At 32.2% G+C, this 72,089-nt stretch overlaps 3 protein-coding genes, 1 non-coding gene and 2 pseudogenes across 6 annotated transcripts; 1 reads left to right on the top strand and 5 right to left on the bottom strand.

Moving 5' to 3' along the window:
• The first annotated feature begins 13,197 nt into the window (after positions 1 to 13,197).
• LOC145132176 (serine/threonine protein phosphatase 2A 57 kDa regulatory subunit B' kappa isoform-like) lies at positions 13,198 to 16,741 on the top strand. Its single transcript, XM_079066877.1, has 3 exons — positions 13,198 to 13,420; positions 14,868 to 16,069; positions 16,155 to 16,741. The coding sequence occupies exons 1-3, from the start codon at positions 13,393 to 13,395 to the stop codon at positions 16,482 to 16,484; spliced, it is 1,560 nt and encodes a 519-aa protein (XP_078923003.1). The 5' UTR covers positions 13,198 to 13,392; the 3' UTR covers positions 16,485 to 16,741.
• A 1,136-nt stretch (positions 16,742 to 17,877) lies between these two features.
• LOC145131224 (uncharacterized) lies at positions 17,878 to 28,578 on the bottom strand. Its single transcript, XM_079065947.1, has 3 exons — positions 28,388 to 28,578; positions 20,784 to 20,851; positions 17,878 to 20,663 (listed from the first exon to the last, which is right to left on the bottom strand). The coding sequence occupies exons 1-3, from the start codon at positions 28,576 to 28,578 to the stop codon at positions 17,878 to 17,880; spliced, it is 3,045 nt and encodes a 1,014-aa protein (XP_078922073.1).
• A 17,692-nt stretch (positions 28,579 to 46,270) lies between these two features.
• LOC145134919 (putative E3 ubiquitin-protein ligase ARI8 pseudogene) lies at positions 46,271 to 47,181 on the bottom strand (annotated as a pseudogene). Its single transcript, XR_013719420.1, has 3 exons — positions 47,085 to 47,181; positions 46,872 to 46,998; positions 46,271 to 46,798 (listed from the first exon to the last, which is right to left on the bottom strand). The product of XR_013719420.1 is annotated as a putative E3 ubiquitin-protein ligase ARI8 pseudogene (transcript).
• LOC145134917 (putative E3 ubiquitin-protein ligase ARI8) lies at positions 47,085 to 48,026 on the bottom strand. The gene is made up of 5 exons (XM_079069725.1): positions 47,933 to 48,026; positions 47,750 to 47,840; positions 47,441 to 47,658; positions 47,274 to 47,345; positions 47,085 to 47,185 (listed from the first exon to the last, which is right to left on the bottom strand). Exons 1-4 carry the CDS (start codon positions 47,974 to 47,976, stop codon positions 47,333 to 47,335), a joined length of 366 nt encoding a protein of 121 aa, XP_078925851.1. The 5' UTR covers positions 47,977 to 48,026; the 3' UTR covers positions 47,085 to 47,185; positions 47,274 to 47,332.
• Positions 47,933 to 58,673, bottom strand: LOC145131225 (glycine dehydrogenase (decarboxylating) A, mitochondrial-like; annotated as a pseudogene). The gene is made up of 18 exons (XR_013717778.1): positions 58,632 to 58,673; positions 58,214 to 58,541; positions 51,517 to 51,587; positions 51,417 to 51,424; positions 50,845 to 50,928; positions 50,556 to 50,622; positions 50,467 to 50,475; positions 50,146 to 50,346; positions 49,976 to 50,053; positions 49,792 to 49,892; positions 49,527 to 49,721; positions 49,317 to 49,464; positions 49,030 to 49,215; positions 48,831 to 48,944; positions 48,575 to 48,727; positions 48,290 to 48,363; positions 48,105 to 48,194; positions 47,933 to 48,040 (listed from the first exon to the last, which is right to left on the bottom strand). The product of XR_013717778.1 is annotated as a glycine dehydrogenase (decarboxylating) A, mitochondrial-like (transcript).
• LOC145135182 (U6 spliceosomal RNA) lies at positions 55,437 to 55,539 on the bottom strand. Its single transcript, XR_013719647.1, has one exon. It is a non-coding gene; the product is annotated as a U6 spliceosomal RNA (small nuclear RNA).
• Positions 58,674 to 72,089: the final 13,416 nt, after the last annotated feature.

Consider the following 72,089-nt stretch of genomic DNA (forward strand, 5'->3'; position numbering starts at 1 on the left):
CTCTCAGATCGGCTACACTTTGTAATCCATATATGATCACGTCGTGAGCCCAAAGATAATGCGTGTTTTCAAACATACCCCTCACGACGTGGCAAGCATAGCCCACATCGTGAGCCAGGTGAGACCTCCAAATTTAACTTAATGCAATGATTACCTGAACTGGGTGTTACAATTCTCCCCCACTTGAATTAGATTTTGTCCTTGAAATCCGATGTCACAAATAACTCAAGGTAGTGCTCTCGCATCTCAGCCTCGGGTTCCCAAGTCCATTCAGAACCCTTCTGATGCTGCCACTGGACCTTGACCAAAGAAACCTCCTTTTTGCGCAAGGCCTTCATCTTCCGATCTAGGATCGCCACTGGTCTCTCAACATAATTCTAGCGATCATCAACATGAATATCATCCAAAGGAACAACCGATGAATCATTAACCACACACTTCTAAAGTTGGGAGACATGAAAGGTGTTGTGAATCTGACTAAGCTCCTTAGGTAAATCCAACCGATAAGCTACCCTGTCAACCCTAGAAATCACTCGAAACGGACCAATATACCAGGGCCCCAACTTTCCCCTATTCCTGAAGCGTATCACACCCTTCCAGGGTGATACCTTTAGTAGTATCATATCGACGACCTGGAACTCCAACTCCGATCGATGCTTGTTGTCATAAATCTTCTGCCTGCTGTAAGCTATCAGCAACCTCTGTCTGATTTGTTGAATAAGCTCTGTCGTCTGAAGAACTACTTTAGTCTTTCCCATGACTCTATGACCAACCTCTCCCCAACAGACTGGGGTATGACACTTCCTCCCATAGAGGAGCTCGAACGGCGGCGCACTGATACTGGAGTGATAACTGTTGTTGTAAGAAAACTTGGATAAGGGAAGGTAGGAATCCCAACTCCCACCGAAATCGATCACACAGGATTGCAACATATCCTCGAGCATCTAAATGGTCCTCTCGTTCTGGCCACCAGTTTGTGGATGATTAGTAGTGTTAAAGTGCAACCTCGTACCCAGTTCCTTGTGGAACCTCTGCCAAAACCGTGAAGTGAACCGAACATCCCGATCTGACACAATAGAAACTAGGACACCATGTCGGGCGTCAATCTCGCGCACATAGACATCGGCCAATTTCTCATCCAAAGAGCTCTCCCGAATAGCTAAGAAGTGGGCACTATTAGTCAGATAGTCCACTATCACCCAAATCGCATCAAACCCCTTAGGCATCTGAGGTAACTTGGTGATGAAATCCATGGTGATATGTTCCCATTTCCACATAGAAACCTCCAAAGGCTGAAGCTTGCCATGCAACCTATGGTGCTCGGCCTTAACCATCTGACATGTTAAGCACCTCTCGACATACCAGGTTATCTCCCTCTTCATGCATGGCCATCAATTACTAAGTCTCAAATCCCGATACATCTTGGTGGCTCCAGAGTGTATCAAAAATCTGGACTTGTGTGCCGCCTCCAACACAGTCTACCTGATCCTACCAAAGTCTGGTACCCAAACCCATCCATACCGGGTCAATAATCCATGACTGTCAGTAGCAAACCTATAAATCTCACCCCCTGAGTCTCTCCTGTTTCCAATTCTCCTTCTTGACTCCCTCAACATGTGCCTCCGTAATCAAATCTAGAAATGAAGAAACAATCGAAAGCCTCATACATAGGCTTTCAATAGCAGAACTAGCCGTCTTGCGGCTCACAAAATCAGTGGCCACGTTCACTTTCCCCAGGTGATACAGATTCTCTTAGTCATAATCCTTGACCACGTCAAGCCACCTACGATGTCTCATATTCAGATTCGGATGGTCCATAAGATATATCAGATTCTTGTGATCTGTGTAGATAGTACACCGGACCCCATACAAATAATGCCACCAAATCTTGAGAGCAAACATCACTGCTCGCGACTCCAAATAATGAGTCGGATAACGAACCTCATGTGGCTTTAGCTACCAAGAAGCATAAGCAATAACCCTCCCTCGCTGCATAAGAACTGCCCCCAGGCCGAAGATGGATGCATCACAAAATACCACGAAATCATCAACACCCTCCGGGAGGGTCAACACTGAGGCCTCACATAACTTTCGCCTCAAAGTCTCGAATACAATCGGCTATTCATGGATCCAACGGAAATCCATCCCCTTCCTCGTCAGATGAGCGAGGGGTACAAAAATATTGGAGAAGTCCTGAATAAATATCTGATAATACCCTGCTAATCCCAAGTCTCCGAGGGAGACTTCGGAACCTCCCACTGCATCACGGCCTCAATCTTGGCCAGATCGACCAATATCCCGTTCTGGTTAATGTGGTGTCCAAAGAACTGGACCTCTCGTAACCAAAAACTCACACTTCGAGAACTTGGCATACAACTGTTCTTGCCTCAAAACTCCCAGAAGCTCTCGAAGGTGCTCCTCATGCTGCTCCATAGTCTTGGAATACACCAAGATATCATCAATAAAAATAATGATTGATCGATCGAGCATCGGCCAACATAGCTGATTCATCAAATCCATAAATGTCGTATGCGCATTGGTGAGCCCAAATAGCATCACCACGAACTTGTAATGACCATAACAAGTCCGAAACGCGGTCTTATCTGCGTCCTCCTCTCTAACCTTTATCTGATGATACCCCGACCTCAAATCGATCTTGGAGAACCAATATGCACCCTGCAACTAATCCAAGAGGTCATCAATCCGTGAAAGTGTGCAATGGTTCTTCACCGTTAACTTGTTCAACTCCCGGTAATTAATGCACATTCGGTGTGAACCATCCTTCTTCTTGACAAACAAGATCGGTTCTCTCCATGACAAACAGTTCGGTCTAATAAACAGCTTGCCCAATAGCTCCTGGAGTTGAGAGGACTTTTCTGTATATAGCCTTTCATTACTAGCCTTGCCTTGTACTTGTCAACGGTTCCATCTTCTTTCATTTTCTTCTTGAAAATCCATTTATAGCCTAGTGTTTACAACCTTGAGGTAAATCCACTAGCTCCAATGTATGGTTTTGCAAGATGGAATCCATTTCGCTTTTAATTGCCTCTTTCCATTGAGGTCCTTCAGAAGAGGTAACTGCCTCTTTGAAAGTTTGAGGCTCTCTTTCAACCATGTAAGTGTAGAAAACATATCCAGATGACTTCTCAACTCATGCCCGTTTACTTCTTCGGGGCTCTATTTCTTCCTCTATCTTGTCTTTATGAGAGGATTCATTTTTCTCGTCTATTTTTGTAGCACTTGTATCGGCCTTAGCAAGACATGGAAACACATTCTCAAAGAAGTATGCATTTCTTGACTCCATTATTGTGCCTTTGTGAATTTCTGGTATTTTTAGTCATGCATAAGAAACCGATAAGCACTATTGTTTTGTGCATATCCAATAAATATGCAATCAACAGTCTTAGGTCCTATCTTAACCACCTTGGGTGCAGGTACCATGACCTTTGCAAGACACCCCCACACCCAAAGGTATTTTCCATATGGTTTGATACCCGAACATAACTCATATGGTGTTTTATCTGATTTCTTTTGTGGTACCTTATTTAAAAGATAGTTAGCTAACAATACAACTTCACATCCCCCGCCCCTCACATTGAGGGTGGCAACCCATAACTTAACAACATGTCATTCATCATTTCCTTTAAAATATGTTTTTTCCTTTACGCGATGCCATTTTGTTGTGATGAATAAGGTGCAGTAAGCTCACGCATTATACCATGATGTGCACAAAATTCTTCAAATGGTGATAGATATTCACTTCCACGATCACTTCTTAGTACTTTAATTTTGTTGTTGAGTTGATTCTCAACTTCACTTTCATACACTTTAAATTTCTCTATGGCCTCATCTTTACTTTTAAGTAAATAGACATAACATAATTTAGCGCAATCATAAATAAAAGTGATAAAGTACTTATTTCCACCCTTAGATGGAATCGATTTCATATCACACACATCTGTGTGAATTAATCCAAGTGGTTCACTTGTCCTTTGAATGGACTTGAAATATTATCTTGTTAATTTCGATTCAACACAAGTGTTGCATTTGTATTTTGAGTCAATTTTAAAGCGTGGTATGTGTTCGAGTTTAATTAAACGTCGAAGAGTATCAAAATTAACATGTCCTAATCTAGCATGTCAAATATTTGATGACTCAAGCAAGTAAGTAGAAGAGTTATTCATTTCATTATCATTTGGATTAAGAGCCATTACACAAAGTTTGAACATACCCTTATCAGCATACCCCTTACCCACATACACGCCATTTTTGGTTAACACAAATTTATCCGACTCAAAAACCAAGCGAAACCATGCTTGTTCAACAACCAACCCGACAGAAGATTCTTACGAATTTTGGGTACATACAATACTTCATTCAAAGTCAACTCTCTTCCCGACGTCATCTTCAACACAATCTTCCCAACACCTTGGATATCAGAAGTTGTCGAGTTTCCCATAAACAACTTATCACCATTGTCCACAACCTTGAAGTTTTTGAACCATTCTCTATTCGGGCAAACATGACGGGTAGCTCCCATATCAATCCACCACTCCCTTGGATTGGACCCCATAAGGTTAAATTCAGAAATAACCGCTGCAATATCGATGCCAGACACATATTTGATTATCTTCCCCATAATGCTTGCTTCCTTTGCTTTTTTTGGAAGCTTGCAATTGGCAGCCCGATGACCACGTTGGTCACATTTGTGGCAGTTTCCTTGAAACTTTTTCTTGAAAGTTCCACCTTTGGATCCCAAGTTTGAACCCTTGCCTTTCATTTGGAATTTAACTTTTCCATTCTTGTTCTTCCCATAACTTTGACCATGCTTCACCACATTAGCTTTTTTCGAGGTAGGATTATAGCTACTCTTTTGAGCTATCTTATTGTCCTCTTCAATGCGAAGGTGAACAATTAGGTCTTCAATGGACATTTCCTTTCTCTTGTGTTTCAAGTAATTCTTGAAATCAACCCAACTAGGGGGTAACTTCTGAATCATAGAATCAACAGAAAAAGGTTCATTAAAACCCATACCCTCGGCATGCATGTCATATAGGAGGACTTGTAGTTCTTGGACTTGGGATATAACATTTTTCCCATCGACCATTTTATAGTCAACAAACTGGGCAACCATAAATTTCTTTGTCCTAGCATCTTCAGTTTTATACTTTTTGTCCAATGAGTCCTATAATTCTTTGGCAGTCTTTGTTTCACAATAAACATTATAAAGTGAATCAATAAGACCATTAAGAACATAATTCATACATAAGAAATCATAATGTTTCCAAGCTTCAATTGCATTCAAAGATTGCACATCTCCTTCTCCTTCGGGCATCCTTGGAACCTCTCCAGTTAAGAATCTAGCAAGATTCAATGTGATAAGGTAGAAAAGCATCTTTTGTTGCCACCTGTTAAAGTGAAGTCCTGAGAAATTTTTAGGTTTCTCAGCATGATTGACCGGCATGGTCATCATAGGAGCTCCTTGCGCATTAGGAGTACCATTAGGATTTGGTGGTTGGGAGCTTTCAGCAGTCATACTACACATAAAAACCAACAGTTTTAGTTAAACGAAAATAGAACGGTTACAAATTAGTCTCAATCACAACAAGTAAAATTGTTAGTGTTGTTTCAGAAAATAGATTTTGAAAACTGTTTAACACTTGGTTTTGAAATCTGTTTTAGAAAAGAATTTATGAGAACATAAGCAAACCGGGAATGATATTACTGGAAATTGAAACAAAACATAAATTAGAAGGTGTTTTTTTTTAAAAAAAATCCTTTTTTTCCTTTGAGAACTGTAACAGAAGATCGAAGCAGTTAATTTTTTTTCTTTCAATTGTTCGTTTCGCAGAAACGATTTGTTATAAGACTGTTAGGAGAGTATCACCCAAAAACTGCACAAAAGAACAAACAAAATGAAAGTTGGCTGATGATTGTGTTTAACACAGTTTCCTTAAAACAAATTTGCCCTATATGGGTGTTTGTTTCCCAGGATACAACAATAGAACGTGACTCTTCTAAGTCACCTGAACCCTCACTTGGCCCGAAAAATACCTTGGTTGCTGCAACAGTTGAAAAACGAAGCAGAAGCGTAGGAGATGAAGAGAATTATTTCATTTCATTCGGTGTAACTCCATCAATCACAAAGGTGCAATATTTATACTGCAATATGTAACTGATGTATTAAAACGAAATCCTAACAATCAAATTAAAGAGCACAATTTAATTGAAGAATTAAAACTGAAATATGCAACTAATAGCTCTTAATTCGTTTTATAATTGTTAAACTTGAAAAGAAATAATTGCAAAGAGGTCCTTGAACTTTTCTGGTCGACCGGTAGTGCATTCGTACTCGCCCTCGCACACAAGTTTAGTGAACCCAAACCAAATCGGCTCACATTTGCACCCCGTATGTGCGCTCACAAGAGAGAGCCTTGGTTCTATAAGTCTTACAAAGTTAGCTTGGCTTTGTAGTTATAAACCCATTTTGTTTTCATACTCTCACCAATGTGGGATGAGTTAAAACCTACTTAACTCATTTATTATTCTCTTCCAACTATCCTACATTGACAAGTAATTTCTCATTCATTTTTAATCCGTTTTGGACGTGTAATATATCGAAACAAAGATATCACAGAGGTGAACACGGATATATAATCATTAATCCGTTTTGATTATATTTAGAGTCCAAATTCGTGCTCAAAAATAGGAAAAACCCTTTTTTTTCTTTTGGAAATTAGTAAAACTAATTTTCCAATACATAAATCCTAATCTCAAATCTTAACAAAATCTGTACCCAAAACCCAACCGGAAAAGAGCTAAAAAAAGAGCTCTAAAACAACCGCAACTCAAGCTCGTATCAGTATTGTTCCCCTTCAACCATAGAGTTACTACCAAGGAAGTTATATTGACAAGTGCGTGGGTTATAATGAATATCGTACGACCCACCATCTCAACTCAAAATTTAGGAACTTATCCCGAAAGATTTCAAAATTCAATGGCATATACAACTTCTTAAATAAACGTAAAAGTGGTTGGAGTCGAGTCGATATTGTGAAGGTCGCTTTCGAGCATTACCGATTGGAAAATACTAGGTGGGGGTGCCTCAAATGCATAAAACAAGTGGTATGGAACAGACCAAGGCACCCAACCCAAATGATCATATGACATTGTTAGATGCACGTTGCCACTTTACCCTTAATTATGAGGATGACGACATTGAGCTGAAAGAACCTCGATGCCCGATCAAGAGGGAGAAAGGAAAAAGAGCTTCGTCTTTAAGTTTTTCGGTATTAGTCGAGAAGTTGGATAATTTTGCTTTGATTTATGGTCAATGTATATAATTTGAAAAAGAAAAAAACTCGTATAAAGGAAAAAGCACTTGACAAAAAAACATGTGCATAAAATGAGTCACACAAGTATGAAGATTTTAAATATCTCAACGAAAAATACCGATTATTTAACGAATACCTAGTGAAACTGTGACGCCCTCAAATTTTTAGAACCAAAAAGAACTTTCTTTATGCTTTAAAAATCATGATACTTCATTTGCGGAAAAATCCCAATATTTCAAAAGCTTTTGAGTATAAGATTGTCTCAAATAAAATCCTAAGGTTGTCATAATCAATACAAATACATAAGTTACAACATATAGACCTAATGGTCCCGACCACCATTGCATGCTCTCTCTTAATCACTCGACATCCTAATCAAGTTCCAGTAGTTAAGTCTTGATACTTGTGATGCATACAAACTGAATAGGTCAGGTTGGGAAACCTAGTCAGATTCATAGGGATTCCAATCCCACAATATTATAATATATATATATATATATATATATATATATCTATATATATATATGAATCCTGCAAAACCAACTATTACCAAACCACATATAGACATCTCTCCGATTTGGATATCTATAAAACCTCATACATATACATAACCACCCCAATCGATCCTAACAAATCCTAGTCCATGATTATCAGGAAGATAAACCATTTAAAGTAAGGGTTTGACTACACAGCTAGGGGCTTCCTTGGCTGGTGAAAGTCATAAAGGCACCCGAGCCATCAGAGTATTTGATGAATATGGTATCCTATGTCATCTATGTTTTTGGGTTATGAACCCACACTAGCAACATAATTCACAAGACCGTTTAGAATGATCAAGTGTTGTCATCTTTCTCTGGGAGATGACCAAACATACCATTACATTTGTCTGATCTGGACCCATCATTTATGGTCATCCAAAAAGGAATACGATTTGTACTCCGGTACGTATTTTCGTATCATCAACACCTAAAAGTGTTACGAACAGAACTCTACTATCCGTTCCTAACTTACACACACATACTCCGAATGAGACTAACCAATATCAAACTTAATTGAACTAAGTATTTATACTAAGTCTTATCTTATTAATGGGCAAAACTACTAGGCTCCCAATACCATCTCTGATTAGACAACACTATCATAATTTAGTGTATATTTTAACACGGAGTATTTAGGTATTACTATACTTTTATCTTTCTCTTAATAATACTTATATTATTATTATTATTATTATTATTATCAGGTAATAGTAGATATATATCTCTTAACACATATAGAACCATATCTGGTTCACATATCGTATATCATCAAATACATTTCTAACACATAATCCAGGAAATAAGCATATAGTTCACATATAAACATTTCGACAAATATTTAATACGTTTAATTAATACTTATAGTAAAATCATGTCCATGAAAGGGACTATTGTTAGTCCCAAATCTGCTTGTGTATCAATCAGATCCGTTTGTGGTGCGGAATCCCAATCAAGCGAATAATGCTAGATCAAATGAAGAAGAAGGAGAAGAAGAATAATATGAATCTATGATGTATTCAAGATTGGAATGATGAACAATACACAAGATTCACACACACTTGCACCTTCTCTCTCTCTCTTGGTCGTACACTCTCTTCTGTTCATCAACCACTCCTCACCCACCTAACATCTATTTATATATACTTGGGGAACATGCGTCGTAGATGGGTTTACGCCGTGAACTGGTTTACGGCCGTAAACACTCACTTGGCCACACAGCCGCAAATGTATATTACATTACAGAAAAACCAGTTGCCTAGAAAAGCAAAGTATAAACCAATATTTTAGACCCAACAACTATGCACTCACTTGACATAGGTGGATGACTGGTGATTTGGGAAGAGCTTTGCCTAACACCTTAGCTTTACCTTTGACATGACCTACGTAGGATTTATACTGAGTCTTAGTGTAATATTCCTGGTGACTAATGATAGTCAAGATTCCTCACTAATCCCAATGTCTACATCAAGATCTATCAAGTAAGGAATAATTAGGTAGGATCATATCGAAGTTAGGGTCCATTTGGTATACATAATATACTGTTTGGAAATCTCACTTTAAACATCTCATTAAATCCAGCCTAGACATCACTCCCGTAAGTAGATCAATCAGTATAATGAATTGAAATCATTGATAATTCTTATTTGTAGATTCATAACGATGATTATGATTATAAATATAAGTTACCCTAAAAGCGATATAAGTGTAGCTTAACTTATAGAGATTTTCCTGACAAAAGTCCGGAAATTACACTGACATAACTCTGACTCGATAGCTTCCACTTGACGGGCTCTCAGAGACTATAGATCCTCGCTAGAATATCCTAATTGCTAAAGAAATTCGAGTTTTTATAAAAGAAATCTAGAGGGATTGCTCTGGTGGTGTGAGAGAACTGAATGGGGTTTGCCTGCTATTTATAGGCTGAAAATCCCATTTACGCGCCGCGCCTTTAGAGGTGTGCACCGCACCCTTCTGAAACGACGTTCCTCTCGCTTTGTGACATGTGGCATGCTCAAACTGGTTCTACGTGGTCCCCTTCTAAAAGCGTGCGTCGCGCCTTTTGTACGCATGCTGCAAAATGTGAATCTTGTAAATTCTGTAACTTCTTCATACGAGCTCCGTTTTTTGACATTTCTTATATCTATGCGCAGCTATCGACGGGATCTACAACTTTCATATGAGCTCCGTTTTGACGTTTCTTATAGTTATATTTTATATAGGCTTAGACTGTTAAAGTCCGTATAAAAATCATAACTTTCTAATATGATATCCGTTCTCGACTGTCTTTATATCGATGGATAGGTATTGACAAGATCTTAAACTCCCATTTAGATTGTTTTTCTTAACAATAAACCATTCTCAATTTTGGTTTCTGAGTCGGACACTGTTATACTGAAACTTTGAAAAATCTTAACTTCCTTATATGAAATCAGATTGGAGCGTTCTCTATATGCACACTCTTGGTTTTACGATTCCTATGACTTTTGTTTGCATTATTTATCCTAAATAACATTATATAAAAAACATCTATTTATCGTCGTGATGAATAATTATCCTATTACTCTTTAATCATCTAGCCCTATCTTACGGGCATTATAGAAACTTCCCTCTTTGTTCACATAATATAAGAGGTAACAAATTGCTTCTTGACTGAAAGTCTAATATCCGAACAACTAGGTTTAGCTTGAAAGCTAAAGGTGAACCATAATTGGGGAATCTAACTTTACTTACTTTCGGGTAAAGAAAATAAGAAAAAGGTGCCCTATCAGCAGATGCTTCAGCCGATGACTTAAGGCGTCTTGGCCAGACCATATCATATTTATTTGACATTCAACTTCAAAGCTAAGTGGTAAAGACACAAAATCCGATATCCGATAAACTAGGCCATTTCTCTTACGATCACTAATGACTCAACCGCGAATAATGAAAGAGTTTGACACTCGACCACGATGTGTCTCTGTTGTTGTAGATGACTATAATTCCACCGTTAGACAAAACTAGTAATAAATATATGGAATCCGCTTTTCACATAACTGCTTAGCTCTTGGACATCACTTGAAGTTTAAGCATAAGGATGTATTTAGGATTGATTGCGGAACCGAGCAGAGATAACCTCGGACGGACGGACATGATGGTTAGTTGCTTACTACGAGTAAGAACTTAGGTAGGAGATAAGAAAAAGGATAGGATATGAGAGTCTATTTCATCCGTCTTTTGATATATCCTTATAGTCACAATCATATTATTTGTATTAAAAGATACAAAGTCGGTGAGTAACATGACACAAAATGGTGATCAAAGATGAGTATACCATATGATTTAAAAACATCTATAATAAGAGTTTTTTCAAAAGCTATTTTAACCCAATTTTTTTTTCTTAAATTGAAATATATATAATGGAGCTTTTTAAAACCAAAGTTTTTTCAAATTGTTTGCTAATTAACAATATCTTCTTATGAGTTTTTGTATAGGTCCTATATTTTTTCACCTAATTGTAACTAAACAATTAAAAAAAACTCTATTGGAGATATAATAAGTTCGTTTCTTTTGAGTTTTATAATGAAAAAACACTTGAAAAACTTTCATATCGTCCACAACAAAAAAAATATATTCTTTTTAAACAAAAAACTTTAATTTGAAACTCTTTTTTATCCTCATTACTATGAGAAATTTTTTACTTTTGATTATCTATATTTTACTTTTATAGTTGCTTATTTGCTACAAGTTAGAAAAACTAGGGGTGAGCAAAAGCCACACCGCAACTAAAATTAACTGCATAAACCGTAACTGATAAACCGCAATCGCAATAAAAACTGATGGTGATGTTTTATGTTTTTCAAAAACCGATAAATTTACGGTACGGTGCGGTTATTAGTATTCAAAAACCGCAAAAGAATCGCACCGCACCGCATATGTTATATATTATTTTTTTATTAATTATTAATATACTAAATATTAAAAATAAGACAAGTTTCATAGATGAAAGAATGATGAAATTCTAGAAGACAAAAGTGTTGGTTTTTTGTTATGTTTAACTTTGAAAAATGATGAAATTTCACAATTTTAAGATATTTATTGTTAATTACTAGTGATTTCATATTTTTAAGATATTAGTTATTTGTGATTTTAGTTAATTGTCTTATACCTTATTCTTTTTTTTATTATTATTATTACAAGTAATATGTTTGAACTCTAAACTGTGGTTAAAAACCACACAAAATAACCATACCAAATCTATGCGGTTAATAACCGAAACACAAAAAAAAAAATAAAACCGCACCGCAAAAATAATCGCACCAAACGGTTTTGAAAATGGATTAACCGCATTTACGGTTAGTGGTGAGGTTTTGACTAATAACCGCACCAAACCGCACCGCAGTCGCCCTAAAAAAAACTATAAGACCCATCCATCATCGAAAAAGCCTAAGAAAAAAACTTGCTAATCAGTAAGCTTAGTGAAAAAGCTTTAGTTTGAAAAAACTCTTTTAATAGCTTTTTCAATTTTCAAAATCTTTTTTTTGCTTGAAAAATTCATACTATATCATGATGCTCTAAGCTAACTTATTTTGTTGACATTTAGTGTTTGATGAGACAAATAAATTAGTTTATAAAATAGTTTTTTTTAATACTTATTATAAGGTAATGAGATTTTTTTTAATTATATTATTATATGTCATTGATTTTTAATTATATATATGAATATCTATTCTAGTAAATGAAATTTTTTTTGCCACATGTCATACTCACATTGATTTGGTCACATGTCATTTTGTGGTTAATTTCAATTAAATTTTTTTCACATGACATTTTGTGGTTTTTTCCATTTTATTAAATTTACATAATATTAAATATAATAATTGTAATAAATGTAATAATAAATGTATATAAATTTTAATAATTGACTTTCCTTCTAATTTCAACATTTCTAAATTAAAACTTCATTAGTTTCATTTGTTTATTTATCCAAATTATTTGTTTAAATTTAAAAGAGAAAAAAAAACACTTCAATTTTAATAATTCAGTATTTTTTTAATTTTTTTATAAATTCAAACTTTTTCAAATGTTTAGAATTTTTGCATTTAAAAAATTTTAAATGAACCCACGTAATACATGAGTTTTACACCTAGTTTGTTATATTTAGGACAAACTTATCAATTATTTATTAACCAAATATTCATAATTATTTTTATTTTTTTGGTTATGACATTATTTTTAAAATATAAAAGACAATAACAGAAACAAAAATAAAATATTTTATTCATTTTACTTTTGGTGGAAATTGGTAAAGTTTGAAGGTAGAAATTCAAAAGATGAAAACAAAAATAAAGTTTGAAGGTACAAAATCATGAACGAAAACCTATTCCTTGGATGCTTACAGAAAGGAAAGATGGGATCCTCCATCGCCATTATTATTATTATGTCTTCGATTTCAAGAAATTAACAGAACTCTCTTTCTCTCTCATGTTCATGTCTTCTTCTTTTATCTAATCTCTCTCTCTCTCTCTCTCTCTCAGAAGCCCATGTCCATTTTCGTCCCAGAAAATCCAGGTACTTTCTCTCTCTATACATACAAACATATGTCATATGTCCATCTATGTATAGATCTCTTCCGACTTACATGCTTCTTCAGTCTTCTGATTTTTACATTCATCTTTAATCTTGTAATGGGGAAACAAGTAGTTGTGTGAAGAACACTGCTTACATTCAACAATTTTAGTGGTAATTTTGTAGCCTCCGATTCCAAATTTGAGAATTTTAGGTCTTTTTATGATCTGGGTTTTCTTCTATTTTTATTTTCCATTTTCTTTGTGATGAATTTGCAGATCTTTATTTAGGTTTCAGATCTGGGCATCCCATTCTTAGATCCCTTTTCGGTCCTCTTATGAATACACATGCTGTTCTTGAATTTGCTTGTCGCCCATTGGATTCTCGTATATGTATGTTAATTATAGATGTAATTTCAACTTGGGGCAATGAATGTTCGCTTTTCTCGAAAGTCTGTTCAAGATTTTCTTTAAAAGTTTCAACTTTTTTAACCCATTTTGAGATTAGATCATAACGAAAATTGTTGTTCGATTAGGGTTTTTTTTTTTTTTTCTGTTTAACGATTTACCTAAAAGGAAATTGACTTTATTATTTTTATTTTTATCTCTCAATACATCGTATATCATTGCAAACTAAACACAGTTATTGAAAAACAAGCGATTTTGTCTATAATCACTTGTTCTTGCTAGGTTTAGTGTCTATTTTCCATTTTCACAACAAAGATTATTCGATCACAACAATAATCACATTATGATAGTACTAAGGTTGATTTATTATGTAGTAAAAGGTGTTCTTTTTTGTTTAGGGATAAATCCAATAAATGGCAATGTACTTCGGTTTATTTGTTTATCATAGCATCTTACTTTTAATTATTTCTTTTACAACATTGTGCTTTAATTTTATTCTTCTTAATACATTGTAATTTGACATATCTACCCACTTATAGCAGTGTACTCAAATCTTTTTCTTATTAAAACCTTATACCTTGAAAAATCTTAGCCAATTATAGCACTGTAATTTCAGTCTTTTTCTTATTAAAAGTTATACCTTGAAAAATCTGCCCAATTATAGCATTGTACTTTTAGTCTTTTTTCTTATTAAAACGTTGTATTATGAAAAATCTATCCAATTATAGCATTTACTTCCAATTTTTTCCTTATTAAAACATTCTACTTTAAAAAATCTACCCCATTTTAACATAGAAAATTGTTTTGTATTTCGATGAAATAACTATAACCCAATAGATTTTTCAAATTACAATACTGTAATAGGAAGAAGCTATAATACACAAATTACAAAGTACATTATCATGCATTTAATCCTTTCTTTTATGGTAGGTAGAGGAAAATGTTTATTGTTTAACAATTTTTTTCTTGAACATTTGATCAATGTTTATAGTTTGCTACTTTCTGTAATAATATCTAGTCTCCATTTTTTCATCTTGTTTTAGGTTTATTATTGGCTTCAAATTCAACAGTTTCCACTATGATCAAGCAATTTCTCGCAAAAATCCCTCGGAAATCATCAAAATCCAACACATCAGATCCCGATGGGGGCAGTTCTTCAAGTAGCATAACAAATGACGTAAGCAACAACAATGGCTTCCTCAACACATACAACGCCATTTCAAGTCGATTAAACACCGTTAAAAAAATGTCTTCCTCGATTTTCCCAGCCAGCATCATGCCAGCTGGCGAAATGATCGATCCACGTGTCCCCTTCAAAGATGTCCAAAATTCCGATAAACTAAGACTACTCATCAGTAAGTTAAATCTTTGCTCAAAATTATATGATTTCAGTGATCAAAATCAAGATTCTATCGAGAAAGACATAAAGCGACAAACTTTATCAGAAATCATCGATTTTCTCTCATCCGAATCCCCAAAACTCACCGAACCCGCGATGTTTTCCATTTGTAAAATGTGCGGGAACAATCTATTTCGCGATTTCCCGCCAAAAAACTCGGTTTTTTTACAACGTGGTGAAACGGAAGATGAAGAACCGTGTTTTGATCCCGCATGGTCGCATCTACAACTTGTATACGAGATTCTCGCTCGATTTCTAACCCAAACTTCCCTCGATCCAAAAATTGCCAAACAATATATCGATCACTCGTTCATATTAAGATTACTCGATCTTTTTGACACTGAAGATCCTCGAGAACGCGACTGTTTGAAAGCGATTTTGCACAGGGTTTATGGTAAATTTATGGTTCATAGACCCTTTATTCGGATGGTTGTGAGCAATATTATATACCGATTTGTTTTTGAAACTGAAAAACACAATGGGATTGCTGAATTGCTGGAGATTTTTGGGAGTGTGATTAGTGGGTTTGCGTTGCCATTGAAGAAAGAACACAAGATGTTCTTACTTAGGGTTCTTGTTCCTCTTCATAAACCGAAATCTGTGGGGGTTTATCATCATCAGTTGACTTATTGTGTTGTTCAGTTTGTAGAGAAAGAACCGAAATTATCAAGTGATGTTATAAAAGGATTGTTGAAATTTTGGCCTGTTACAAGTAGTCAAAAACAATTGATGTTCTTGAGTGAGTTGGAAGAGTTGCTTGAAATGATTCATACGGATGAGTTTGAGAAGATTATGGTTCCTTTGTTTAGACGTATAAATTGCTGTCTTCGTAGTTCTCATTTTCAGGTAATTTTTCAAAGTTTTTGTAGTTTACCCAAAGGGTATTTTAGACATTTGACTAATAGAATTTTTTTTTTTTTAAAACGTGTAGGTGGCTGAACGAGCACATTTCTTATGGAACAACGAACACATACTCCATCTTATCATGTGTAATCGACAGGTGATCATGCCTCTTGTTTTCTCCTCTTTAGAACAAAACTCCCAAAAACATTGGAGTAGGACAGTTGTCAACCTTGCACAAAACATGATGAAAATGTTGGACGATGTTGACCATGAGTTGGTGGTGTCATGCCAAGGGCGGGTGGAGGAGGACAAGTCAACGTTGACCGTGGCGGCTGAGCGGCGGCGGTTGACTTGGGAGCGCCTTGAAAGTGTTTCAATCATGGAAGAAACCGCGACTACTTGTGTTGTTTCTTGCTAGCAAAAGTCATATGTAATAGGAAACCGGTTTTGCTTTAGATTTCTTCTTGTGTTTTTTTTAAAGGGAGAAGAGCGAAACCGGGCCCGCTTTGTGGCTGCTAGTTATTTGTGGAGTTTGAGGATGTTCTTGGGGATGTTTGGTGTTAGCTCTTGAGGATGTTCTTGTTGGATGAAAATAAAGAGTATTTGTTGGTTGTTTTAACACTTTGTTTTGTATATGAATTTGGTCATGTGAATCCAATGTTAGTAGTGATTGCACCTTGGTTGTTGCGTTTGTTATACTAGACATGATTGGATGGGGTTAGAGAGGCTTTTTAGGTATATATTAGATGATGAAAAACATTAGGATATTTATTTGGTGCTGATGTTTTGATAATGTTTTAGACAAATATTCAAAATAACCAGAAATTTTGAAGTTGAGATGGTTGGAAATTCCAGTAAAAATCAAAATTGTTAACCACAAAAACCTAAAAGTAAAAAGAAGAAAAAATCTATATGGAAATTACCTACAAATTCGAAATTATTCAAAATGAGATCAACTTTTGCTTTCTTTGATGGCTGTCATCCCCACTCCTCTGTAACTAACTTTTGACAACTTCTTTCAATATTCGTTGTGTAGCCACTAAAGAAAGCAATTTGTGGTAGGAAGAGAGAGGGTGACTTGTTTCCTCATTCTTGTTTCAAACCACCAAGAAATCCAATTTGTTTCTAGTTTAGGTGATGGTAATATATAGTTTTTAGGAGGGTTAGGTATGAGGTATTTGTAGTAACTGGAATTAAAATCCGAGTTGTAAAACATAGGGAATTTAATGTCAGTGAAATTCAGCAAAAGACTTAAATAAAAGGTTCAAAAGGAGTGTTGTTAAATGAACTTCCAAAGAGTGGTTTAACATCAACAACCTAATCCCTAGAAAATTACACAAACATTATAACAAAAAGCATAGCCAATCGATGTATATTGAAATCTCGAACTTCACAATTGATGTAACTCATCATGTCATCTTCAACAAACCTTATTGGTATGTAGAATGGAGTTATGGAATTTTGGAACGATAATAGGTTTACCTTTCAATGCAAGGAAATAATTTTTTTTTTTTGTTTCTGTTTTTTGGAAACGCAAGAAAGAAACAATCTGACATTGCAAAAATGGAACGTTCTCTTCCTTTCTTGTGATTACATTTCAGTAATTTGTCCATACTTATCACTTTTCTAAGCTATACATACATACATACATACATACATACATATACGTGTCTGTTTGTGTGTTGCATTTTCGCAAATGCTAGAGCAGGAATCTTGGAATTTTTAAGAGATGAAAATGAATCCATACAAGGTTTTATTAAACAAAAAATAGTACAACACATAGGAGAAAAACAACATTAAGGAACCCAAATTCACAAGACAATATCATGCGCAATAATAGGATAATCAACCGGATCTCTAACAATTTCATAAACGAACAAAACTAAAGATGGTATCCATAGACCATTGATGAAAGATCGTTGATCACGTGGGTGATTCTTCCATACATAAAGAGCAATTATTTGAGGAACCATAAAGTAATCTTGAAGCATATAAACATGATACCTTAACAAATCCATCATTAATTTCACATAATAATCTTTTGTTGATTCACCTTGTAATGGATTAAGATATATCCAAATCCCATGCTCAACCATTATAAGGAGAAGATAACACATGTAGAAACCTAAGGTCATCATAAGGATCTTCTTCTCACTCGGAGTTGACTCGTCTTGACTCTTAAGTGCTTTTCGAGCTTTCAATACAATATGAGAGATCTTAGCCATGAGGAACATAGAAACTAGAACAAGAAACCTTGTAAGATAATCAATAATGCTTAAATATCTTTTGTAACTTTGATGATCATAAGGTTGATTCTTGTAATATTGAGTTTCTGATGAAATGAACATGATTTCTTTGCCATTTATCAAGTTAATACCATATCCGATGATCCATAACCCTAGCATGGTAAGAGATATATAAGCAAAAGGCTCAATGGACTTCCTCATTTTCCTCATTTTGTTCAATATGTGTGCATTGAACACCAAAAGAAGAAAAACCCGCAAATACCCTTCAAAGAGTTTACGAAAGATTACATTTTTTTCATGCTTTTTGTCATGAATCATGAAGGTTTGCAAGCGTATTGTCTTGAAATGGTAATTATCCTCTTCGTTTCTTTGGCTTCTAATGGTGATCTTTGCAGTTGGATTAATCAACCATCTTGTGTTAACACATGAGTATTCAATTCCAACTTCAATCAAACAATCTAATCCTCTTTCAAGATCCACATGATCGTACGACACTTTCCTACACCCAATCAAATACATTTTCCCTACACTTTGATCATATAAACCCTCCAAATATAACTTTGAGACATGTTGGTAGGATTCTTCCTTGACCTTTCTTGGGTTTTCTACTATATAAAGATTCATCGATATGTTGAACACCTCATTCTTGGGAGCTTCATAGAAATGGTTGTCATTTGTTCTAAATGATCCACCAAAAGACAAAACCTCTACTCTCACAAAAGTCTCGGAGCTTGAAAAAGTATCAATCCTTAGATCATTTAAAAGGTGAAAAATCCCATCTTTTTCTTCCTCAAGTGTAGGATACCAAAAAAGTGATTTCCTAATATAATTCAACAACCAAGGTTCTTGGATTCTTTCTTGAAATTCAATGGCTAAATCACTTTTTGAGTAATTGTACGAAAGATACGCGTTACTATACCAACCATCTTCATATAAACCAGGAGAAAGCATTTCAAGTCCAAAAAAAACAGGGTGGTAAAAACCGGTTTGACTTTTCAAACCATATATACTTCCAAAAACAACATTTCTTTGTTTAATAGAGAAAGATTTTGGGAAGTATAACAAAACCCCAGTGTCACATTTCACAAGCGTGGGACCCAAACATCCAGTCATCGAGAGCAACCCAGTTGAGGGATTCCATGTTCCTTTGACCGATAAAGTCAACGAAGATAAACCCGTTCTTCTTGCTGCCAAATGTGGGTCCATACTAGCAGGATACATTCTTAAAACTCCAGAAACCTTTTCTTCTTTGCATATGATGTTTTGCATGAGAATCCTTAAATTCTCATTGTTTCTATCAACAAGTTGAATCTCATTCCCTAAAAGAAAGGGACCAACTTTGTCTTGGAACCCGTTTTGGCCCCCGAGTTTTAAATTTGGCATAACTCTATATGCTTTATGTTCAAAAGACTTGAGAATTTTACAAAATTCAGAGTTGTTAAACTTGTTGACACCATCTTCTACCATTGCATCTTGTAGTGGATTTTGGTCGAAAGATTCAGATTCTGAAATGAGATCTTCAGAATTACTAGAAAAGATACCCAAGTGGGAAGTTATGTGAACGTTGTCAAAGTACTCAAAATCATCCTTTTTGTTCAAACTTTTCATTTCTCCATGGATTTGCTTGATTGAAAAAGGTGAAGTTTTCGGGTACTTAAGAACAAGAAAGATTTTGTCATGTGGGAGGATGACATGATCTTCATTGTAGGGGTTTCTAAGATTGTAATATGATGTCATGTCATCGGATTCGTATCTGGTTGGAACTTTCTTAAATGGGAAAGTTGAATTACCCAACAAACATACCAAATTTTTTCCACCCTCTGTTTCAAGATAAAAACCTTCAAAATCAACTCGAAGAGCAGACATACCAGGCTTTTTATGAAACTTTAAAAAGGGTTCAGAAATTACTGTGCTATTTCTTGTTATGCCAATTGATAGAACCCCACTGATGCTGATTGTGTTTTTCGGGTGGTGGGATGAAGTGGAGCTAACATTTTTAACCTCGAAGCTAACAATTTTCCATGGGGAGATGAATGATGACGTGGCATGTGACATGTCACTGTCATCAAAGGGCATCAAGGGTGCTCCATAGGAGTCCTGTTCCCAATCTCCATTGAAGAAAGAAAGCTCATTTTTAAGCCTAGAAGCCCAATTATCATCAGATTCTAACTCAGAAGCTGATGATATAAAAGGGTTGCAATGCTTCTTGATTTCAGTTAATCGAGTGTAGTTATGAATGAGTAAATGGTCAATAGGGAATGAAAAGTCATCATAAGAAGCTGCATCACTCAAAGGAAGAAACAATAGCAGGGTCCAAACACTTAGAACTTGGAGTCCCATAGAACAATTGGCTAAATTTCAGATTAAACAAAGATATTCAAAGAAGAAAAGTGCATGAACAATGGCTATATATAGAACAACAAAAAAAAGGCTTAGACTTTATGGGGAAACGAATATGTTGAACATCAAACCTGAAAGAATGGAGGGTTGTTCCAAATTTCTCTCTATCATTAAACCTGGTTCTTCTTTCAAAGAGTAACTGTAAATCAGAGAAGAGGAAGTATCAATAGAACTCTTGATAGTTCAAGGTTGGAAAAAACTAAGTTCAAACACACAAAGGAAGCATTTTTTTTTATTAAGGAAGTATCAAAATCAATAAATCATGAGCACATGCGAAGAAGATGATAGGAAGTCTCCCAGAGTTGACTTGTAATTTATTATTATGGTCAGTTGTTCGACGAATATGATTACAACATGTGAAAGTCTTCCCATTTGAAATCCTTCTTCTGATCATGATTATAATATTAGCTCATCAATTGCATTTGTTCGAAAGAGTTGTGTGATTGGGCCTTAAAGTGTTTGACGCATTTTATCAAACACCTAGTACGCTGGCTTCAGTTCAGAATACGATTGGTGTCTACTTCAAGTGTTTATGGGTACAATTACTGTAAATTGTTGAAGAAAATAATTGTGTGATCTGTAAGACACGAACGAGTAATATTTTTAGGTAAGAAATTCAATCAAGTTCCCACATCTCTGATAAATCTTGACTCTAGTTTTAAGCTTCTAGGCATTTAGCTTAAGTCCAGGCTTTTTTTTATGTTCAGATCCACGATATTATAATACCATCAATATCCATTTTTATTCATTGTCTAATTTGATACGAAATTGGTTATATAAAATCACAGCTGCAAATTGAAATCTCTATTCTAATAAATAAATAGATTTATTCTCCTACTAGGTGTGAGACCCGTGTATTACACGGATTTATTAAAAATAAAAATTTAATATCAATATATAAACATAAAATATTTTATAAAGTAATACTTTACATAACAAAATGTAATATTTTAAAACATTTGCAAAAGAAATTAAATCGTTTACAGTATTTATGACAATTTATTATCAAATTAATATGATGGTTTTATTTCCTTATAGAATCCATTACAATTTTATAGAATTTTATTTTAAGAAAATGAAAATTCCTAAAAAATGACAAGTGAAAAATAAAAATTTTAAAACTCCCACAAAATGACAAGTGTCAAAATGAAGGAAAAGATGACATGTGGCAAAAAAAACATTCATTTATTAAAGATGATTGACAAGTGTCATTATATTAGACCTCATCATTAATATTAAATGTCTCATATCATGCCATTTGTCAACATATTAATTATCCATTTCAAATTTTAAAATTTAAATTTCCCATCCTAATTATATTAAATTTTAAACTTTTTCACTTTAATTATATTAAATTAATAACATTAGATTAAAAAATAAAATAAAATTGATACAGATTATAAGGTGATATAACTTCATGTATTTATTTAAATCAACGATTATAATTTTATATAACAAAAAAAATATCTTTTAAGTAATAATTTATTTAAAATAATTGATTAATAATTTTGATTTTTTAATATGAAAGTTTAATTAATTTTATAACTGTGGTTCTCACGGGTTATAAACTAGTTATATATATATATATATATATATATATATATATATATATATATATATATATATATATATATATATATATATATATATATATATATATATAGAGGGTTGGGTTGATTTGAGACTACCTATATTTTGTGAGACATGAGGACTAAATCTTAGCCCTTGATCAAAATTGATATGTGGTTCAGATTTAATTAAAAAAAAAACTGGCGGTGGCAGTTTGTGTAAATAACACAAACTTTGTAATTAACTAGAATACACGGAGGGGTAGAAACGTAACTCGACACATTCACAAACGCATTCATATGCTTTTCATTTTTCAAAACCCTTTCATCGATCGAAAACCCTTCCATCACAAATTTGTTTCAGATTAACCCTAAATCGAAATTGAAAAGTCGAGTTCTTTATTCTGATTCTAGCTCGAGTTCATCCTCTAATTCATACTCGAAAACAAATCCTAATTGATTCACGTAGCAAAAAACGAACAGAAAACCCTCGATCAATCTCGATTATCAACAAATTCTTATTCCTTCTGATTCGTAATTTCAACCTTCTTATTCAATCTCGACTATCAGCCATTCCTTCACAAAACAGGTATTAATTCAAGCTGTTCAAATTTTGGATTGTGTAATTGAACCACTGAATAATTCGGGTTATACAGATTCTGAGTCGAATAACCCTAGCATATCAAATCAAAACGACATATCATATCCTTGTTGTTAACCATTCTTCCAATTGAAGCAAAGTGAAGCAAAGTTTCTCAGAGAGAGTTAATTTTGGTTTCTTGTTTAAAAAAACCGAAGATCAAATCTAGAAGATCGCTAAGGAATCAAAATCATATATACAGGTTCTTTCTTTCCTTAATCTATCATCCCTTAAATTCACATAAACCCTATCCTTCTAAATAGAAGGAATCAACGACCATTTAAAATCATAAACCTTAATTATGTTATTCAGATTGTTTCATTCTAGTTTTAAGAATCGAATTTAGAACTCATACCCATTAAAGGCTTTGATTCATCTTTCAATAATGTCTTGTTCGAGAGAATCAGATTCCAATTCCCCTTCTCAGTATAAAAGATGAGTTACCAATGTCATCAGATGAAGTAGAACAATATTTGATAACTTAATATTCTAGGTATTTTGATTTGTAAGTTAGGTGTTACTTTATAAATTTGATTTCAGATGTTATTTTATTGATTAACCAAATGTTACTGCTTACTTTGATAAGTCAAAACTATAATATGTTTTGAGAATTTGTTATTCTATCTTGACATAATCAAATTCATCTCTTTATGTTTTAATTCAATAATATCTTATTCAGATTTGGATTCTAGATAATATAGATTCTAAATCATCTCTTGTAATAGGCTTCAGGAAGTTATTATTTTATTTATTCAAATTTATGAATTATTTTTCTGAAATTTATATTGTAGTTATGCTTAGTGTTTGATCTAGATTCACTATAGTTGGGGCTAGAAATGAACTTCTTTATTGTAGTTTCTGTAGCTAGGATTAGTGTTTAATACACATCGAAAGTTAAAGAAGTTGTTGGTTTAGGTTGGTGGTGTCTATTAACATAAAGGTCTGATTAGGTGATTAGGTTATTTGATCTTTTGTATTTTATATAATATTAAATCTCTTGTTTGAATTATACTAGATATTACTAATCGAAATTAAAGGAATATAAACTTTATTTGGAGTCAGTACCATGTGGACAATTATGTTTTTTTGTTATTTTATCTCATAGATTCTACTTTGTGTATTGTTAATAATGCCTTGATCATATAAGATTTGTGTAAAATTAAATGTGAAAATAAAATAAAATTCTCTAATTGTAAATTATTTATTAAACAATTTTCATGTTGTTAATTATTGTCAGAATGTTAGAATATTCTAGTATAATGAATTGTTTGTTTATATCCTAGTTTTATTGTTTTAATAAAAGTATGGTTTATTAGGGATGTCAAAAACCCCCGCGGGACCCCAATACCGTACGAGAATAATTTTTTAAAAAATTCGGGAGCGGGAGCGGGGGCGGGGGCGATATTAACTCCCGTTTATTTTCGGGACCGGGGGCGGGAGTGAGTATTTCCGTCCCGTACTCCCGCGGGGACGCTGTTTATATTTATATAAATATATATATATATATATATATATATATATATATATATATATATATATATATATATATATATATATATATATATATATATTTAATGGAAAATTAGGGCTTCTCGCAAGTCGCAATCTCGCTTTCTTCCGTGTTCCGTCAATACTTCCGAGTTCCGTCTCCACTCTCCAGTCTTCAGTTAACTTCACAATACGAATGGCGGAATGGGGAATGGCGACTTTCTATCTTCGAGGACTTCAGCTTCCTTCCCGTTCCCGTAGGCGGTAGGACCCGACGAGGCGACGACGCGTACTCCGATTGGCGACTGCGACTGCGACTTCTCCAAGTCTCAACCTCCCACCGGTAACCTGCGACTTCAGCTTTCTTCCGTCACCGTCGTCGACGGCTTCCGCATTTGATGGTAATGTACCCCTTCCTTTGCCTCACGATTTCTGTAATTTTGTTTCTCAGTCACTGATTCTGTTGCTATCAATTTCTACCCCTTGCTACTATCAATTTGTATTGCTTGCAATTAAGCTCTTTCGGGTTTCATAATTTCATACAGTGTATCACAATTGATATCATAAATCGTTTTACATCAGAACACGATTGATATAGAACTCGATTTATATTGCTGCTTGCTGCTATCAATGACTTATACAATGTAATTATGTTGCTTGCTATCAATGACTTATACAGTGTAATTCAATTTATATTGTTGTTTGCAACCTTTTAGCACTAATAAAAAATCATAAAATGTTCTCCTTAGAACTTGGTTCTTTCTTAGATTTGATTGTCTCATTTCTTTAAATCTTGTATAATCTATGATCCTTGCACCAAATCTTGTGTCCCTAAATCTTTAAATCGATTTACATCAGAACACAATTTATATAGAACTCGATTTATGTTGTTGCTTGCTGCTTACATGTACTTATCAATTTATAAAATCCAATTTTAAGCCGGGGAACCGGGGGAACGGGGGCGGGACCGGGGGCGATGGAGGTAACCGGGGGCGGGAGCGGGGGCTGTGTAAACGGGGGATCCGGGGGCGGGAGCGGGGGTGGGGGCACCTATTACTGCTCCCGTTTGCCCCCGTTGACATCCCTATGGTTTATGTTTTGATACAGTTGAAATGAAGAAACTACTAAATCAAGGGAAAAATGAGTTTTTCATCCTAAAAGAAAGAATGTTGAACAATTTCTATCATCGGAAATACATAAAGGCAAAAAAGTCATACTTTATAATACCTCGTCTGATAGCTCGTCATATGATCAAGACGCATCAACAGAATATGAACAAGTACATTTGACATTATAGTTGTAATTTTAGAATATATGTTGTATAATGTCGATATTCAGTTATGTATTTACAAGAATAGTACTTGTAATGTTTTAATTTTGTGTCATGTAATGTCAATAACATCTTTCTCTACATGAGTTTATATAGTTTATATGTATAACATTCTATTGAAATTAGACTTTTTTATACTCTTATAAAATAATGTTCTACGATATTCTAAATTATATATAAAATATTATAAAAAGGAGATGTATGTTATTCTAATACAATAATGTTATATGTTATTTGTTATCATAAATTATAGGCTAACTGCAAACATGTATAAAATTAGAATATTCTAAAAAAAATATGTTGTATTTAGATATAGAATATATTTACAAAATAATGTTATAATTTGATCGGTAACATGTATAGAACTATAATATTACAGTTAGAATATTCTAATTTCTAGAAGATGTTTTAAGTTGATTATTATGAATATTATGTTAGGGTAATATTATATGTTTTATGTTATAATACACATATGTATAATATTCTAGTATTCTAATATTATATGTTGTTTGTTCTTATAAGTGTATAACTAGAATATTCTAATAGAATAATGGTCTATGTTTTCAATTGAATAAGTTGATATATTAAATGAAAATAATGTGTATATGTAGAATATTCTAGTAGAATACTGTTATATGTTATCTGTTTTCAAAACTTATATTTAGAATATTCTAACAAAATAATGTTGTAGGATATTATAAGTTACATGTAGAGTATTCTGATAGAATAATACCTAATTAAATTTTGGGTTTTTAATACTCATTGATATGTTATTATTCTAGTTATTCTAAATGTTCCATATTTAATATTAGTTTGTTAAGATGTAATATTTCGAAATTGTGTGTAATATTCTAATATTAAAGTCTATTATTATAATATTTTGTAATGCGTAATATGAAATTATATTATGTAAGCATTCTGATATTATAAATTTCTACTTGATAACTTGATATTATACACATATGATTTGACGAGTTAGTTGTTGCTTTTTTATAGTAGATGTTATTTTGTTAGAACCTACTTGCTTTAATCATTTCATTAAAGTAATGTGTAATATTGTGATAGTATTTGACATACTGTAAGGTAATGTGAAATATTATGAAATTATGTGTCATATTATTATTTTAGACATTCTGGTTTTATTGGAAACAACTTGCTTCTAAAGTTTTTGTTACATAATATGTAATATATAATTTTAGATACTCTATTTTTTTGTTGAAAACGACTTGGTTTGAATATCTTTTGTGAAGTATTGTGATAGTACTTGATTAACAATTAAGTAATGTGAAATATTCTGAAATTATTTTTCATATTCTTAAAGCATGTGTCATATTTTTAAATTACGTTCATATTCTGATTTTAGAATATGTAATATTCTAAAATTAAAAGTTAATGTTACAAGATTATTGTTAGTTTAATGATTAATGTGTTGTTTATCAAGGTATAATTTTCATATTATAGTTGAATTCTAAATATCTTACATTAATTTTGTTTATTCAAATGAATCAAATAAAATAACAAGATCAAAAGCCAACAGAGTGGATGAAACTAAAACAAAGAATCCCAATGATTAGAAAAACACCGATAATTTGAAAACCATAAAACTCGATCACTGGGTTGTCTTGTTAGATAAAAGGATGAATATGAATCTCAGAAGGGTCCTACAAAGTTATAGTCAGATAACACTGGACCAAAAACCATAAAAAATATATTACATGTTTGTGACATATTAAATCTATTACATATTCATTAATCTCGACACTTGTAGTTGAAAACTTATAGCTTGAAATATTCAAGTTCCTTTCAAGTTGAGCTTCATCAGCTACAACTATCTGCAACCATAAATGAAATAATTGTTAGAATCGAGTATGGATACAATCAAAGATTTGAAAATGAAGTCTATAAGTGATCATACATCAGAATAATGTATTATGTAATGTAAGTGATCATACAAGACACAATGAATACATTGACAAAAAAATACACTGAATCTAATACTCTTTCTTGGTACATCCCCTTACTGCATATTAATAAGAATAATCGACATTCCTAACAGAGACATCCAACCTTTTGTGTTTGATGGAAAAAAGATTTAAAAAAAACTATAATAATGATCACATTCTAAAAACATATTATGTATACCATACACCTGAATTTACATATGGTAAATTTAAGAGCATCTAGTCTTTTCTTTAGCACAATCCTTTTCTACAACTTAACAAGAGCATATTCAAACAAAACTATGCTAAAAAGACATCTCCAATATTTTTTATTTTCGACAAAAAAATATGTTTTAACAAAACTATGGTAAATATAATATGAGTAGTAGTTAACATTACATTGTTTTACACCAATTGTGACTCATATTTTAAGAAGTATACTCCTATTCTTAAAGAAGACTTTAGTCATGGGAAAGAGGAATGATACATCAGACTCTTTGTTCATTCAGGATTTTCATCAAACACATAGAATGCATGTATAGTTTAAGAGAAATTGCTCGAGAACAGTAACTGCTGTGTATATACATTAGTAGTTTTACAGAAAAATCGCTAAATGATCTCAATTGATGATCGATTGTTGATGAAGTTTATGAAAAATATCATATATTGTAACTGCTGAAATTGATATCCAATGAAAAAAACATCAAACCTTGAAACTCTGTAGAAAACGTTATCAAATTGTTGATGAAGACAAGAATTTCTGAACATAAAGTGAAGTAATGATGAATTGTTTAAATCTTTGTCAAATCCATGTTGATTCGTGAAGCATAAAGTTGCAGAAGAAGGTATGAAGTTATCATCGATTCTGAAATCTTCATCCGCGATTGCTGAAATCTTCATGTAAAAGAGCTGAATTTATGATCAATTTGCTAAAATCTTCATGTAAAAGAGTTGAATTTATGATCGATTTGCTGAAATTTTCATCTTGATTGATTCCAAACTTATCATCAGATAAAATTGAGATTCTGTTACACCGGATTGTTACAAATTGATGATTGATTGTTAAAATCAATATCTATTTTATAATATGAAACCCAAATGGATTCTATGAAACGAGCAAGAATCTTATACACTTATACATATTGTCCGCACAATAAAAAAAAATTGAACAGTGACTAAACAACCCCTGATACTCTAATTAAGCCTCTTAATCAAAACTAATTAGCACTAATCACGTTTTATTGAGAACCATTAGATCAGTTTTAATCAAGAGCTGAAAATTGGTCCCCTTGTCTCACAAAATAATCATGGTCTCAAATGAACCTCTACCTATATATATATATATATATATATATATATATATATATATATATATATATATATATATATATATATATATATATATATATATATAGGGGCTTAAGTTATTTTGTTTTTACTAACTATTGTGTGACAGAATGCACAGATCTGGACCACCGGATGAATAGAATCAACAGTCATGATCTGATGGTCTATGATATTACAATATGGTGGCATGCATCATATAATCACACAAATTTCAGCAAAAGGGTATTTTGGTCAATTAATCTATTTTAAAAAAGGAAATTTTCGGATTTTAAGGGATCATTAATTCCCTTATTTTTTAAAAATCTGAATTTTTTAAATTAATTCTAATTAAATTTTAATATTATTTTTAATAATAACCGATTTTATTCTGTCAGAATGACAAAAAGTCAACAATAAAGTAGTAAATATATTTGCGGTTTTATTCTTGCAGAATATGGTTTCATTCAAGATACTTTTTATATTAAACATGCTTAAAGAATTATACAACATATTATCAAGAATAACATTTTCTAAAGAATACGAATTTTATTCTTTAAGAATCACTATTTACATTCATCCGTAAAGAATAAGACTATAAACAATTATTACATTCATTCTAAAAAATTATGATTAATAATGGTTTAAGGATTACATTTATTCTTAAAGATTAAAACTAAAAATGGTTAAAAAAGAAAAAAAAAACATTAAAATCTAACAAAAACACTAATCCATTCCGAAAGAATATTATTGTTAAGAAACACTTTATACATTCTAGCATAATACATTTTGCAAGAATACACTCTGGTTCTCCATGTTTTTTCTCCTTTTCCACATCAATGGCAGTCTCTTCAAAACCTAAATCCACACACACACACACACACACACACACACACAAAAACATAATCAACTTTCAGATATTAAAAAATTCAGAGCATTCTAAAAGAATAAAAACGATAAATTATGATAGAATGTCGTAGACATTAAACAATTGTAATTTATTCTAATAACATGCATTACTAGTTATTCTGCTAGAATATACTATCGCTATTCTAATAACATGCATTACTCGTAATTCTGCTACAATGCATTACCAGTTAAACAAATATACTTGTTGTTAACAAAACATTCTTAAAGACATTTTCACAAAATGCATTTATATAAATAAATTCTGACAGAATACACACAAGTTTTAACTTATATTCTAATAGAATTTATAACATCTTTTTTTTTATAAAATAAAAACAACAAAGTAACATAACTACACATATTAACATCCAATGTTCGAAGGACTGTAACTCAGCCAATATTAATCCAGTTAAAATGACTTCAGAACCTAACTTGTATCTAACACAAATGAGAACATGCATAAAAAAACTTCAAATCATTCCAAGCTAGTATGAGAGAGATATGATAGTTCAAAGATTACAAAAAAATTGGCTGAAATATTTGATTCAAGCATTTTAGCAAACAATTGGCGGGCAAAATCGGATGCTCATATCTTTATACTCCATTTGATGAAACATACAACATATGTAATTAATAAATACATGAATGTGACTAAATTTACAATAAAAGAGTGTATACCTTCAAATACTAACGAGTAATTTGAGATTCCATGCCATAAAATCGAGATTCCATTATGACAGAATTAGAACTTGATCTTCCATTCCGGCAGAATTGTTGTCATATACTCCCATAATCAAAAATTTGTGGTAATTATCCAATCATAAGAATCAAAATTGCAAAAGGATAAAGAGGTATAAAGGACTTATAGAAACGAATTCTTTCTTGAAATTTGCTAATTTCACCATCACCACCTGACATGGATTTCCATCTCCACTATTTTAATCAAGCCAAGAGAGATGCAGAGGGAGAAATAACCCAAATGGTTCCCTGCGCTTGGTTATGATTTTCAATTCAAAATCGGGTTATGCTGAATGGAGGTGTTGAATTTGGTGCCACAGAAAGAGGATTGAGATAAGGGGAGGAGTGAGACAGAAGGCTGCATCTTGAGGTTATGATGCACCGTTGCAACACCACCCGCCATGGAGAAGCTGGTGAAGATGAAGATGAGAGCAGGGGATTGTACCTAATGAAGAAGAAGAAAAAGAGTAGTCTGGTTTGCGACTCATATCCTGTGTCGTTGTTTGTGAGTCTCATTTTTTCGGGGAAGAAGATAAGACGAAATGACCCCACAGTCGTTCCTTCGTTTTGATATGAAATTAGGGCTTCCACCTTCGCCGCCTTCGTTGCCTTCCAATTTCTACCAGGGTTGACTTTGATATCCCATACTTAAAGGGATAATAAATATATTAATTATCTACCATAATTAAATAGGCAAAGATTACTATAATGCCCTCAAATGATTTATTTAATTATTTTTTTTCCTAAATTCCTATCGGTGCATTCATGCACACAATAGTTGTAGGAAACATTTGAGCCTCTCTCTCTTTCTCTCTCTCTCTCTCTATCTCTCTCTCTCTCTCTCTCTCTATATATATATATATATATATATATATATATATATATATATATATATATATATATATATATATATATATATAGAGAGAGAGAGAGAGAGAGAAAGAGTTAAGTTCAAATGAGAACACTAAATAAAGTGAGAACGTGAGAACACCATTTGTATGCTATTATTCTTCTTTGAATTTAATATGTATAGTATTGTAGTAATTATAATATGAATATATTCAATTTTATATTGCTATTCTACTATAATATATATATATATATATATTAATGTAGTAATTTAGTAAATTTTAATGTGAATGTTAAATATGTGATTGTTCAAATATTCGTTGATGAATAATGTCATAACGTTGTACATACAAAATTTTAATGTGAATATTAATGTGTGATTATTCATATATTTGTTGATGAATAATGTCATAACGTTGTATATACAAAATTCATAGCAGAATAGTAACATAAATTAGTGTTCTCACGTTCTCACTTTATTTAGTGTTCTCATTTGTACTTAACTCTGTATATATATATATATATATATATATATATATATATATATATATATATATATAAGTTGTGTACCCGCGCAATGCTGCGGGACACAAATTGTTGTTGAAAACTAAAATTGAAACTGGTGCATTAAACTGAATGGAGAATATGTACATTGCTATTGGTAAGTAAATTCATCTATTGTCTATAGATATACAATTGTATTGGAAGTTTAATATACATCGGGAAGTTAATAGTTGATTTTACAATACAAGAGTTACAACAATCGCCAATTATACAGTTTTGTTCATTTAGAACATGTACACATAAAAGTTGATGCATCGATATATTGGTAGCCTTGCATTAAACATCAAATGATTATACAATCATAATAAATAGCATAAAAATCAGATTAAAGATCATAGCAAGTTTGAAAAAAAAAATGAAAGTTTAACATGGGGTCAATTATATAAAAAATTGAACTTAATTTAAAAAACTAAAAATAAAATTTAATTTAAACGTTTATTACAACCTGAATAGATTGAATACAAAAAGAACAGATACATTTTTTTAAATAGTATAACGAAAATTAGAAAACTTTTTTTTTCTTTTAATTTCTACCAAAATATAGCAATGTATTTAATTTTATGAATAAAAAACATAAACTTAATAAAAGTTTAATAAAACCTAAATAAGATTTTAATACAAAATGCCAAGAGTAGAACCATACTAAAATTAATATGATCATATTATTACTAATTTATAGCATTGTACTTTCAAAGCACAATGCTTTATAACATAAAAGCTTCTATTGTACAATGCATTGCTTTGTTGGAAATTAAAATAAATAGTATACAAAAAACAAAAAAGTAGAAATACAACAATCAATTTTTTTTTCAATTTCAACCAAAATATAGTATTGTACTTAATATTATAAAAAAAAACTCAACTTAATAAAAGTTTAGTAAAACCTAAATAAGATTTTTATACAAAAAACCTAGTAAAATGTTTTTTTTTATATTTTACAAAACTATAGCATTGTTCTTTCACAGTACAATGCTTTATAAAGAAAAAATTTATAAATCTAAGCATTGTACTTTGAAAGTACAATTATAGCATTGTATTGTAAAAAATCAGAATAGAAAGTATATAAAGCAAATGAGCATATAAAAATCAGAACTAACAGCATATAAACATCTCAATAAATAGTATAACAAATAGTTTATACTGTGTTGTTGTGGAATAAATATGATGGCAGTAGTTAATTATAAAGTACAATCATACCAAAATTAATGCAACTAATATCTTAACAAAAATATGCAAAATCATACAAAAAAGTCGACTAAAATAATAATTTCAATTAAACAAATCCTACTAAAAATAAGATAAAAAACATACCAAACATAAGTCGAGTAAAATCATAATTTCAATTAAGTAAATCATACAAAAAAAATAAGATAAAAATTGACAGCTAAAAACATGGACTAATTGATAAATCTTTATTATAATTGTATTATATATTAATTATAAAAACAAAACATGATTTTCTTGTGCATATCATAATTTCAATTAAGTAAATCATATAAAAATAAGATAAAAATTGACAAATAAAAACATGGACAAATTGATAAATCTTTATTATAATTTTACTTATACATTAATTATAAAAATAAAACACGGTTTTCTTATGCATATTAAAGGTTATAACAGTAATTAAAGAAACATTTACATTACATATTATTCTTGGAAAAAGAATACATCCAAAACTGACTTATTTTAAAAGATATTTGAGAATATGAATGTTCAATTGGCAAAAACTTATTTTTTATATAAAGTTGTTCCTTTTTGTATTTATATGTCAAGTTATCTAAATTGATTAAATGATTGAAATATCAACATAGTTTCATTTATTTTTTGTAAATATGATTGACAAATAACCATATTACAACATTATAATAATTAAATCCAAACCTTATGAGATTTTTCATATTATAATTTATAACTATTACATCATCATGCTTTTGGACATACCACCACAAAATCTAGTCAATGCATGCTGCTCAAATAATATTTATGTTATTTTTTTGGCATATTAATGATTAATAAAAAAACAATCAACAACAAGAAACCAATGGTTACCTCGCATGTCTTTCAACTTGAGCTTCAACCCAAGTATACCACCAAAATTGTGTCCGTGCAAAAAAAAAGTCATAAATTTATGTAGCCACTTCATAAAAACTGTTAAAAAGATGTTTTATTTCCTATTTTAGTTTAAGGGTTTTGTGCATATGCGTAATTGAATTGACACAATGTGGTGATATATTTTCCTTAAAAACATAAATAAAAAAAATCTTTTGAACAAAAATCAATGTTTTTAATATCTTGTAATGATTATTAAACACAAATTACACGATTTAACTTACTTTTGCAACTGTAGGACCAATTAGGCATGGACGTGGTGATCTTGTAGCAAAGAGCCAAATTTTTCACCTTTCAATCTTGGTACTCTTACCTGCAACATTTGATGTGGATGCAGATTTTAAAAAGATAATAAAGATTGAGAGAATTAGAACAAAAGATACACATTACACACCTTTGCTTTCAAATTTGACATAGATGGATGTTTTCATAGCTTGTCAAGATCTGTATTAAGATGAAAAACATATGTGATCCAGAGAAGAGAATACTCTTCAAGACATTCAAGAGAAGATGGTAGGACCCGCAATTTATGAAATGTGAAAAGTGCCCCTGCAAGAGTTGCAATTAGAGGTTGCCTTGATGTTCCATTTCTGAATATTTGAAAAAAGTTGATGAATATATAAGTGCAATATCAATGGTGTAACTGTAGACATGTCAATTCATTAACACATTTATATGAGTTTTAGATTTGAGGCATGGCATTTAGAATATTTCTTTATTGAAACTTTTAAATTGTTTTACATTTTATTATGGAATTCTTTTGGGAGTTTTTTTTATTGAAAAAGACTTGAAATTTGTAATAACTACCTTGTAGAGAAACAATATTTTATGATAGCAATAAAAGCCATGGGATAAATTGTCTCCAAGTTGTCTATTTTAGCTTGGAGCATTGTTTTTTTTTTTTAATCCTGTAATATAATTGTTCAAAGTTAAAACAAATGAGTTGTGAATTGCAAAACAATGAACACATTTACAAAATCAAAAAAGAGTTTGTTTTGTGTAACCATTTGAGCTCTAATTTAGCCTTGCCACTCAACAACACACTTTCTAATGATTCCTTCAGAGATTTCTGAATTTCCTTTAAAAGCTAATCATCAGGATCTTGTTTTTGTCTCTTACTCCAATAGTAAACTAAAAGGTATTGGACTGAATGATATATTGTTTACGGCCAACGCGAGTTGATGAAGACAAGAGAATATGTTACCCGAGACGACATGATGTAGAAACGGTGCCGAGAGTGAGTGACGGATAAAGTAGGCCATTTTGAGGTTTCAGTAGAGCTCGCCATTGACACCATGAACACATACATGCATGTCTCTGTATGTGTGTGTGTTTTTAGGGGGTTACTATGTAAACGAATAGAAATTGACATACATTAGCCCCAACTTCAATGAACTTTTGTGAATAATAACGGATAGTCATGTGTAAAATTTGGTTTACCATGTGCTGAAGACCAAGTCTAGTCAAGTAATAAAAGTAGTGTACCTAGTGTAGCAGTATATTAAGGTTTCTGTTGTTCTCTCTCTCTCTATATATATATACCTCATGTATCTCTTTGTATGAATCACAATGTCGTCAATATTTTATCACTGTATACCTCTGTGTTTATAATGCACAAGAGATCTTCCCATGCATTGCAGCCAATATCAATGGAGTTTATCTCGCTGCCACCATCAACCAAATTATACAAAATCCGTAGAAAAAGAAGGATGTGAGAATTAAAAAAATCACCCAATTTCCATATGGTCATGAACCATATATACATCGCATATGACTCATGAAATTGACATAAAAATAAGTATAATTCAAATAGACTACCAAAACACACTTGTTTATAATGATTCACAGAATCGAGATTGACAAACTGATCGTCCAAAAGCATAGAAATAATCTGAGCAAAATCCACACATTTTATGAAACATTCAACAAATAATCTGAGCAAAATCCACACATTGTATTAAACATTCAACAAATCCATGAAGGGAAAAAAAATAAAGTAAGAACATAAAGAAACTCTTGAATAAACCACCTCGATCCGGTTAATAGTGTGAGATGTCTGGTGGTGATGGTGGAGCCACTTTAGGGTTAGGGTTTCAAGTGTGTGATGGTGGCGTTGATGGTGGCAGCGAGATAGAGTTAGAGTTTCTCGTCTCGACATAAGGTAGAAGCGGGCGTCAGACGCCAGTGAAGGTAACATCAAGGTTAGGAGGGTGGTGGTAACGGAGGCTGCCGAATTTTGAAGAGAGTAAGGAGGGAGACGGAAGAGATATGGGAGAAACGACGACTAATGGAGGATATTAGGGTTTTCCAACATCTAGACATAGGAGAAGCTAAGACCGTAAGTTACGATGATATGCATGTGTACACGCTTGCATTGTAAGCTTAATAGGATTGTACATGGTGTTAGGGGTGAGCATGGTGCGGTTTGGTGCGGTTTTCAGACCAAACCGAACCGCAAACCGCATGGTGCGGTTTTTGCATTCTTAAAACCGTTGGGTGCGGTTTTGCAATGGTTCGGTTTTTTCGGTTTTTAAATGCGGTTTCGGTTTGTATCGGTGCGGTTTCGGTTTTAAACCGTGTTAAGAATTTGGTGCAGTTTTTTTATGTTTTTTGGTGCGGTTTTTTAAAACTGTAAGAACTGAAAACCATGTGCATGTAAGCTTGTTTTGTGTTGTTTTTTTAAACCATTCATTTTCAGCTCAAAACAAAATTACATAATCAAAAATTGTAAGTCGCTTAAAATACAACTTGTGACTACTCTCACAAACTAATTAATAATTGAAGGTTGGTTGATTTTGACTTAATTTGTTACAAGCTTATTACATGTAATCGATTAGTACGTTTGGCTAACAATAGAACATTTCTTTTGCACCCCATATAGTCTTACACAAACACCAAAAAACATATAATAAATATATTATCGTTTATAAATATTTTTAATAGCATGTATATAATATACATTGATTGATTTATTACTATACACACTTGCGGTGCGGTTCGGTTTTGGTGGACCGGTTTTTAGGATAGAAACCGCACCGCACCGTTGACCTTCGGTTTTTGCAAAAATTAAATCCGCACCATTGGTTTTTGCATCGGTTTCGGTTTTTCGGTTGCGGTTTATTGCGGTTTTGTCGGTTTTTCTTTATTCGGTTCGGTTTTTGCTCACCCCTACATGGTGTTATAAGAGTTATACATTTTAATTTTCAAGAAATAGACAATATGTTTAATAAGATATTAAGATATATATATATATATATATATATATATATATATATATATATATATATATATATATATAGGGTGAGGTTCAATAGAGAACCATAATTAACAAAGAACCAAGGAACCAATCGTGAGCGTCGGAAATCATAATGATCAACGACCAAGGAAATAGAAGTACACTTTTATATTGGACGCACGGACACGAGATTATACCAAAAAATTCATCTCCTTACCAAAAACCCACATCTTTTTTCATTTTAAATTTTTTTAGGCCACATTTTTTATCAAAAAAAAATCGAATATACCGTTGTTCTCGATTTTTCGTCCTCTTTCCATAGAGATCCATGTTGATATATAAAAAACGAGTTTTTTTTTTCGAAAAAAACCCACTTAATTTTGGTAGTTTTTTCAATATTTATGTTTATTTTTATAAAAAAAAAACTAATTATACCAAAAATATTAATTTTTTGTACTCTATTAATAAACATCAACACCGACTAAAAAAAAACCTCGAACAGTGTAGATTCACAATGTGAATCTAAACTGTAAATATTTTAATTTTCAACATTCACAATGTGAAAAAGCTCGATCAGTTCAGATTCACATTGTGAATACGACTTACTATTATGCACACTGTGAATCTGAGAAGGTTAAAAAAAAACCTCGAACAGTGTAGATTCACATTGTGAATCTAAACTGTAAATATTTCAATTTTTAACATTCACAATGTGAAAAAGCTCGATCAGTTCAGATTCACACTGTAAATCTGACTTACTATTATGCACACTGTGAATATGAGAAAGTTCACAATGTGAATTTGAACATGTTAACAATATGAATATGAACAGGTTCACAATGTGAATCTGAACTAAAATATCATTTTTTTACATGAACATGAATCTATGTTTAAAAAGTACAAAAAAACATGAAATTTGATATATTTATTAATTTTTTTCTATAAAAAAATAGACCTTAACTTTTCAACAAAGAAAATGAAGTGGGTTTTTTTCGAAAAAAAAAATTCATTTTTTATATATAATCATGGATCTCTTTGGAAAGAGGACGAAAAATCGTGAACAACGGTATACTCGGGTTTTTTTTTCGATAAAAAACATGACCTAAAAACAATTTAAATGAAAAAAAGGAAGTGAGTTTTGTTATAATCCGGTGCATGTGCGTCCATTGTAAAAGTCTACAACCCTTCGTTTTGCCGTTGACCGCTTTTTTCGACGTTTTGGATTGGTTCCTTGATTAATAATGGTTCTCTATTGAACTTTTCCCTATATATATATATATATATATATATATATATATATATATATATATATATATATATATATATATATGCCACGAGAAACTCTTGGACTTATTTTTCCGCCCATGCAATTCTTCAATCTTCAATTGTCAATAACTCATCTCCTAAGATTAAGGAAATTAGTTTTAATATCAAATTACATTGCATTCAAATTACGTATTATATATGTAAACAAAAATTTCAAACTTAATAGAGATATGCGATCCTTAAAATCAGCTAATTATAATCCTCCAACTTACAAATATCGTGATTGACATCTTCTTCGCTTCATCATTGACGTCTTGGAACATGTCATTCAATAATTCTTCTTCGTCTCTGCAAACTACCGAAGGTACATCTCCATGTAAAATCCCAATTTTTAAGCCCAATTTTTTTTTCATTTTTAAATAAGCAATCCTCCACATAATTACCAAAACAATTCCCATGTCATATCATTTTCAAACAGAAATATAACAATGTGTCTGATAAATCATAATGTCAAGTAAACTAAATCAGAGCACAATCCCAGAAAACTCCATGCGGAAATCATGTGTGTGTGTGTGATGCGCTGCTACACCGCCGGCTCCTTCCCCTTAGACGAAGAGGTACCTGAAACCAAAACTAAAACTATAAGCACAAAGCTTAGTGAGTTCCCCCATCATACCACATACAATACAGACACATCGCAGACATACTGCCGGGCAATTCTGGGGTGCCCGACCTACCCAGTACGGCCATTCTGGGGTGCCGACCTACCCGTGTCAAGCCATTCTGGGGTTCTGACTTACCCATGTCAAGCCATTCTGGGGTGCTGACCTACCCATCGGTCCTATCAACCGAACCTCGGGGACTATTCCACCCCCTACTGCTACTATCACATATATCATAACGTAAACATACTGTCAGACGTTTCTGGGGTGTCCGACCTACCCTTCGGTCCTAACAACCGAACTTGGGGACTATTCCCTCCCTACTACCACTATCACATATAACATATCATGCCAGCATATAAACATATCATCACATACTGTCAGACATATCTGGGGTGTCTAACCTACCCTCCGGTCCTAACAACCGAACTCTACTACTGTCACATATAACATATCATGCCAGGATATATCATATCAGGTAGTAGCTAACCTAGATGATATCACAAAGACGATCATCTAAGATACAACTCCTACTGGTGGGCCGGCATTGTGGCCGTAGACCCACCACTACTGGAAGGTAACTCACCTCGAACGAGTAGCTGCTAATAATATGTGCGGGAAATCTCTGTCTGCTGGTGCTCCAGAAATCCTCCGGCTATAATCCCCACAAAACACTTAATCAGAGTCGGATATCTATTCTTAGGGTAAAATGAACATTTTACCCCTGACCAAGTCCAAGTCAAAGTCAAAGTCAACTTCCAGTTGATCCGACTCGCCGAGTTGGGCCGCCAACTCGTCGAGTCCCTATCTCTTCAATTGTCCTCATCCACGTCTCTACTCGTCGAGTTTAGCAACGACTCGACGAGTTCTCCTTCTAACACAACCTCAGATGAACCTTCATCCGACTCGCCGAGCGGTATGAACACTCACTGAGTTCATCTTCATCCTATGAACACGTCCTGTCCTCGACTCGCCGAGTTGTATGAACAACTCGTCGAGTTCATCTTCAAGAGTTGGGAGATTGCCTTGGACTCGCCGAGTCTGTTCGTGCACTCGTCGAGTCCTATGAACTCCAGGACTATGGTTTATCCCAATACGTTTGGGTCACTCCCCTGGACCCTCTAAAACCTTTCTTTCACTTAACTGGGTCTCATGAACCATAACAGAAAAGGGAAGTCTAACCTCGGACTCGCCGAGTCCCAAGAACGACTCGCCGAGTCGATACAGTCCAAGTCTAATTCTTCGATTTCTGGTGTAAACTCTTGTCCAAATGATAGATCTAGGTCCCTAAACTCGATCTAGCGCGTAAAGTTATGAACTTTACGTGCATGCATGGGACTTTGAGCCAAAAAGGCTCTAAAAGAGGCTCTTAAGTTGCATGGGGGCTTCCATGGGTGCAAAAGCAGCCCTTTTCTGCCTTGAAACTCCTCCCTGGACCTAGATCCGAAGCCTCAACCCCCAACCATGCTTGCAATCATGGTTGGTTACCAAAAATGGCTTATAAAAGCCCTAAATCTCCCAAAAGGGGTTCTAGCAAATGAACAAGCAAGGTATCGACTTTATACCTCTAAAGAACTACAGTGAGTGCACAAACTCGAACTCCTCTGGCCTCCTCTTGATTCCTCAAGCCTTTCTCTTCCTTCTTATGTTCCAAAATCACCAAAAACCACCACAAAGGCCTTAGATCTTAACACAAACGATTAGGGTTTCAGTAGAGGGTGTTCTGGGAGTGATAGGGGCGATGGAGGCTGAGTTAAGGCTTTTAAATAGGGTGCAAACCCTCAAAATTAGGGTTTTACTCAAACAGCACCTACTCGCCGAGTCAGTCCTCCGACTCGTCGAGTAGGTCACTTAAACTTCCCGCGGATCCCGACTCTACTCGACGAGTTAGGCCACCAACTCGTCGAGTCCCAGAAAAATATACATAAAACTTTGAATTTAAAGACATACCAGGAATCGGGTGCTACACTCCATCTGTTTAGTCTACAAAAAAAATCTTATTCATCTTTGTTTTTGTGATGTATAAAAACTTATTTACTTTATTTCCTTTTCTTCTCCTTCTGTTACGATTTTTCTTCTCAATCTCTTACTTATTTTGAGGAATTAAGTTTCATATATCACCAACACGAATACCATTTATGATCATTTGTTTACTTATTGTTAACATCCAAGGAATGCCATTTATAATATTTTTTAAACATTTTTCTATTAGAAGTTCTTATACAGGGAAAATTATGTAAATTTATTTTACTTTGGGTATAATAGTAAACTAGATTATGACCCGCGTTAAACGCGGGGAACATATGACACAATAATAATAAAAATAATAAAATTAATTAACAGAAACAGACTTAGCATTATTGGTAACATTGAAATGTTAAAAAAAAAACAATGAAATGTCTGAATATTTATAAGCATTGAATGACCTCTTTTGTAGACAATATTTTTTGTTTTATTATTTGGACGATCTTCCTCGTCACATATGGGTACCTTCAATTATTTTTTACTTGTGACGTGAGAAACACTGACATATAACTGATCATGAGTGAAGACGGGTCTACGCAAGTATAATCCAACATTTGATAATGATTGTCATTGACTTTTGTTAATGACAACGACCGATCAATGTTTCATTAGTAATGTTTTCCTGCATATGAGAAATCTACCAATTATAGTTATAGCAACGTAATTTCTTTTTTCTTTTAAATAGCAAAAAAAATCCCACCATTGGTAACCAGTTATGTAATATTATTCTTGCCAGATGATATATTACTGTAATGTTTTCTGTCTAGGGATCAATTATGTAATCTTTTTCCACCACAAAGACCAATTATGTAATCATTTTCTGCACATGGACCATTTTTGTAATGTTTTCATGCATCACTATTATCGGTAAAGAGCCATAAGTATGATGCTTTTATGGGTCAAACTGAGTTTCATTTTCGTTTGGTATATAAGATGCCTATTTAAAAATGGTATAAACTCTTTAGTATAAACTATAAAAAAAACTTCAAAAACAAATAAAAATCAATGATAATTACAATAAATTACTACTTTGCATTTAGCCGTAAGTATGTTGTTATGTAAGAAGAGGTGCTTATGTTGTATTCATCTTAATTTAATTTTTATAATATCCAAGCAAATCCAACAATAATTCAGAAAAACAACGACTCTTTAGCAACATATAGGGCATGAATAATTCAACTGAAAGGAGTAATTAAAATAAATCCAACCATAACAATTCAACAAATGAGGTAGTTGTAAAGCGTAATACTAAATGCCGAATTTGAACAAAGAAGAAAATATCTCGTAATTGTAGAGGCCTAAAGCTTCAACATAACCACATTTGTTGCAATTTTTTAGATTTTAATCACCTAGTACATTGACTTCATGTTTATTATATTTTTGTTTGAGGGACAAGAAATTCCTGCTTTAATTAAAAGTGGCTTTGGACCGGGGGCAAAATAGTCAAATTCGTTGCAGTTTCTATTTGTATTCCTCTGGTACATTGAAGTCCATGTTTGTTAATCCTAAATGCTTTGACCTGATATAGTTGTTGACAAAAACTTTGAAAGGAAAATATATCCAAAGTATATTGCCATGCTATTTTTTTTCCTTCAAATTGAAGTAGCATGTTGTTTTTGTCTTAAGAATAAAAGTGACATGCTGTTTTTTTCTTGAAAATGAAAACATTTGATATAACAATACATATTATTGGCATCCCCTACCGATTATTGGTTTCTTTTATGCTTCCTTATAACTACAAATTCTAATGCTTTTATCAAGTATTAAAGCTTAAGATCCATCGTAATGCAAAAAACTAATACACTAAAATGAGTTACTACATTGATTATATGAAAACAAGTAGTCTATAAGTGGTTTTGATGTCTGCAGTTTCCAATCTTAATGTCATTAATGAGTAATGACTGACATGATATAAACATACTTCAACAATGTCCGCGTGTAAGATATCTGACAGTATGGATCTTATGAAGAAGTTCATCTGGCAAGCTGCGCGGTCTATCTTCTTCTACCACTCGTCTGCTGACATTATCATGATCAAACTCCAAATGATGCTATAAGTCGTTACAAATATCCAGTCAAGCATGTGCAAACAATCCTAGTTTTCTTGTGATCCAAAGAAGATCATTAAAACCCAAAACCATCATTCATCATCATTCCATTTCTTTTTGGGTCCATAAATTTCGATCCTATATCAAATGATAATCTGCAATTCACAGTGTAATATTTAGCAATTACTTGGATGGTAGAGGATAATACTTTTTATACATATGGAACACATGTTAAGGGATAGTAATCATAATGCGTCGGGTGATGCTGCTTCTTATAAGCCTGGTCTTATGATCTATTGGCCACTGTCAGGGGTCTCATGAAAAAAGTAATATTGTTTTACATCGATTCACAAAAATCACATCTTGAATGAATTTGCAACTCCAGTAAATATAGTATGTCTATTTGCAAATTTGATAACTCTTTAGCTAGATGATTTGAGCAACCTGCATGTTGTTACCTACCTATTTTCCTGTATGTTTCTATCACTAACCATCCAAATTTGCTTTTTTTGGGAACTTTGGTTCATTCTTGCAAAAAGGTCAAAAAAAAGTCAAGAACATCATGACTCATATTCCCAAACTTTATAACAATAGTTACACATAGAAAAGCTTCATGTATACTTAATAAGAAAAAAATAAAAGAGCAATAATGTAATAAAAAGAACTTAAAATATAATTATATAATAACCATATAGAAGCAAAGAAGGCTAATCTGATCAAAATTTAGAACATGAAATCAAAAAATATTGGACCAATAATAAACAAAAAAATGTAAGTGCATTGTTATTTTTGTAAATCATTATAGTTCATAGATAGGGGGTGGAGGAGGTTTTCTTAAAAATCATAATGATGGATGACTTACCATGCTTGCTTACGGATCAACATTCATTGAAACAATCCAAGGATGCACTAAGGATTTCGGTCAAAAATATTTGCAAATAAATTTGGTTGTCAATCATGCATGGACAGGAATCAAAACAAATAAATAAAAGCCATTTAAATATAAGAAGTAATTAGGATGGTTCTAGTGACATTACAGGTTGAAATGATCATAACCAGAAATATGAAAAGCCTCTAGTGTATCCTACTAATGGAATTAGTCTTATTGACGCCTTTCAGAATGTTTTTGGTGGCATAAAGAAGGCTCAGACATGACTTCTTAAAGAAATTTACATAAATTGTCTTATTGGTTTATTGCAGAGGTCCATACAAATTAATAAGGTTCATAAATATGAAGTGTATCTATCATCTTCTATTTTCAATTCAAGAAAAATTGATACAATATGAGTATTAAATCACCAAAAAGCTTTTATCAGTTAAAAGAAAATTGTATTGGCGCATCAATGTTACTTCAATATACCAATTTTTTAATTCACTTGGATGCACAAAAGAATTACAAAACTTGTAGAACAAATATAATCTATTCAAACCATATTATACAGAACATGGTATTTGATTTGTAGAATCTACCATTGTTTTAGCAACAATATAACTAATAAATAATCCAACAAAATGTCATTCTACAATAGCCTATAATCATGAATAAAGGCACATAGAAATTTGAAATGTAGGTGTTTTTATGAAAAAATCTATGTAGTGCTAAATGATAATGAAAAAGAAAGTAAATTTAGGTGATTATGATATAACGAATGTGATCATGTTTTTCTAATTTAAGTTACACTATCTAATGTTTAAATTTTGGACCATATATACTCCAGATAAAGCACTACAACTTCAATTACAAAATATATTGTAATTGTATGTTGTGACAATCAATTTATTTTACTTGTATTATTTAAAACACTTGATATATTCTAAACTAAATGACAATAAGGTTTCAAGAAACTAATTTAATCAAGTTATCTTATGTGATCTTTTACTTTTAATTCGCTATCAAAGTTTTATTTCTAGTTATAGAATTAAATCGAACATTTTTTCCCAGTCACTCAAAAATAAATAAGAAAAAAAATTGGAATTAAAATGAATGTTAGATGATATAATTAAACAAACAAATAAAAGTACAATGCTATTTCTTGCATTGCGCCTAATCAAGGGCTAAATGCAAGATATAACGATGCGCTTCCATTTGTTTGTCTAATATATCATTATACTTACATTTATAATTCTTATTTTTTTTAATTTATGTTTTTCTTAATAAACCATTGTACTTTCAAAGTACCATGATTAAATAACAAAAGATTTTTTTTAAGTTAAGAATTAGAAATGAAAGTTAGATGCTATAATTAGACAAACAATAGGAAGTACATTGCTATTTTTACAAATATTATTATATCTTTTACTATTTTTTGTCTTCTATATTATAACAATATAAAATTAAACATAAATACATAATAATAGCTCATAGATCCCAAATAAAATTCTAACAATAAGTAGAGTTATTTCTAACATTCTGAGTTTGTTCGATAAGACCTAGATTTCTTTTACAAGTCATATCCAAAAAGATTGTCGAAACATCAGATTTTTCTTATTATTTTTGTAAAAAATATAATTGAAATTTTTAGAAGTTTTGTATTGTGAGGTACGTTACAGATTTTCATTTCATTTCATGATGAAATGATAGAACACGTTTGAACTAAAAGATATAAATTAACAAAACAAAAAGTTGCCCTTATTCAATAATTGTTCATTTCATTTTCATTAAAACAAAATGAATAAAACAAACAACTTTTTCGGACATTCCCTCTCTAATCCTGATTCCTATTATCCACACTTACCAATTATTGTAAACATTAGCTAGAATTTTACTATAACACACCTTACTCGATTCTCAAAATCTATAAAAAAATCAGAATCAGATTTGTCAAACACTCCAATAGTTTGATGAAAGAAAAAACACATAATTTTCTATATGAATACAACATTCAACTACAATTCCACTCTCTGAACTTGAACCAAATGTATACTTTTTGTCTAAAAACGTATATTAAAAATACATCCAGAACACTTTTTGAACAAGCAGATACCGTGGAAACTATATACATACAACATCAAATAACAAAAAAGAAAAACATCAAATTTAAATTCTTTCTTCTTTATTTCTATTTTTTTCCCCTCTTTTTTTGTTCCCTTCCATTTTTATTGCCAGGTGGCAAATTTATCGACGTTGCTGACACATCTGGCAGACGGTTGCTGACTTGGCATTAGCAAAAGTACAATACTCGCACGACCAGTGTTGTCCGGAATCATCTGTGGCTCTTGAACCGCTTGATGACCTGGCAGCTCCTTTGCTTCTACTGCTTCTGCTCTTGCTGCTTCCAGCTCCCAATGTCCTCGTGCCACCTGTCCGGCTGCTTCCACCGTGCCCATCCACGTCAGACAGCCCGTTCTCCAACACCCTCACTAGATTCTCAAAATAATTCCTTGTCACACTGTTTAAAAAAAATCAGTCTCAGTCCAATGCACACCAAACACAGTATTGTCTATCCTGTCATGTGAAATTACCTGGTTAGCCCTGCTAGTTTCATGCGGAACTCGTTGAAGTCTTTTGAAGGGCTTTCAACATTGAGGTGAGTTTGTAGTTCCTTTTCAGCACATTGATGAAGTCGTTCCAATCCAGATTCTGCCTCACCTGAAACAATTATAAAAATAAAAAATAAAGTTTTATTTAGTAGAGTGGCAGTTTGGTAAATTATGGAATGGAAGGATGTGTAGAACCTTGCAAGTATTCAAAGAACTGGATTTTGGCTTGTTCGCGTTCAGGCAAATAATATCCATAAGCGTATGTCCACTTCAGCACTCGTCTACATTTCAACTATCTATAAAAATTCAAAAAACAATATTTATAATCAGGATTATATTATTTAAAAAAAAAACATGTCATCAATCAATAAATAAAAAAAAGACCTGTAGCCAGGCCTCTGTGATGAACTTTAGCTGTGATTCAGGCTGGCACTGCTTGTCACTCAGCTTCTCAAGCTACAAAAAATAAATTAAATTAATAAATATGCTTTGTATTTGTTACAGATTTAATAAATTAAATAAAATAAAGGATGTATAAAAAAATGGCTTACGTGTGTGCTTTGCATTTGCTGAAGATCTGCCAGGGCCTTTTGTCTAGACTGCAGAGCAGAAAACAAAAACTATCAAGATTTTTTATATAAAAAGAAACAATAATATAAAAATAATGATGTAAGCTTCCGGATTGGTTTGTAGCCCATCTTTCATAATAATGAGTGTATCTTTCTAAAGAGTTTTTAGCCATCTCTCTTCGTTTCTCTGTGTCATCATACTTCAGCCAATAAAATACATAATATTTATTATTTAATAATTCCAAATGTGTAAAAGATTTATTAAATGATATAAATCTTAATTTATCTTACCACTCCCTCTAGTTTTGTTGCCTCATAACGGTTGCATGCATAAAAACCACCTGTTCTTTCACCATGATCAGACCATGCACCAAGACAAAGCCTAAAAAAAAGACATTTCACAATAATTTTATATTAAAAAAGAATCCATAATTATGAAAAGTACATTGGAAAATAAATAAATAATAAACTTACCAGCAGGATTCAAATTTGCAAGGTGGAGTACATGTAATATGCATACATCCTTGGTTCTTTTCAATTGGTAGCTTGCATTTGGGACATGGTTTTGAATTAGCTAATATCCTGAAAAATTAATCAAGTCTGATCACAAAAATACAGGGGTAAATAAGTAAATATAACTAAATACCAATTCATGTTTTCAAAATTCTGCATTGTTCTTCATTATCCACTTTGACACGGTGTCACAGTCAACCCGTCTGTGAGCCTCCTCAGTACACTGTTAATATCAGTCAAAAGTAATGAATATTTATTTTGTTTTTCATTTAAAAAATAAAAATATAATAATAATAATACAAAAAACATGAAGCTTACATTCCAGCAAAAGCTATATGGGCTGTGGGCTGGTTACAACCTTTAAAAGTATTTCTTTTGGAAAATAGTGCAACCTTTAAATCAAGATAATAATAATTATCATATTTATTATTATAGTGTAACCTTTAAAAGTATTTCTTTTATAATTATTATTATAAAAATATAATAATAATTAGACAAACAATAGGGGCTGGTTGCAACCTTTAAATCAAGATTTACAAATTAAAATTATAAACTCAACAACATATTACATATTATATATTACTAATTATTGCTTAGTCTTACCACAGGGTGTGAATGCAAGTAGGGTGCCAAGTGTTTCTTCACACCAATGGGGCCTATTCCGGGCCTACCAAAACCATGTGGAATGCAAAATGTCTTGTGAAGGTTTAGATGACAAACATCAGCACCAATCCACCCTGGACTTGTTAAACCAACCTGTAAAAAATCAAAACCAAAGAATTTTTTTTATATATTTTCATTTGTTTGTATGATGTTTTAATTAAATTAAAACGACACAAGAAGTGTAATTTTTATGTACCTGTGCATTCATGTTAGCTCCATCCATGTAAACTTGACCTCCATTGTCATGAATAATCTTGCAAATCTCATCAATACACTCCTCATAAACTCCATGAGTAGAAGGATAGGTAACCTAAAAAACAGAGAATTTACTTTAGTTATTAATCTTTTTCTTTTTATTATCTATTTTTATGTTTTGATAAAAAAAAATTGGTTACCATAAGAGCAGATAGATACTCCTTGTTTGCCTCAGCAGCCTTGCGTACCTCTTCAATATTGATATTACCTTTGGAGTCAGTTCCCACAGTAATGATTTTCATTCCACACATAGTAGCACTTGCAGGATTTGTTCCATGTGCAGACACATGGATGATACACACATTACGATGATAATCTCCTCTCGCCTATAGTTGACCAAAGTCAATGACTTTGACTTTGACTTTATATATATGATTAAACTAAAACCGATATAAAAAGGGTATAATAATTTAGCAATTTAGCATACCATATGATAAGCTCGGATAACCATCAGTCCAACATACTCTCCAGCAGCTTCAGCATTTGGTTGCAAAGAGAAAGAGATGAATCCGGTTAAGGTACACAACATGTCACCCAAATTCTTGAACATTTCCTGCAAGATATTTTAAGTTGCTCTCAAGTAAAAAATAATAATAAGTCAACAGAAATATAATTTGGAATTGTAAGTCAAAACTACCTGATACCCTGTGCCTGTTGGGTAGGAGCAAAAGGATGCATATCTGCAAAGACTGGCCATGTCACAGGCATCATCTCTGTAGTTGCATTAAGCTTCATGGTGCAAGATCCCAGAGGAATCATACTGTGGCATAATGACAGATCCTTTAACTGCAGCTTACTAATGTATCTTAGTAGCTCATGCTCCGTATGATAACTAAAATAAAATTATTAATTAAAAAGTTGACTTTAAATTATGTAATCTAAGTTTTGAAAAAGATCCATACGTGTTGAAAATCGAATGAGTCAAATATGGAGTCTCCCTGACAAGTCCGGAAGGGATATTATCCTCAACCTCTGGTGCAAGTGACGTGGAACTGAATGTCACCTAGAATAAAGAATCAAGAATCAAGAATCAAGTTTCTTGATTTATATAAAGATTCGTTATATCAAAAGAAAGGGCAAACTCACGGGTTTTCCCAAGGCGAAAACTTTGAACAGATTATCAACGTCTTCAATCATTGTTGTCTCATCAAAAGAGATAGTGATCTGAGAGAAGCAGGAGCATATTTGACAATAAGTTTAAGAGCACACAGAGAGAGATAAAACATAGTTTTTTGTTAACATAAAAACATACTTACAGTGTTTTTGTCAATAATACGAAGATTCATCTGATGTTTATCAGCTTCTTCAACTATTACACTGGAATCAGCACATGTTATCTTCACAGTGTCAAAAAAGGGAAGTTCTTGAACTTGAACTGTTCCAAGCTTCTTCAACCCAGCAGCAAAAGTTGCAGCAGGAAACCAGGGGTAAAATCGGAAAGTTTCACTTTTTGCTTTTTAAAGTGTTCAAAATTTTAAAATATTTATCAGCATACCATTCATAACAGAGCTCCATTTAACACTATCTTCCCCATCACAAGGAATCAAGATGTTTCCTGGGTATCCTCTAAAATGTACCTGAAAATGCTGGGATTATATAAAAAATGTATAAAGTTAACCAATTTTGTAAATATTATTTTATAAAAATGTAAATTTTAGATATATACTGTGAAATTCCAAGGTCTTTCAGGTTCAGCACAAAGAAGATCAAAAAGGACCCCTGTTCGTATATACCTGAAAAAAAAAAACAGCATTATGTCAGAAAATGAACCAAATTAAAAAACAAAATATAATATTTTATGAACATTGATGTTACATTAATATTAAGAATAGGAATTACCGGTAAATTTGAAAAGTTTGTAAAATAAGAAAAAAAATATAATATATATATATATATATATATATATATATATATATATATATAAGAGTGAGAAACTCACCGCCATTCACCCACACTTGAGTGCAACATCATGAACAATGTTATTACGCAATGTGGCAACAATCTCGAGATACCGTATAATTCCAAGTTGATCAGCATATCTACATACATCCATATTTGCAATTAACCTACAATATTATCTGAACAAAACTTGAAACACCTTCACTTGTCTGATAATTACTTTTTTGGGCATAATCCTTCTAAAATCGGGAATTTGTCACAACTTTTTTACATCCAATGTCTCATCTTTTGGGAATAAGCATCAAGACTTTACTTATAAACCTCTCCGATTCAATCTGCAGAGGATGAGAAAACTCCAAGACCATGAATGAATTTTAAGCTTTCGGAATAAGCATCAAGACTTTACTTATAAACCGCTCCAATTTAATCTGCAAAGGCTATGAAAACTCCCAAGACCATAATGAATTTTAAGCTAGACCCCCTCTTCTGAGAATGCATCAAAGAATAAGAATGATCAATGCACCAGTTTTCCATTTCTATGAGACCTGTGGTGTCGATCTGCAAACAAAAAATTGTCCGGTTTCAAATCTCCATGAATCATTTGATGCTTATAACATTCCGGTCATACTTAAAATCCTAAAAAAAATCAAAACATGAAATTTCCAACAAATATTTATACTTACATCTAATGAATTCAACTTAGGATTAAGAAAATACCTTCAGAGAACCTCTATAATACATGAATGTTGAAGAGGACGATGATTTTTTTCAGTAATGTGGCTTTCATCTTCGATTCTTTCTGTAGAAAAGAAAGTTTCACAAATATTTTAGATATTAAACATAATCAGATGATGTGTGACTAATAATTACCTTGTAGCAGGTTGGTCTAGTATTAGAGAGGACGTCCGTATGGGTTTTCTCTGGCTATTTTGATGTAACCATATGATTAGTGGACCATCGTTTGTAATAATTGGTGGTTGCTAGGAGCAAATGAAAAGGAATACGCAAGGTACCTGATTAAATAGAAAAGGAATTAGGTCATCTCGCTCCTTCCCAGTCACACAAAACTACAGACACACACAAGAAAACACATTAAACCTGATAATATAAGACGGGTGATCAAATTCCGGCAACAAAGCCGATTCCGATCCCGATTGATGGTGATGCCTCCTTGAAAGACCGATCGTTGTCGAGATAGAGAACAAAGCAGAAAAGCGGTGTGTATTTGCAGGCCCATTGCGGATTAGAAAATTAACTAACATATGATTGTGGATGGACAAAGAGAAAAGGTGTTCTTCTAGAAATCGATGGAAGAAGTGGTGCAGGAAAATGGTGGATAGAAAACCCTAAAATTCAACAATGTTTGTGAATGCCCAAAGCTTCATCATAAACAGGAGGATCATGATCGGAGAAATCAATCCATTGAGGAGCGTTAATGTCTTCACCTTTTCGAACATAGCTACATCCATTGATGGATTGGAGATAGAAAGGGAAAAAAAAGAAGAAAATGACTTCATGTCGATATGTTGATATACGCTCTTCGCTGCTAACTATGTGGAGAGGAAAACCTAGGAAGGAATGAAACGCAAGAACGACGTTACAATGCGATGAGTATGAGTATTTTGGTGGAAGATGATAAACGATCTTAAGTGGAGAGCTAAGGAGGAGGGGAAATGCAATCAAGGTCCTTTATTTCTTTAATTTAGAATTTTAGGTTCTCTTTTAATAATATTTAAAAATTAAAGTTTTTTTTTCAAACAAGTAATTATAAGAAAACTATTAGCATTTCATTTTTTGTCAGATTTCTGTAAAATGCCCATATAAATTTTGAATCACACTTTACACTTTCTGTTTTATGGCCATTTATAGCATTTAACTTTTGTTTTCTTTCGAATTTAGCATCCTACTTAGTTCTTATTTTTCCTATTTTTTTATTTTCCTATTTAGTTCATCATGTTTTATCATTGTTTAAATCCATTACTATTACAACATTTTATATTATTTTTTTAGTATATATATCATATATCATTTTCTATTAAACAAGTAAACCTATGAATACAATTAACAATTTCAGAATTTTAATTTCTTTTCCTACTATTTTACCTATTTTTGCTAAATGTTACAAATCAAACTTAAGGACCTCTTTCTGATAAGGGTACTTTGGGTATATTATTAAATTGAAGTTTTCTTTCAAACAAGTAATTACAATAAAACAGTTAGCATTTAATTTCCTGTTAAATTTCGGTTAAATGCCCGTATAAATTTATAATCACACTTTGCACTTTCTGTTTTCTAGACATTTATAGCATTGAACTTTCATTTTCTGTCAAACATATTATTTTTATTATTTTTTTCTATTTTTCCTACGATTTTAACCTATTTTTGCAAACTGTTACAAATCCAACTCAAGGACCTCTTTTAGATAAGGGTACTTTGGGTATATTAGTAAATTTCCTTTCTTTAATACAAGTAAATATGTGAAAACATGTAGCATTTCATTTTCTGTGACACTTATATTTTCTTTCATTTTCTATCGAATATAACATCCTAAGTGCAATTTTGTAATTACAAGTTCAAGTAGGATGTTATAATCTACATATCCTAATAAACATCATCTAAATTAGGTAAAAGTCACACGGGTATAACTTTGATAACATGTAGTAAAGTGTAATGTATAATTAGTACCAAATAACACCAGGTTTAAATTACAACTTTATGTGATTATAATAACAATGTGTAATGCCTTTATAAGAACAAAAACTATATGAATTTCTTAATATTTTGGACTTATAGAAATATAATGCTATAGCTAAAAGAATATAATATCGTTGGTTAATGGTTAGTTTATTAAAATACAATCTCTTAATACGAAATAAGTCACAAATATAATGTCTTAATAGGAAAAAAATGTAGAGCTATAATTGGTAAAAGGCAAACAAGTTTAGATTTTCAAAATATATAAGTGGGATATTATTAAGGTTAAAAAATATAACTAATTTTTCTAATTCATTATTTCAATTTCATATTTATAGCATTCTACTTTATTCTTTTAATTTGTGACAATTTATAGTTTTTATTGAGTAGCATGTTGTATCGTTTAAAGAACTGCTATGTAATTTTTTTTCAGCTAACTAAATGTTTTCATTTCAAGATTCATGTGATATAAATTGAATCTTACCCACACAAAATCATTTACTTTAAGGGATATAAGAGAATATTGAAGTTTAATAATATAGAAACAAAGTCCGAAGAATGTTGTAGTCATACTAAGCGGGAATTTGATCAAAATATGAAATTACAGAAGTAGGAATTTCAATTTTTCTATTGAAAAAACAAAATCAAGATTTAATTTTGCATATTTTAAACAATAAATACTACTTGTGTAACCTATTTCATCACATTACACTGTGCATCTTCGACAGAAATGAAAGCTACTGATTTTACCTGTTGTTCATCGTCGCCGCAACTTCATCAACTAATTCATAGAAAAATCACACAACAAGGTCGCCACTGTCCACCATTTTTTCTTCATAACCTTTTCAACGGAGTTTGATCTCCTTCCATGTATCCTTCTACCCTAATCTCCATTAACAAATCAGACATCCATGCATTTCTTTATCAAAATCATACCTAAATGTAAAGATAAAATTTAGTGCTAAGAAGTGGAGGATGGAGGTTTACATAGCCTGTGAGGATGCTACAATGCCGATGAAATCGTTGGCACTCAAAATGTAGAAGGTTTCCAGTTTGTCCGTATCAGGTCACTAAGGTTTTTTTGTGCGTATTAGACCAATATGGTTGTTATTACCGTTTAGAAATAGTCTTTTTTACCGGTTTCTTCCCGTTTAACCGGTAAAAAGGACTATTTCTAAACGGTAATAACAACCATATTGGTCTAATACGCACAAAAAAACCTTAGTGACCTAATACGGACAAACTGGAAACCTAATTACCCTCCTAAGTCATTAACCCTAATTATTTAGAAAACATGTTTACTAATCAATGTGACTGACTTGTTTGACTGAAAATAGTTGCTTCCATTTAAACTTATCACACAACCCTTCCAAAATTTCCAAGTCCAAAAACTCATATGATTGATGATCTTCATTACATAAATATGCAACATTTTATCAATAACTTCTTTTTTGTCATTTAAATGTTTACATGAGCACATCCATATATACAAAAACAATCTCACTTTGATACCTCCCATCAATGTCTACATTTGATAACGAATGGAAATGTAAAACTAACAGGGACTTGCAAAGGATGCATATTATCAATTATTTTATAAACAGCAAAACCACAACATGAACTAAGAAACTGAAGTTGCAAAATGAATAAAAAATCAGCACATAAACAAACACATACAGACTATATACAACACATAAACGGAAGTTTATAAAGCATGAAAATTAATGATAGGAAAAGCAAAAAACTTAAAGGAGACTTTATACAAAGAAACATCACCCTTACTTGCCACAAATGGTTGAAGACATCAATAAGAAGATCAATCTGACCATGAAATCCACATGTTGTCTGATCATGACTTCAGTAGTTCATCTACTGAAACGTAAGAATTGCAATTGAACTCTATTAACATTTGAAAAGGGAATTAGGGTTTCAGAGAAGACGATGAAGGGTTTAAAAAAAATTGGACCATTTCTCGATTTGTGCGTGTCATCCTTGCGCATGGGTCATGCTAATCTTCTCTGTATCGTTCCAATTTTTTCGGATGTCCCCGAAGGGACGACTATAGATTAAGAGCTTCGCCATATAGAGGAGTAACAGGTTCTTCTGTTGGTCGATATGGGACGACGCGAGTTCTAAACGAACTAGTTTACTGTTGATGGTCATATATTCTCAATATCTTTAAAATTAGGGTTAATGACTTAGGATGGTAATTAGGTTTCTAGTTTGTTCGTATTAAGTCACTAAGGTTGCTTTTGTGTGTATTAGACCAATATGGTTGTTATTACCGTTTAGAAATAGTCCTTTTTACCGGTTTCTTCCTGTTTAACCGGTAAAAAAGACTATTTCTAAACGTTAATAACAACCATATTGGTCTAATACGTACAAAAAAACCTTAGTGACCTAATACGGACAAACTGGAAACCTAATTACCCTCCTAAGTCATCATCCCAAATGTAGAAATTGAACACGGGATTTGGTCATTTGGTGTATACGACAAGCCCAAGATAAGTGAAATTGGGATACACATACGTTTTTAGGGTTATAGTCATTAAAAGGTAAAAATGTAACTTGAAATATATTATGGATTATGTTTTCTTATTTACAAGTTAGATTATTAAATATTAAATTTTAGCTATGAATAACGAAAAAATTGCTATAGAACGTATATTTCCAAATTACACAACAAATCAAATTGGTTTCTTAAAAAAACTTATATTTTTATTTCAATCTATAAATTTTGCAATTAAATAAAATTCACCTTTTTCAAAAATAGAAATTAGTTAAAAATGTTATTATTAGATCAAAATTTTAATAAATTTGATTTTATTAGGTTGGATACGTTTTCTACTCTAGACTACAAACATCAAATATAAATGCGTTTTTATTAAACCATGTAAATATGGCATGTGTATAAAAGTAAATTTTCGCGAGTATAAAATATAAATATTAATAAAATATATATATTAATGTAAAAACTTTATATGATCCCTGACTAAAATGTTGTACGACTATATATATATATATATATATATATATATATATATATATATATAACTAAGATATAATTCATTTTTTAATTTACATTATATATAGGAGTATTAACTTATGGGAGGTTTAATATATATTAACTTACGAACCAATTACAAAAACATTAAGTACAACATCTATGCAGCATAAATACATATGTTGATATATGATTATATATACTTTCAGGTTTAGTTACAATCCAAAATACGTTTGTAGTTTTTTGACATTTAGCTTTTTTTTGGACATATCATAATTAAAAATATTAACCATGGTTTCCACGGGTTATAACCTAGTATATATATATATATATATATATATATATATATATATATATAGGCTTAAGTTATTTTGTTTTTACTGACTATTGTGTGCCAGAATGTACAAATCTGGACCAACGGGTGGAATTCATCAATGGACATGATTTGAGAGTGTATGATATTACAATGGGATAGCATGTACCATATAATTACACAAATTTTAGCAAAATGGTATTTTGGACAATTAACTACAATTATAAAAGGAAATTTTCGGATATTTATGGATAATTAATTCTACTAATTTTAAAAATATGATTTTTTTTAATTAATTCTAACATAATTTGTAAAAATAATCGATTTATTCTGTCAGAATATTTTTTTAGTTAGAATGATGCTCTTTCATAATTTTATTCTATTATAATATTATTGAATAATAACAAAATTCTGGAATCCGAGGTTGAAAAATAACTACATTCTAACATATTCTGTCAGAATAACATAATGTCAATCATAAACTACTAAATACATTCTGAAAAGAATACACAAAATAGATTCTTGAACTAATAATATATCAAATAGTTAATTGTGATTCTTTGAATAATAACAACATTCTGAAAGAATAACAAGTGTAATTCTTAAAAAATAACAACATTCTTAAACATTGAGTGTGATCATTCTTTAATTCATTCTTCAAACATTTCCCATCAGTTCTTCAAGCCATTCTTCAAGCCATTTGTATCACAAATTCTGTTAGAATGCAACAGTAAAATTCTATTAGAATACATTATCAACATATAAATATTAAAATTTTATCAAAATAAAACAGTAAAATTCTAGCAGAATTTATTATCAACATATAAATAATTAACCAAAACCATAATCGGAAGACATGAATAAAAAAAATTAACAGATTTTTTATCCTCTCAATTTATTAACAATCAAATTAATAAAAAAATTATCAGAATTGATACTTCCATGGTCCTGCAAAACAATTTATAATACAATTGAAACAAAGTTGATTCAAGAGTTTTGTTAAACACCTTACTTACAACAAAAACCTTTATGAAGAACTCATTTATATTTGCCAAAAAAATAGTTGAACTTATATAAAAAGATTGGATAGAAAATCCAGAAACCTGATTTAAGCATTTTATCGAGCAGTTGGTATGCAGCATGAAACTTTCTTTAAATTCTCAATAATGACAGCTTATCCCTTGGCCAATATTGAAACCTGTGAAAAACATGAAAAACAAAAATCTCGTCTCTTAGGATTTTTAACAAACAGTTGGTAGACACTAAACAAAAATCTTGTCTCTTAGTTTTTTTTTTATAATGATGGATGTTCTGAATTGCCCCATAATCAAAATTCAACAAATCAGTAGATCCCAAAAGGATTAAAGAGTGACAATTCTGCAATATATAAAGCTATGGTAAAGTAAACAGATACCTGGATATATCCAGGTTTTTGCGGCCTCTGGGTCAATGCTAACGTCGCTTACTCTTTCGTCATTGCACTCAACCTTATCTTGGGCATCATGCCGTGCATCCTGATTTGCGGATTTCAAGCTTGTCGATCCAATGAATCTATCAAGTGTGGATTGACGAGAAGAAGAGGGCTTGTTGTTTTCAATCTTAGGGTAAGAACCCGTATGTAAATTGGAATTTCGATATATGGTTGCGCTGGTAGTAGTAGTAGTAACTCCAGATGATGATTGTTTAATGGCTTCACCACAGGCGACATCAATCTCTCTAACGGCTGCTTCCCAATCAAAATCCTAGTGTAAGAAAAACGAAAAATGAAATCAAGAATGGTTGACAGAAATGATATGGGGTTTTGCGAGAGATATGGTTATGGAGTAGCTTACGTCGTCGTCGTCAATCGTCTCAACAAGAACAGCCGATGCCATTAACCGTGTTACAAGAAGTAACTAGCGAGTCTGTGAAGTTGCAATTGAAAACAAAAACCCGGGTTAGTGAGATGAACAACGATTTAAAAAGGATATGTGATACTCATTTAATGATTTTCCAAATATACAACATTTATTTTTGGTTTATAAAGGTAAAATGACTAAGTTACCCTTTATTATTTAATTAATAATTTCTTTTTTCCTAAATTCTGATTGGAGCATTTAGGCACACAATATTTGCTAAAAACATTTGAACCTATCTCTCTCTCTCTCTCTCTCTCTCTCTCTCTCTCTCTCTATATATATATATATATATATATATATATATATATATATATATATATATATATATACTAGTAGCGAGCCCGCGCGATGCAGCGACGTCGAATAGTTTTAACGCAAACGATTATTTTTTCGACATCTTATTTTAAGTTAAAATGAAAGACAAAACTGCAAAATTGGTCCTTGTGGTTTGCAAAAAACTTTGGATATGGTCCAAAACGTTTTCAACTTGCATGGAAGGTCCAAAATCAAGAATTTTCTTTGGTTTTGGTCCTTGAAAATTTGAAAGGACTATTTTGTCCTTATTATTTAATTTTCACATTTTCTTTATTTGTTTTAATTGTTTTGTAATTAAAAAAAAAGCAAAAGAAAAGAAAAATAGAAGGCATGTCCACCCCACCCGATCTCTCTCTCTCTCTCTCTCTCTCTCTCTCATCAGGTCGTCTTCCTCAACTCTGGTTCACTTCCTTCCAATTTTCCCGATCAATCTCATAGTCCCATTTTGGAGGTTAGTTTCACCTTTAATTCGAAACAAAACTGAAATTTGCTACCATTATATCAAATAATTTCTTCTGAAGTTTCAATTTTCTTCATCTGGGTCGATTGAAAAGCATCTGCAACTCAAAAAAAAAAACAAAACCTACCCTCCCCTGTTTGAATCTTAAATTTACACCCCTAAATTTCCAATATGCATGGCAGTCAAGCCCAAACTGTGTTGGAATTCTTCTCTGGATTCGACGAGACGTGGTGGTGGAGACGATATGATTGGGGGTGCGTGAACTGCCCAGGTCGACAGTGATAAAAACATGACTTTCTAAAAAAAAAACTTTACAATTTTACAGTTTTAACACTAACCTTCAATGAGAACCAGGACCCATCCTAGACGACCCCGATACCCTACGCTCGGAAGCTGCTTCGAACACCGATAACCATCTATTAACGGCTGATTTCTTCTGTATTGACCCTATCGGACTTGGGTAAGGGCTAGGGTTACGATTTGGGCTCTAAATCAGAGCTGGAATCACTGATTTGATCTTAGTCGATCTCAGAAAAGAAACTCGAAGTGAAGAAACACGAGGGGAAGAAGCGTAAGGTGAACAGATTGAAAATTCTTCACGGGGTGAAGTATTTGTGATGTTGTGTCTTTGATTTGTGGAAGATACATCAAAATGGGTTGAAGATGAAGGGTGGGGAAGACGATATGAATGGAAAAGGTCATGTGTGTATGTATATGTGTGTGTGAGAGAGAGAGAGAGAGAGATCAGGTGGGGGTGGACCCGTCCTATTTTTCTTTTCTTTTGCTTTCTTTTTAATAATAAAACAATTAAAATAAATAAAGAAAATGTGAAAATAAATAATAAGGGCAAAATAGTCCTTTTAAATTTTGAAGGACCAAAACCAAAGAAAATTCTTCATTTTGGACCTTCCATTCAACCTGAAAACTTTTTGGATCCCATCCAAAGTTTTTTGCAAACCACAAGGACCAATTTTACAGTTTTGTCTAAAATGAAATGTACATTGTTGTTTTCCGTTTAAAAATGAATTTTGTTATAATGTTTGGATTAAAAATAAAATATGTTTTTGTTTTAGATTAAAAATAATATTTTATTATATTTTTGGGTTAAAAGTAAAAGTATATTGCCTTCTGTTTATTTTTAAAAAGTAATCTATTGTTTTTTATTAGTAATAAAAGTGCATGTGGTATTTCGAACAACCAACTATGTATTTCTAATTACATTTTTATAGTCAGGTGGCGAATACTCTCATGTTCGTGAATAATTTCCATTTGATGGGTGGCGATACGCCGATATCACTGTATAGGAATGCTAAAATTGTTGGGTCAATTGTCTTCGTGATTATGTTTTAGTATGCACATTTATGTATGTTTTTCGGTAGCTTCTTGGTAGATTTTATATTATATTTCTTCTGTCCAAAAAAATATCTTAAAAATACTTTCAAATGCTTAATAATGTTATATCGGAAAACAAATTAAATATAAAACAAATATCAACCTACAACATGCAAAAGGACAATCATTACTTCGTATCACAAGTTATGGGAGACTTAATTAAACCAGTAACTTTTATCTTACATAACTTGTTACTTGTTTTTCAATTACCAAGTACTTGGTTGCAGTTTTTGTTATAGTGGCCCACGTGACCATCATCATGACATTCTTGTATAAAAGAGAATACATACTACCTACTTTCTAGTATACAAGAGATATACTTTATTGTATTTTGTTATGTTAATACAAAAATCATAATTTTTTTTTTTCAAAAGAAGATCAAACTTTCTAGAAAAATATATAATTGAGATAATATAGAACATGATACTATTTTTTACTTTAGCTCAACCCAAATTAAATTTTAGGTCTAATTGTACAAAAGAATGTTAGCTTTTGTATTAATAACACAAAAATCGTGTAGTATCTTGTGATAATTATTAATGATAAAACGAACAACAATACCAATAAATTTTAAATTAAAAGGGTCTTACGTTAACAATGCACTTGATATATTATACTCTGTATTAATTCTTATTTTCTTTTAAGTTTTTTTCGTTGCATAACCGCCTATTATATTTTACGTGATAAGTTTTGTATCTAAATATTCTTTTGATCCATGTACCGTTTTTCATTAATCAAAAAGATAATAATTATTTTATTTTATTTGGATTATATTATTTTACCGCTTAAAATATATTACTTTTCTTAAGAAACACTCATGCCACTTTAGTAAATTTAAAACTTTTTTTTTCTGTAATTAACTCTTTTTGGATTGACATGCTTATCGAGAAACAAACCAACATTAATCAAAAAGATAATAAATTATTTTATTTTATTGGGAGTTGGGATCATATTATTATTTTAACTCTTTGGATTGACATGTTTATCGAGAAACGAACCAACATTATGTATTCTTTGGTGATAAACCAACAGTTAAAAACTTAAAATATACAAATTAAATATGTAATGAAAAATATATTATATTGCTATTTAAATTATATCGGTTTAAAAACATAACATGTATAGTGCATAAAGTGTTCTCAATGTTTTTTTTTTCTAAAATACGACTTTAATATTCTAAATGTATATGATATCTAGAATTTATAATAATATTTTATACAGTATTAGGTAACATATACAATATTATATTCATTTTAGAGTCTCTCAAACTGTTCCTAACGAAACACCATGTAAGATTTTGGTCTAAATCGCTGTTGGAAGTCTGTAAATTTTGAAATTTATATTAAATCGTTTCTCATCTTTATTTAAAATTGTTCCTACTATATCATTGCACAATGTGTTGTTACCACACATTGGTAGATTACGTTTTACCAACAATTAAAAGATACACTGTATCAAAACATAAAAATGCAGCTTTATGATAGTATAATCCTAATTAAGTCTATTTAACCATTTTCATAAATTTAAAAATACAGATATACAATATGTATCAGAAAATCTCTCGAGATTGATAAAAATACATCATAAAACACAAATTGTTTGCTAAAGATCTACCCAATTACAATATAAAGATCTATACAAACAATATACAAACAACATAAATCATATATATTTTCCATAAAATCTACACAACTACGCCAATCATATATATTTTCCATAAAATCTACACAACTACGCCTTATATATGCAATGTACAGTGGCATTTGAATCTATACCCCATATTTAACATAGATATTTACAAATCACCAAAAGAACATTAACAAAAATAGAAATATCATGAATAAAACAATACCAGCAAATGTGCAAATTAATAGATAATACAGAAGTTAGACTATCTTGGCACCAAAAGTATGCAAGGAGAAAACTACCTTGGCACCAAAAGTACATTTAGACTATCAACACATTTATTATCGGACACAACCATGGTTCTAAAAAACACGCCATGGCGCGTCTCAAGGCGTGCCATGGCGCGAGGCATGGTGTAGCCGTTACGAAAACGTTCAAAGCAGGTTTGTTAAGCGTGACGTCCAAATAACGTGGCAAGGCGCGCCTAATCGCGATATGGCGCGAGTTTTTTTTCAAGGCGCGAGTATTTTTTGTTTTTTTCTTTTTGAATTTTTTATCGGGCCTAAAATAATTGAGTTTTTGTTAACTTTTTATATTACTAATATAACACTTCTAAAAACTTGATATACTTGATAAAAATCAATAATTATATGATTTATCTCTTTTAATTTATATAAAATAGTTACGTCTTGAAAAACGCCATGGCTCGCCAAGGCTTGTCATGACTTAACTTTTACCTTGCCGCCAAGTCACGTCTCACGTTATTTAGAACCTTGGACACAACACATGTACATCCAGATCTGAAAACTTACAAACACATAACTTACTTATATCTGAGAACCGTTTTTCATATTTATGTTTTCGTGTGTGTATAAATTTCTAATGAGAGACAGAGAGGCGGTTTGGTAGGGTATACATCTTCGAACCGGATATAGACATGACTCAACTTTTGATTGTCTAGGTTTTTTATGAAATGGCGGTGGTTTGAGGTCTGTATGGCGACGTTTGATGGTTTGCGATGCCGCCGACAGTGAGGTTTTCCAGTGGGGGTGGTGGTGTTAGCGGCTGAAAATGGTGAGGTGTTTTAGATCTACGACCTTATGGGCTTGTTTAGATCTATGGTTTAGTTGTGGTGGTGTTGGTTGTGCGTTATTATTGGAGGTTTAGCAGTGGTGGTTCAATGGTGTTCTTGAGACGAAGGTGGTGGTGACGGTGGTAGTATCGGCAGCAGCAGTGAGAACAGGCGGTGTGAGCGATGCTAAGTGGTGTTTGTATGTCACAATGAGGAGAAGGAAGGCTGATCTTACGGTGGTGGTCGACGTTTCCAGCGGTTTAAAAGATGGTTTAGAAGGTGGATCTGAGAGTGGTGGCTGGCTACACTTTAGAAAGAAAGTGATTTTTTTTAAGAAAACGTGGGTTTCAATTTTCATATTAGGGCTAAGGTAGTGTCCATGGTATATGGTATATATAGTGTCGTATATGTATTATAATTGGTCAAATTTGTTTCACATCTCCACCATTTAAATTATATGAAAGGTTGGTCTTAAAAACCTTTGGTTCCTATTATTATTATAAAGTAGTAATATATATATATATATATATATATATATATATATATAGGTTTAAGTTCTATGGAAAACAAAAAAACCTAAAAAAAACCCTTAAAAATAAAAAAAATGTATAAAAAAATACTTATAAATGACAAAACTTTTTTTTGAATTTTTTTTTATAAAAAATCGCAGCCTTTTCTTAAAATTCGCTGAAAAAAAATAAAAAAATCAATTTTTTTTAATAATTTTTTTTTTAATTTTTTTCATCGAATTTGTATAGAAAGCTGCGATTTTTTATAAAAAAAATTCAAAAAAAAGTTTTGTGATCTCTAAGTAATTTTTTATGCAGTTTTATGATTTTAGGGTTTTTTGTTTTCCAAATAATCCTTCCCTATATATATATATATATATATATATATATATATATATATATATATATATATATATATATATATATATATAGAGAGAGAGAGAGAGAGAGACTATTTTTAAAGTGAAGACACCTTAAAAAAATTGAGAAAAAATACAAATCATAAAATCGAGCATACTAGTACATCAGAGAGAAAAAAATTTGGATCATTAAAATTGAAGCATGGATCATTTTTATGATCCATGATTCAATTTTAATGATGCAATTTTTTTTCCTCACGAATATAGTACTATGCTCGATTTTAAGATTTGTATTTTTTTAGATTTTTTTTTTCAATTTGTTTAAGGTGTCCTCACGAGTTCTCACCGGAACCGGACCCTATATATATATATATATATATATATATATATATATATATATATATATATATATATATATATATATTGTATTTTGGTTAAATAGAAAAGTTTTAAACGGCGAAGACATATATAAATTAATTGACTATTATATATATATATATATATATATATATATATATATATATATATATATACTCAGCCACATATTTCTTATGTTCCGTTCTAACGCTCCGGCATACCGACAACAATATGGTATGCCTAATCATAAATGATTGTATGACAGAGAGGTATAATCATATATGATTATGCATGTTTATACGTATGTGCCTAATCATAAATGATTATACATATATGTCTGTTCACTGAGTGAATAATCATAAATGATTATGACAGTTAGTGGCAGAAGAGGTGGTGGTGACAGTGGTGGGGTCAACTGGTGTCATTGGTGGCAGAAGAGGTGGTGGTGACAGAGGTGGCGGTGGTATAAGTAACGGAGGTGACAGTGGTGGAGTCAACCGTAACGGAGGTGGAAGTGGTGGTGGCGGTGGAAGTGGTGGTGGCGGTGGCGGTTGTGGTGGTGGGGATGGTGGCAAAGAAGAAAGGAACGGGTCGCGCTATATAATCATTTATGATTATAACAGTCCTGTCGCGCCGGTACGCAGTAGGGTTAGAGCGACAGATGTGAAATATATGGTTGATGTTGAATCTCAAGATCTCTATTTTATTTTTAATCTCAATGAAACCTCTATATATATAGCTTTTTCATAAGCCCTACATTCAAAAAAGAAAACTAAAGATTGTAAAAAACCAGATGAAGACCAAAGTACCAAATAGACTACTTACAACCCATCCATATCCTTTCTTTTAGCTTCTTTTTTATCCTACAAATCCCGCCATCAAAACAGTTTCCTGAAGTTCTTAAATTTAGCCTATAATCTGCCTGCAAACATAACATGTGTATACACAGTAAGAAAGGAAGTTTATGAAGAAGAATAACATTTTTCTCTGCTTCTTTCATACACATCCATATACTTAAAAAACATATACCCCTAAAAACATATACAACACAAATACATATAGTCTTTTAGCAAATCCTTACAGTGGAATGCCCGACTAAAAACTCAGTTCAATGGTGTGAAAAGCAGACAACCAAAATCTTATGGAGTCCTAACATAAACCCCTAAACTCAGATTTATCAAGAACCAACAATCAAAAATAGACCGTGGAAATCATTGTTTTACAAGAAAGTCTTTTAAGTAACATTCAGTTAAGTCAATTCTAGTACTGGTTCAATTAAATTATGTAAAAAAGCATAACCTAAGTTCTAATGTATAAAAAATTAGAAAGGAAGAGAATAATACATGATGTTAATTTCATCAATTGATGAAGGAAAAATTAAAAAAGAAGAAGATGACCATATACAACAAAAATCTACAAGAAAATCGTACCTTCATCCACACTATTGTTGCCTCAGCAGGCTTCTTTGCCCATCTCCTAAGCAAAAATTACAAAGCAACCATAGGGGCAAACAAAGACGGCGTGCAATGGTGAAGGAGACGACGATTTAGAAGAGAGAGTAGGGTTTAAATATTAAGCAGTGATGGTTTGGTGGTGAAATCATCCGATAGTGGTGGTGATTGTTATTATAGTCATAACTTGTTGCTAAAAACCCTTTTGCTAGGTCTCCTAATTGAATTCTTCATCGTATGATTTGGATCTTACCTGAAAATCCAATTAAAATAGATTTCCAAATAAAAAAATATTACAAAAATGAAAATGAATGTAAGAACACAAAATAATCACTAAAATAAACCTTATAATCGGTTAGGGTTTAGCAAAGATTGATTTGTAGTCAGAAATTTCGAGTATTGTTCTTCACTTGATGTTTCATATTTCGTGGTCACATATTTGGATTGAAGCATTAGAAAGAGTATCAGAAAAGCAACAACAATTGCGGGTGGTTGAAGGCAAATGGTGGCGAACAGATCTAAGTTTCGAATAATGGTGAAAATAAAGGAGGCTATGGATGACAGAGAACAGAGTAACGGTACGACGATGCAGGCAGCGGACTTTTGAATATTTTGGTGGACAAAGGGGAAGGTGAAGGTTATGGGACCTAGATTATGGAATATTGGGCCGTGATTGGTGAAGATAAGAGTTACCATTTGAATTATTCAACAATTTCTTCAAGCATTTTATGATGGTAGTTGATGCTCTAGTAGTTGTACCTCTTAAAATTTTCAAGAAAACATCAAATATGCTTTATATAATAGTAAATACACACACACACACACATATATATATATATATATATATATATATATATATATATATATATATATATATATATATATATATATATATATATATATATATATATATATATATTTGGCTCTATGAATAGGGAAGCAACGACCAACATCTTCATCGTTTTTTCCATCACCAATACATAAAGCTTGATTTTAAGACCTGGGGGATGAGTTGTCAGAGTGATGAACCTTCAATTGGAAAAGTGTGTTTCAATTTCAACTATGATCTAAACTTCTAAAAATAAAAGCACACAAAATAAAAAAAGAGAAAATATATGCACACAAAATAAACTATGTTTTGGAAGAAAAAATACCTCAATGTAAGCTTAGGAAAAGGTTAAACAACTTATTAAAACATCAAACATAAAGAATCAAGACTCAACAACTAAGCTGTGTAGTTTAGTAGTCCACCAACACATCTAGAGAGAGAGAGAGAGAGAGGACAACATGTGTACTACCTCTTTTAGGTAGAAAGAAAGAGTAGCAGGTGTGGTCATGGAACCAAATCAAAGAAAGCAAAACCCCATTAAAATCATTGCCAACAATTATGACATGCTCACCAATTTTTGCTCAGATCTTCAATATTCATCTTTATTTACAACCCCCTTCATCACTTTCCCTCCTTCATGTTGTACCTGAAAGTTGACCAGAAACATCCAAAAACTTAGGCACAACACTAACATAAGACAAAAACCATTGAATGTTCGTTCCAACACCTCTATTCTTATTTCCATACAATAAATAGCATATTTTATTACAATATAAAGTTCAGTAGTTAATTTAAATGGCTACGAAAAATGTAAAATAAATCTTTCAAAAGAAGAACATGTTTGGTCACATGTTAAAAAATGAATAAGCTTACACCCCAATGGAATTACATCCCATTTATTGATCACTATGAATGTTTTTTTCAATGTAATGGAATTACATTCCATTTATTCGACTAAGTAGGACTTAAAAAGAGTATAATATGAGCACAAACATTGGGTTGGACAGAATGTCATCTTAATCACAATACTAGCTGTGATTTGTTCAAAAAATTCAAAAATTATGAAATGGGCACAGGTTGATACCTTAAAGTGATCATCCAAATATCCCAATAGTTATCATTTAAAAAGTACTGAACAACCAAGAAAGTTACTCTGGCTTTGGCTTATCAAACTTAACGAGATCAAGATTAATTTTGACCACTTGTTGGATACACCAAAATATGGATACTTTCATCAAACTAATGCAAAATATGTACACCAAATGAGTTTCAAGAAAAGAGTAATAACAAATATCAACCTTCATCAATTTAGTCAAAATCTATATATCTTCTATAAATTCTTGGATTAATGTTGTTGATGGATTCCTTTCCACTAAATTTAATTAATATATATATATATATATATATATATATATATATATATATATATATATATATATATATATATATAGGTAGGTTCAAATGTTTCTCACATCTTTTGTGTGCTAAAATACACCAATAGGAATTTAGTATTAATTATATGTATATTAAATGCTATCCATACTTATAACTAATTTTTATGGAAACTAATTAAATTTGTCATTAATGTCAACAATAATATTCTTTCAGAATGAATTCATATCTAGAAGAATGAGAATGTATTCCAGCAGAATGAGAGTGGATTCTAGTATAATACACTCCCGTTTTTCATATTCTATGCAACTTTATTGTATTTTAAGTGAGTGAGTCCTGAAACAAAATACGAACTCATATATAAAAACTTAGATGCGAATTCATTCTGAAAGAATGTTATTGCTGACATTAATAATTTAATTAGTTTCCATAAAAAGAGAATTATAATTATGGATATCATTTAATATACATATAATTATTTAAATCATTTAATATCTATATTTATTTAATTAAATAATTATTTAATTTACTAAATTCCTATTGGTGCATTCTAGCACACAATAAAGGTAAGAAACAAAATAACCTAGCCTTTTATATATATATATATATATATATATATATATATATATATATATATATATGTTCACCACATTTTGAGTTATCCTTGTTATTAGTTTTTTTTTTCTTCTGAACGGCGGACATATTAGAAAACAAAATACTCTGAACAAGAAGCTAGATTATTTTATACAATGTAACAAGAAATTACATAACTATAACTTTCATGACCTCTTATAATTTTTATAACAATTGCAAAGAAGATCATCTTCTCATTAATTAGAATATATTAAATGTATACTCGCGGCTGTTTAGGGCTCAAAATGACATTTTTCAATTTTAGGTGGCGCACAAACTTTTCGAGTGGTATTACGTAGTCATCGAATTGAATGAAATTCACAAAGTGTATGTAAATGCTAAAGCTATACATCACTTTGTGATCACCTGCGACGTTTTTTTGGCAATTCAGGACTGTTTAGGGGCTCAAAATGTTGTTTTTCAGTTTGGGGCTGGTGTGCAGACTTTTTGAATGAAATGATGCAGTCTCCGAATTGGACAAAATTCGTACAGTGTATGTAAATGCTAAAACCATACATCACTTTGTGATCACCCTCGATGTTTTTTTGGCCATTCGGGACTGTTTAGGGGCTCAAAATGTCGTTTTTCGATTTTGGGGTGACGCACGAACTTTTCGAGTGGAATGACGTAGTCTCCGAACTGACCACCGACGATGTTTTTTCGGCCATTCCGGACGGTTTAGGGGATCAAAATGTTGTTTTTCTGTTTTGGGATGGCGCACGAACTATTCGAGTGGAATGATGCAGTGTCAGAATTGTATGAAATTCGCACATTGTATGTAAGCACTAAAACTATACATCACTTCAAGATCACCAACGATGTTTTTTCGGCCATTCGAGACTTTTTAGGGTTTCAAATTGTGGATTTTCAGTTTTGGGGTGGCGTGCGAATTTTTCGAGTGGAAGGATGTAGTCTCCAAATAGGACGAAATTCACACATTGTATGTAAATGCTAAAACTATACATCACTTAATGATCACCGACGATGTTTTTTCGGCCATTCGGGGACTGTTTAGGGCACAAAATATGTTTTTTTTTCGGTTTTTAGGTGGCATGCAAACTTTTCGAGTGAAATGATGGAGTCTCTGAAGGACGAAATTCACAGTGTATGTAAATGGTAAAACTATACATCACTTTGTGATCACCTATGATGTTTTTTCTGCCACTTGGGACTATTTAGGGGCTCAAAATGTCGTTTTTCGATTTTGGGGTGGCACACAAACTTTTCGATTGAAATGATACAGTCTCCGAATTGGACGAAATTAGCACAGTATATGTAAATGCGAAACTATACATCACTACATGAACACCAACGATGTTTTTTCGGCCATTCGGGACTGTTTAGGGGCTTAAAATGTCCTTTTTCGGTTTTAGGGTTGCGTGCGAAGTTTTCGAGTGGAATGATGCAGTCTCCGAATTAGATGTAATTCGCACATTGTATATAAATGCTAAAACTATACATCACTTATTGATCATCGGCGATGTTTTTTCGACCACTCAGGACTGTTTAGGAGCTCAAAATGTCGTTTTTCGGTTTTAGGGTGACGCTCACACTTTTCGAGTGCAATGATGTAGTCTCAGAATTAGAAGAAATTCACACATTGTATGTAAATGCTAAAATTATTCATTACTTCGTGATCCCCGACAATGGGTTTTCGGCCATTCGGGACTGTTTAGGGTCTCAAAATATCGTTTTTCAGTTTTTGGGGTGGCGCACAAACTTTTCAAGTGGAATGATGCAGTATTCGAATTAGACGAAATTCCCTCATTGTATGTAAATTCTAAAACTATAACTCAGAGAGTGATCATCGACGATGTTTTTTTACGCCATTTGTGACTATTTAGGGGCACAAAATGTCGTTTTTCGGTTTTGGGGTATCGCGCGAACTTTTCGAGTGGAATGATGCAGTCTCCGATTTGGACAAAATTCGCATAGTGTATGTAAAGGATAAACCTATTCATCACTTTATGATCACCGATGATGTTTTTTCGGCCACTTGGGAATGTTTAGGGGCTCAAAATGTCGTTTTTCAGTTTTGGGGTGGCGCGCGAATTTTTCGACTGGAATGATGCAATCTCCGAATTAGACGTAATCAACACATTATATGTAAATGTTGAAACTATCCATTACTTAGTGATCACTGGCGACGTGTTTTCGGCCGTTCGTGACTTTTAGGGGATCAAAATGTCGTTTTTCTATTTTGGGGTGGCGCGTGAAGTTTTGGGGTGATCACCCTCGATGTTATTTCGGCCATTCAGGACTGTTTAGGGGCTCAAAATGTCGTTTTTCAGTTTTGGGGTGGCGCGCGAACTTTTCGAGTGGAATGATGTAGTTTTCGAATTGGACGAAATTCACATAATGTATGTAAACTCTAAAACTATACATCAATTCGTGATAACCCGCAATGTTTTTTCGTCCATTCTGGACTGTTTATGGGCTCATAATGTCGTTTTTCGGTTTTGAGGTGACGCACAAACTTTTCGAGTGGAGTGATGTAGTCTCCGAATTGGATGAAATTCATACAATGTATGTAAATGCTAAAATTGTACATCACTTCTTAAACACATGCGATGTTTTTTGGCCATTCATGATTGTTTAGGGGCTCAAAATGTCGTTTTTCGGTTTTAGGGTGGCACGTGAACTTTTCGAGTGGAATGATGCAGTCTCCGAATTGGGCGAAATTCACATGGTTAATGTAAAATGGGCAAATAAACAAGACTCATTACTTTTCCATGAGCTTTTGTGTTTTTCGGCCATTCGGGACTGTTTAGGGGCTCAAAATGTTGTTTTTCGGTTTTGAGCCGCTCGAGAACTTTTCGAGTGGAATGATGCAGTGTCTGAATTGGATGATATTCGCACAGCGTATATAAATGCTAAAAACTATACATCATTTTGTGATAGTCTATGATGTTTTTTCGGCCATTTAGAACTGCTTAGAGGCTTAAAATGTCGTTTTTGGGTGTTGGGTGGCGGATGAACTCTTTTGAGTGGAATGAT

The sequence above is a fragment of the Lactuca virosa genome, chromosome 8 (genome assembly GCF_052849685.1).
Source record: "Lactuca virosa cultivar CGN04683 chromosome 8, Lactuca_virosa_CGN04683_v6, whole genome shotgun sequence".
NCBI lineage: Eukaryota > Viridiplantae > Streptophyta > Magnoliopsida > Asterales > Asteraceae > Lactuca > Lactuca virosa.

Coding starts and splice junctions, on each gene's coding strand:
- LOC145132176 (XM_079066877.1), top strand. CDS start 13,393: ATGTCCATTTTCGTCCCAGAAAATCCAG. Junction 13,421..14,867: donor TTTCGTCCCAGAAAATCCAG/GTACTTTCTCTC, acceptor ATCTTGTTTTAG/GTTTATTATTGGCTTCAAAT. Junction 16,070..16,154: donor TTCGTAGTTCTCATTTTCAG/GTAATTTTTCAA, acceptor TAAAACGTGTAG/GTGGCTGAACGAGCACATTT.
- LOC145131224 (XM_079065947.1), bottom strand. CDS start 28,578: ATGAAGATTTCAGCAATCGCGGATGAAGATTTCAGAATCGATGATAAC. Junction 20,852..28,387: donor GTTTTCTACAGAGTTTCAAG/GTTTGATGTTTT, acceptor TCTGATTTACAG/TTACTCTTTGAAAGAAGAAC. Junction 20,664..20,783: donor ACAACCCTCCATTCTTTCAG/GTTTGATGTTCA, acceptor TCTGAAATTTAG/CCAATTGTTCTATGGGACTC.
- LOC145134917 (XM_079069725.1), bottom strand. CDS start 47,976: ATGCATATTACATGTACTCCACCTTGCAAATTTGAATCCTGCTG. Junction 47,841..47,932: donor TGCAAATTTGAATCCTGCTG/GTAAGTTTATTA, acceptor TCTTTTTTTTAG/GCTTTGTCTTGGTGCATGGT. Junction 47,659..47,749: donor CAACAAAACTAGAGGGAGTG/GTAAGATAAATT, acceptor TATTGGCTGAAG/TATGATGACACAGAGAAACG.